This window comes from Pinus tabuliformis, chromosome 8, assembly GCF_031772625.1.
Source record: "Pinus tabuliformis cultivar Carrire ecotype Pingquan chromosome 8, CPIR1, whole genome shotgun sequence".
Classification (NCBI taxonomy): Eukaryota; Viridiplantae; Streptophyta; class Pinopsida; order Pinales; family Pinaceae; genus Pinus; species Pinus tabuliformis.
Window position 1 is genome coordinate 574,072,552 of NC_142294.1, and position 72,089 is coordinate 574,144,640.

General features: G+C 38.1%; 1 protein-coding gene across 2 annotated transcripts; it reads left to right on the forward strand.

Annotated features, from left to right (window-relative positions):
* Nucleotides 1–3,483: 3,483 nt before the first annotated feature.
* Nucleotides 3,484–26,934, forward strand: LOC149236784 (threonine-tRNA ligase 2). Of its 2 annotated transcripts, XM_089372503.1 has the most exons (5): nucleotides 3,550–3,680; nucleotides 11,096–11,251; nucleotides 26,304–26,346; nucleotides 26,435–26,535; nucleotides 26,613–26,934. In XM_089372503.1, the coding sequence occupies exons 2-5, from the start codon at nucleotides 11,186–11,188 to the stop codon at nucleotides 26,727–26,729; spliced, it is 327 nt and encodes a 108-aa protein (XP_089228629.1). In that variant the 5' UTR covers nucleotides 3,550–3,680; nucleotides 11,096–11,185; the 3' UTR covers nucleotides 26,730–26,934. The 2 variants fall into 2 exon arrangements, with proteins under 2 accessions (XP_089228630.1, XP_089228629.1); XM_089372504.1 differs by lacking the exon at nucleotides 11,096–11,251 and having other exon boundaries at nucleotides 3,484–3,680.
* Nucleotides 26,935–72,089: the final 45,155 nt, after the last annotated feature.

A 72,089-nucleotide genomic window follows, 5' to 3' on the forward strand; every position in this document is an offset into this window, starting at 1 on the left:
CCTTTTACAATTAACTTCTCCTTATTTCTATATCTTAGCGAGTTACACTCTTAGGCAATGTCCTCGAACTGTAGATTTATAGGCTTTGTGAAAACTCATTCTTGTGAAGTTTTTTTATGGAAGAGATAATTATGTCCTATTTAATAAGATGGAATGATAACACCGTAATTCGTGTTAGCATGTCCATGTAGGTCATTGTGTGAGAACACAATATTGAGATTGAGATGGCCCACTTGAGACACTTGTTTGTGTTTTAGGGAGGCATCCCTTTCAATAAGAGCACAAATGTCACCTAGTGCTTCTCTTGCCCAATTAACTCATTCCCATCAATCCTGGAGATTGCATCATTGACCACACCATCGAGCTAACAATGTAATTATGGAAAGATGAGAATGGAAGCATGATTAGCCTTTTTCTCATGTCAATCAAAATGACAAGTTCTTGATCTTGGTATTTGTTATCTTGGAGTATTAAGCCCCTTGGATCTAACAAGGACAATTAGTAGCTAATGGTATAGGGTGAGGCCTAGTCCCTAATGATCTTGTTAATACACCAAATAGAACTAGGCTCCTATCTACTATGACCTATTATACTTGCTTTCAAAGATACTATATATATATATATATATATATATATATATATATATATATATATATATATATATATATATATATGAGCAACCTTTTTATAGGTGTTAAAATGTGAAACACATATGTGTTTTGTTATTAAAAGGATAAAATATCATTTTAAGCTCCACTTAAACCAATTTCGTTTGTCAAACATGTAAATCTTTTTTATGATGGAGGAAGGTAACTATGAGTGTTGAATCACCTCCCTCACTCACAAAATGGCTTTATACTCACTGATGTTTGAAAGTCTCTTTGATGATGGAGGGAAGTAAATATGGGAGTTCAAACAACTCCCTTACACACACAATGGCTCTATACTCATCAAGGTTTGAAAATTTCTTTGAGGATGGAGGTAGACCCAATTTTGGGAGGTCAAACACCTTCCCTCACGGGTGTGGATAAGGGGCACTTCATTGCCCCACTTTTTGAGTCAAAATTGACCCTAAATCTAGTAGGAATTGTGTTATAAGTTAGAGTTCCACCCTTGTGTTGGGAATTTTTCCCTTGAGAGTTTTGACCAACTTTAAGATGACCTAAATCGTCATTTTTAAAAAAATGATTAAAACATTTGGAACTTTAACTCACTATAAAAATAAGACCCACAAGAAATAATACCATTTGAGTGCCCAACATACAACACCTCCTTTACATACATAATGGTTGTACACTCACTTGAGAACCACATCAAAGAAAAACTTTAATTGAGACAAGTCACTATCAAGTATTATTAAAAATAAGTGCTACATAACAACTTCGTCCTTGTGGATTAAGTTTGAAAATGGAGAATATTAGCAATTCAATCAATTGTTATGTTAAAAAAAGAATAAAAGAATCAAATGAAATTACAATTTCAATGTAATTAAGATTTTTTTTTTAAGCTTGACTAGTGAGACTTGTCCGAGGGGATTGAACTTCTGATCACTTGGATACAAGGCCTTGCAAACATGTTTTTTGCCAATTGTGCTACCACCCACGGACGATGTAATTAAGAATTGAATGTTGGGCACATCTCTTGTTTTGTCATTTGTTCCCCTTTGTATCAGAGTTGTGATTAGGCTCATCTGTAAGCTCGATGGCTGAACAATGTTTGGGATCTATTTCAAGAAAGGATGTGCAATGTTTTTTTGAGGGGTGATTAAAGTGTTTGCAACAATGAATAAGCTTTGCCCCATTTCGCATCTCCTTTTTATTTATTTATTTTATTATAAAATTTCCGGGACAATATGCTTTTACTTAGTTTAGCACAAAACCATAGACTACCTCTTCTAAATTTGTTTCAACTCATCACTAGATAAGAATGTCTCCATGCTTGCAAATGGCAAGCGTATAACTTCTGCTTGAAACTTTGAAATATCTGCTAAATTGATGGGCATGATAACACTTCACTACATTGGTTATCGACATGCTAAAGGGGAGTTCTTGATATAATAACATCAACTTCGATACCATGTTGAAGGAGTCTGAGTGCCCTATATCACCATTGAATGAGTTTGAATGTCCTGTATCATCAATATAAATTTAGAATCATGAAAATAAATGTATAGAACAGTCAACCAGCCTATTGCAAAATTGCTATATAGAAGCAAATAATTCAAATTGGAGAATTATATATATATATATATATATATATATATATATAGAGAGAGAGAGAGAGAGAGAGAGAGAGAGAGAGAGAGAAATATGGAGTGGACTATTTGTTCAAGGTCTTATCTAGTTTTAATATTTGGATATGAATTGAGGATTGAACTTGGAGCTATTGGATTTGAACACACACACACACACACGTTAATGTTGTATTTCCAAAAATGATCGTGCAAAATAGATACATCAACCCATCCATCAACATAAACATGTCATTGAGTAGGCGGTCTCAATCTGCCCATCGAGAAATCACATGTTTTTCACCACCTACCAATAGAGTTGTTTGTCCAAAATTCTAACAGTTTCAAAAATCTTAACATCATTAAAGTATCTCCTACAATACTGTAAAACAAAAAAATGATAACTAACATGTTGAAAATCAAGATTCATAGGAGGTAACGAGTGCCGTGTCTTTGGCACTAGATCCCAGAGGAGTTGGAAAAGCAGGATCACAATGAAGGTGGCACTCAATTTGGGCCAACCACACATCCATTCTTTCTAAACAAACCCTCTAGTTCCTTTGGACTCTTTTGACATCTTCTAGTCTGACGAAGATGTTATATCTTTCTTCTTGCTTATCCTTCTGTAACCTGCCTAGCAGGGTCTTCATTTTTAAGTACAAAAATAAGACATTAAAATATTGTTTCCTTCTACACCTGGTGTGGCCATGGTTAGGAATATAAATAAAGATATTCTCTAGGATTTTAGAGTCCAAAAAAACTTGCCTCTCTCTAGCTACAATGGATTCCAGCTAGCAGATTTCATTCCTAATAACATATATAAAAAATACTCATCCTTTGAAAAAAAAAATCATCACATAAACACTATAACATGAAAGAATACCCAACATATTGAAGTTGACCTTTTTACTCTTTAAAAACCAATAAAATGAAAATAAAATTTGTCATTTCATAATGTGATTATGTTACACCAATATTATTGTAACACCAAAATTGTGGGAAACCATATACCTACTTTAAATTAATCCTTAGTAGAGACAACAATAATGTATCGATATAGATGATATCTATTTTGATACATCGATCAAAGAAAATTTAAGCTAAATCATTATTGAGCCCCACCGGAAAAAAAAGAGAGAAAAAAGACCATAATTTATTTAGGGTCAAATTTAAATAAGTCAACAATAATCCTGCTTTTTGGCGAGCAATAATAAAATAAGATAAATTATTTATCTAGGCGTGCAAACGGACCATATTTTCTTCCTAAAGTGTGAGTTTATATTCATACAGCCAGTCGTTCATTCTTCCCCTGTAATTAGTATCGAACAAGTTATTAGAATTTTCAGAGTAAAGGCCAGAGGCAAGGCATCGGATATTTGGGGGCATGGCTAGCGATGGAGATATTCAAGCCATTCTCAGTCCGTTTCACCACCGAGCCAATGAAGCCGAGGTAGGTATTCGTCAGTTCTCCTTTTCTGGGGTTCGAAACTTGTGCTTTCTGTCCTGTAATCTTTCCATACTATACAAGAAAACAAAAAGCAATCGACTCTATTACAGTTTGCCATAATACGCGAAAAGTTTTAGAAGGAATTAAACATTTATTCATTTGTTTATTCAGTTCGCTAACAGCTCTGTAAGATCGTTGATCACAAAAGAAAAACCCCGATACCTCTTATGATGGAAAAAAATATTTCAAACTTTTAAATGGAGTGGAATTATAATCTTTATGTTGGAATGAAATCTCAACCTAGCATCATTTTATTATAGTAAGATAGTTGTAACATCACATTAGAGTAATTATAATTGGAAGCATGGGAACTCACATCAACATGATAGTAAAATGCAGATGGAACATAAACATAAACAGTAGAAGACAAACGAAGACAAGAGGACACAAGATGTGGCACCAGCCAGAGACAAACCCCAATGTGGGGAAACCCTTGATCAATTCTTCTTATAGTCTTCAATAGTTAAGCAGAGAGAGATAGTACAATTTACAAATCTGATTATTTATAATAGCAGCAAAAGATCCCTAACCAGAAAAGTCAACGCTGCTCAACAAGGCAGATTTGACCTTCAACAATTTGGTCAATTTCAGTTAACTTCGGCCTCCAAACAACAAGATGAATCAGACCTCAAAACAGTCAAATTCAACACAATCAAATTCTGGTCAAACAATCAACCTGCGGTCAGCCTTAACCACAACCAACGTTGGTTAAACAATCAACGGATTGCGTTGATTTTTGTGCCCAGAAATGTGCCCGGCCCAAACAGAAATTCCTCACACAAAACTGCAGTCAAAGATGGTCAATGCATGGTCAAGGTAGCCCAAAACAACCTTCTGCAAATTCGGTCAAACCTGGTCAACACTGAAACATAAAATTTCCCTTCCTTTCCTTCGCACGTGTGGAGAGAGAGACTGCCCAGAAATCTGTACCCAATCAATGATGAGAGAGAGAGATGTGTGAAGATGAGTGTGTCCAAATGAGGATGAGGCATCATGTATTTATAACAAACGTTGAGGATGAATAGACGTGACTGTTGGGCTTTTGAGCCTACATGAGTTTGCTAGCCGACCTTGACAATTTGTCCATAATCAAAATAAATTCATAACTTCATTTGTACATGTCAGAATCATATGATCTCTAAATCAATCCTACACCTCTCAGTGAGAGGAATCCAAGAAAAATATCAGCTGTTATAAATAAGATGACCCATGTGGAGTTTGGCCCTAGTTGCCATTTTTAACACTCCCTCTCAACTAGGGAGAACTCCACCTGCTAATCCATCTGCCAATCTGTACTATCTTTGCCATCAATGCACTACGCTGCATTGCACTTCTCTGCTCTGTTGAACTATGAAGAAGAAGAAGTGATCGAGAATGTATCATACCATTCTCTACCGATACGAAGTCAGTCCCAATCAAAAGAGAGTGTCTCATACCACTCTTACTGACCCGAAGTCAGTTCCCATTGATCTCATATCAATATTGGTCATCCTAGCATAGGGAGTACGGTAATACATGATACGTCCATCGGTAGTACTGTGGTCCCTATCCTCATTTCCCTACTCATTGGCTAGATGAGAGGTACTTCCCAAGAGTCCCAGATTGCATGGGTAGGAATCTAGGATGACTCGGCAGGAGAAGGATGAACCACTCATCTTGCCTACATGTCGCCAAGGGGTATTGTAGGGGAAGGCTGAACCTCTCACCCTGTACACAACAAACCACTAGGGGAAGGTTGAATTACTCACCCTATGGTTGCTCACTGCTCCAAGAAGTATCCCAAGCCCCCCGGAGCTCCTAAAGGTCAATGCCCATCTCATACAGGACCCTCATAAAAGGGTCTCTCAACGACTCCAAGTTGTTCTCGGAAGGCCAAGAATTTGACCTTCCCTAGGGGCTTTGTTAGAATATCGGCGACCTGCTCATCAGTTCCAATGTGATGGAGCCTTATTGCTCCTCGTTGTACCATATCGCGGATAAAGTGGTATTTGATATCTATATGCTTGGAGCGATCATGAAACATTGGATTCTTCGATAATCGGATCCCACTCTGGTTGTCATAGAGGATCACAATGATATCCAACACATGTCTAAACAACTCACTGAAGAGCTTCCTCAACTAGACACAGGAGGCCATACTAGCAGCTATGTATTCGGCCTCGACAGTGCTCAAGGCAACCGATTTCTGCTTCCTTCTCATCCAAGATATCAAAGCAGAACCCAAAGAAAAACAACATCCAGAAGTGCTCTTGCGATCCACCACATTGGTAGCCCAATCAACATTAGAATAACCATGCAACCTCACATTTCCGACAGTGTATCTTAGTCCATGAGTGATTGTGCCTCGAAGATATCTTAGAAGATTCTTGGCAGCAATCCAATGTATATGATGAGGCTCAACCATGTATTGGCTTAATGTGTTAACTGCAAAACATATGTCCGGATGAGAGTTTACCAAGAACATCAGTGCTCCTATGAGTTGACGATACTTAGAAGCATTTCCTAATTCAGGTCCCGCAACACTACCACATAACTTCTTAAAGTTAAGTTCCATCGGAGTAGTCACAGGTTTGCAGTCCACCATCCCAAATCTTTCCAATATCTTCACAACATATTTTCCTTGAGAGGAAAATTTCACTTGGCTTTTGCCAGACCTCCAACCCTAGGAAATAGTGCTTCGGTCTTAGGTCCTTCATCTCAAATTCAGAAGCCAACTCCCTTTTACGTTTGTGAATGAGAGGGTCTGCACCTGTCAGAAAGAGGTCGTCCACATAAAGTACCAGAATGAGAGGTTTATCATTTTCAACCTTAAAGTAAAGGTTTGGATCGACTTCACTTCTAGTGAATCCTAGCTTCATTAGATAACTATCGATCCTCTCATACCAAGCCCGGGGTGCTTGCTTTAACCCATAGAGAGCTTTCTTCAACCTGCATACATGAGATTCCCGATCATGAACCTCAAACCCCTCGGGTTGTTCCACATAGACTTCCTCTTTGATTGAACCATGCAAGAAGGCGGTCTTGACATCCATCTGATGTAGGTTCCATCCTTGCGAGGCAGCAAGGGCTATGATTGAGCGGATGGTGGTGTATCAGGAAATAGGTGCAAATATCTCATCGTAATCTACACCTTCCTTTTGAGAGAAGCCTTGAGCAACAAAGTGAGCCTTGAACTTTTCTGCACTTCCATCAGCTCCATGCTTGATTTTGTAGAGCCACTTAGAGGTGTCAACCAATTTGTCCTGGGGTTTAGGAACCACATCCCAGACATCATTCTTCATAATTGACTCGTATTCTTCATTCATAACATCCTTCCATACTTGTTGCTTCACAGCTTCTTCGAATGATGAAGGCTCATTTTGAATGATAGTGCTCATGGCAGTCAAATATCCTTGAAACCTGTTTGGCTTCTTGTTTTCACGGAAAGTCCCCCTTGGTGCAATGTGTCTCTTGGCATCTTCTAGGGTCTCCCTAAGCCATGAGGGTCTCCTCTTGGAGGAGGAAGGCTCATGAAGAGGAGGATCAATAGGATCCCTAGGTTCATCAACATCAGGCATCGTTTCGTCCACTTTTTCACCTTGATTTCCGATGTCAGCTTCTTTGACCTTCTTTTGGATAGGAAGGTTGTTGATCTTCCTGAGGGCCATATATTCGTTGAAGGCGACATCATGACTTATCTCAACTTCTTTTTGACCAACAACATAAATTCTATATCCCTTAGAATTTTCACTCTAGCCCACAAAGATTCCTTTATTCCCAGATGCACCCAATTTTCTTCCTTTCTCTTTCGGCACATGAAAATATATGGGGCTTCCAAAAATTCTAAAATGAGAGACATTTGGTTTCTTACTAGTGAACATTTCTTTGGGAGCCTTGGAGTTCGATGCTTGATGAGGACATTGGTTTTGAACATACACGACGGTATTTGCAGCTTCAACCCATAGAAACTTCGGAAGGCCTTGATCTTGAAGCATGGCACGAACAACTTCTACAATAGAGGATTCTTCCTTTCAGCCACACCATTCTGCTTGGGAGTGTATGGCATTGTAGTTTCCCTCTTAATGCCAACTTCTCTGCAATAATCTTGGAATTCATTGGATTCGTACTTAGTTCCATTATCAGTCCTCAATATCTTGATTTTCTTCTCGAATTGGTTTTCGATCAAGGCTTTGAAGTGTTGGAACCAGGTGAACACTTCATCCTTCTTCTTCAAGAAGTAGATCTAGGTCTTGCGAGAATAATCATCCACAAATGTGAGATAATATAAGAATCCTCCCAAGGAGTTTACGGGCATCATACCAGATATGTCGGAGTGGATCAATTGCAATATGTCTGTGGTCTTGCTATTACTTGAGGGGAATGGCCCCCTTGTAAGTTGTCCTTTGGCACATCCCGGACACACACCTTCATGCTCTACTTTGAACTCGGGCATATGTGTCACCATTTGTCTCACATTGGGTAGGCCCTTATAATGAAGATGGGCGAACCTCCGATGCCATAGTTCAGATTGTTGAGATGTGTCGCAAGACATGGCTCCCAATGGACTTCCTCCAACTTGATATAAAGTGTCAACCCTGAACCCAAGAGTCAAAGCATCTTTAAAATTTATTTTCCAAACACGTACCTTTCCATCGATAAAAGCCACCTTGAATCCTTTATCTTCCATTGCCGAAATGGACACCAGGTTCTTCTTGAGGCCGGGTACATATAGTATTTCTTGCAAATGAATAGTGTTACCTTGATTCAATTGAAGGGTAACATTCCCTACTCCCTTCACAACATAGGTGGCATCGTCTCCAAAGATGATATCCAAGTTTGTCTTCTTTTCTATTAGATTAGAGAGGGCTTCCTTGTATCTAGTGAAGTGCCTTGAGGCACCACTATCAATTAGCCAATTTCCCAAAGTGTCCGGAGGAGAGGCAGTGGAGAGGGCCGATATAAGATAGTACTCTTTTTGCTTATTATTAACAACATTGGATTCTTCATATCTGGAGCTCCTTGATTTCTTGGAGGGTCGACCATTTCCTTGACGTCCCGCATTCCTTTTTCCCTTGTCATTGGAACTGCCATTCCTTTGATCGTTGTTGTTGAAGTTGCCCCTGGAGTTGTTATGGTGGTCATCATCTCGAGGTGTATCCCTTCTATTAGGACACTCCTTGCATAGTGGCCAAACTTATTTCAAACAAAGCATCTTCCTTTCTTCCATTTTTGAATCCCGGTCTTCCTTGACTTTGCTGCTTTGAACCTGCATTGTTCTCCCTCTTGGCATGAGCGGCGAATGCAGTGGGGTTGCTTCTATTAGAAGGCATTTCTTGCTCCACCATTTTTTTTTAAGCTTGACTACTGAGACTTGTCCGAGGGGATTGAACTTCTGATCACTTGGATACACAAGGGCTTGCAAAATGTTTTTTTCCAATTGTGCTACCACCCACGGACAATGTAATTAAGAATGGAATGTTGGGCACATCTCTTGTTTTGTCATTTGTTCCCCTTTGTATCAGAGTTGTGATTGGGCTCATCTGCAAGCTCGATGACTGAACAATGTTTGGGATCTATTTCAAGAAAGGATGTGCAATGTTTTTTTGGGGGGCGACTAAAGTGTTTGCAACAATGAATAAGCTTTGCCCCATTCCACATCTCCTTTTTATTTATTATTTATTTTACTATTTTTTTTAATAAAATTTCCGGGATAATATGCTTTTACTTATTTTAGCACAAAACCATAGACTACCTCTTCTAAAGTTGTTTCAACTCATCACTAGATAAGAATGTCTCCATGCTTGCCAATGGCAAGCGTATAACTTCTGCTTGAAACTTTGAAATATCTGCTAAATTGATGGGCATGATAACGCTTCACTGCATTGGTTATCAACATGCTAGAGGGGAGTTCTTGATATAATAACATCAGCTTTGATAACATGTTGAACGAGTCGGAGTGCCCTGTATCACCATTGAATGAGTTTGAATGTCCTGTATTATCAATATAAATTTAGAATCATGAAAATAAATGTATAGAACAATCAACCAGCCTATTGCAAAATTGCTATGTAGAAGCAAATAATTCAAATTGGAGAATATATATAGAGAAATATGGAGTGGACTATTTGTTCAAGGTCTTATCTAGTTTTAATATTTGGATATGAATTGAGGATTGAACTTGGAGCTATTGGATTTGAACACACACACACACACACACACGCACACACACAAGTTAAAGTTGTATTTCCAAAAATGATCATGCAAAATAGATACATCAACCCATCCATCAACATAAACGTGTCACTGAGTAGGTGGTCTCAAGTTGCCCATCGAGAAACCAAATATCTTTGACCACCTACCAATAGAGTTGTTTGTCCAAAATTCTAGCAGTTTCAACAATCTTAACATGATTAAAGTTTCTCCTACAATAGTGTAAACAAAAAACTGATAACTAACATGTTGAAAATCAAGATTAAGAGGGGGTGACAAGTGTGGGGCGACACTGGATCCTAGAGGTGTTGGAAAAGTAGGATCACAATGAAGGTGACACTCAAATTGGGCCAACCACACATCCATTCTTTCTAAACAAACCCTCTAGTTCCTTTGGACTCTTTTGACATGTTCTAGGGTGACGAAGATGTTATATCTTTCTTCTTGGTTATCCTTCAGTACCCTGCCTAGCAGGGTCTTCATCTTTCAGTACAAAAATAAGGCATGAAATTATTGTTTCCTTCTACCCTTGGTGTGGCCATGGTTGGGAATCCAAGTGGAGATATCATCTAAGATTTCAGAATCCAAAAAAACTTGCCTCTCTCTAACTACACTGGATTCCATCTAGTGAATTTCATTCCTAGGAACAGATAAAAAAATACTCATTCTTAAAATGAAATGAAAAAAATCATCACATAAACACTCTATCATGAAACAATACGCAACATATTGAAGTTGATCTTTTTACTCTTTAAAAACCAACAAAATAAAAATAAATTTTGTCATTTCATAAATATATGCCAAGAAGTTAAGTAAATGTGATTATGTTACACCATTTATGAAAATATTATTGTAACACCAAAATTGTACCTACTTTTAATTAACCCTTAGTAGAGACAACAATAATGTATCGATATAAGTGATATCTATTATGATACATCTATCAAAGAAAATTTAAGCTAAACCATTATTGAGCCCCACTGGAAAAGAAAGGGGAAAAAGAGAGAAAAAAGACCATAATTTATTTAGGTTCAAAATTTAAATAAAGCTCAGTCAACAATAATCCTGCTTTTTGGCGAGGAATAATAAAATAGGATAAATTATTTATCTAGGTGTGCAAGCAGACCATATTTTCTTACTAAAGTGTGACTTTATATTCATCTAGCCAGCCATTGATTCTTCCCCTCTAATTAGTATCGAACGAGTCATAAGAATTTTCAGAGTAAAGGGCAGAGGCAAGGCATCGGATATTTGGGGGCATGGCAAATGATGGAGATATTCAAGCCATTCTCAGGGCTTTTCACCACCGAGCCAATGAAGCCGAGGTAGGTATTCGTCAGTTCTCCTTTTCTTACTTCTGAGTGAATGGAATGTTTCTCTGGGGTTTGAACTTATGCTTTCTGTCCTGTAATCTTTCCCAAAAATACCATAGTATACAAGAAAACAAAAAGCAATCGTCTTTGTTACAGTTTGCCATAATACGTGAAAAGTTTTAGAAGGAATTAAACATTTATTCATTTGTTTATTCAGTTCGCTAACAGCTCTGTAAGATTGTTGATCACAAAAGAAAAACCCCGACACCTCTTATGATGGAATTTTTTTTTGCAAACTTTGAAATGGAGTGGAATTATAACCTTTATGTTGGAACAAAATCTCAACCTAGCAACATTTTATTATAGTAAGCTAGCTGTAACATCACATTAGAGTAATTATAATTGTCAGTGAAAGACACACTAAGCATGTCATGGGAACTCACAGATGAGATGTTAGTACTTGGGAGTTTGCTATTACATTGACCCATGGACTTCATGGTACTCTTAAATATCCATGGTGAGTTTTGAAATAGCCAGCATAAAAAAGAATGTGCTTAAATGCTCAATACAACCACCCAGACCTAGCATTTAATACAACCCATACCTAAACTGCCCTGGAACCTTTTGGTTTTGGTAAAGAATGTGCTTAAATGCTCAATACAACTACCCAGACCTAGCATTTAATACAACCCATACCTAAACTGCCCTGGAACCTTGTGGTTTTGGTTGAACTCTTTCTTTTGTCAAGTTACATAATTTTGTAAATTGTGTTGTTTTATATTTAATCTCTGCAGCCCCTTTTCGTGTGAAAGTGGCTTGTTTCAATTACATCTGTAGTCTGTGGGATGACTGTGTTGCTTTAGATTGAGCCTTGCTAAACTGTGATGGGGATTTTCTTTCCTTTGGCACTGGGAATGACATGGATTTTTTTAGGCCTAGTGGAATTTTCAGGGATTCTATATTTTATTTCACATGGTTACTGCCAAAGCCCAGCAAATGTGTATACACATATATATAGTTCTGGAGTCATTGAAATTAGTTTGGGTGGTTGGAAGGGATGATTGTTATCCTCTCCACCTAGCTTTAATTCTGGCAAGTGACATGTTGAGCTCTTAAATGAGTATACCATTATAATGGCTTCAAGCCTCATTGTTGATTGACCTTGTGCCTTGAAGATTCTAGGGTTTACCCTTGGTACCATTCCTGAAATGAGGGGAAGTACTTGGGTGTTTTCCTTGGGCATGTAACGTGGGGTGTGTAAAATTGCTTCAAGAAACATGTTTTGAGTCTACACTGCATAACTTGGACATTGCTTCAAGAAACATGTCCCGAAGTCAGAGTATGTGCTGCATAACATGGACATCCTTCGGCTTAGGTGCCACGTCAGAGGATAATGTTTTTTGACACACATACACACACATATATAGTTATGGAGTCAATTGGGTTTAGTTTGAGTGGTTGGGAGGAATGATTGTTATCATCCCCACCTAGCTTTAATTCCCGCAAGTGACATGTTGAGCTCTTAAATGAGTATATGATTATAATGGCTTCAAGCCTTCTTGTTGATTGGCCTTGTGCGTTGTAGATTCTAGGGTTTACCCTAGGTAGCATCCTTGATATGAGGGGAAGTACATCGGAATTTTCCCTGGCAATGTAACCTGGTGTGTGTGTGTGTGTATTTATGGAAATTGCTTCAAGAAACATGTACTGAAGTTGTAGTCTGCACTGCATAACATGGATGTCCTTCAGCTTAGGTGCCAGGTCAGAGGATAATCTTTTCTGCCAAAATTGCCCATGGCTTACAGCCACCCTTATCCCTTTTCTGCCATTGCATTCAAGATGGCAATCACAGTGAGATTGGAACCCTGGTGGATGGCTTAATGCTCCATTGACCTACCCAGTGAACCAAAATCCCTTCGGCTAATGTTAGAGCACTCTATCATTCAAATATCTGTATAATAAGAACTAATTTGCATGACCTTTGCATAAAAACTGGTAGATGGACAAAAAGCTATGGTCCATGGGATGAACGCGTGAAATCAGAATGAAGTATAAGATTAGGAGCACTCACTCCTAAAGAGTCAAGACCTCTTCTTGTGAGAGTAGCAGAAGCTCCCTGAAAGAGAGTATTCACCAATGTCCAGTTCTTCACCAAAATCAGGACTTTCAGACCAGTCAGGAGATACGGTGTGTACAACTTTACATATCCTATTGTAATAAACAAAAACAACCAAATTAAGATTCTACCCTGCTATTACACAGTCTGAGCATAGAAGCTGATACAAACAAAACAGAGACACTACGAAGCATAAACATATGAACAAATTCCAGATGAGCCATAGGAGAGCTGGCCTTTGATTCTGGCTTCTCCTCCTCCACTATTGTGCATTTTTGGTCCCTGAAGCTTCCCACACAGATGCTCTTCAGCATGCTGAGAGATTTTTCTTTGAACTTGGTGAGCATACAGCTGTTCTTCTCCTCCCTCTCCTTGAATTGTTCCACAGAACCTATCGGAACTTAGTAAGTTTGTTTTCTGGACTTTGGCTTCTGTTTCTTGCTTGAAGAGCCTAGCTCCTGAACAGTGGACTGAAGTGCCTGCTGTGCCACAGAGTTGGCAAACCATTCATGGTTGTTGAAAGGATAGGGCTGGTGTTGCCTATCCTTGTTCCTTGGATGCCCCCGTGGTCTCTTCACTTGATCAGGCGTGCTGAATTTACAAACCCATGCTCTTTCAAACCACTCAGAGGGGAAGATGCACAACTTCTACCAGCAAGCAACATAGAGAACTATGTGAGATTGTTGAATTTTCATTCATGGTAAGCAGACCTACATTCCTACAAATTCTAGGTAACAGAAAATTACTAATCTATCAAAATAGCTGGAAGGAATGCTAGATCTACAAACACAAATAAATGAAAATTACTTCAGCACCAATCACATCTCTGTTTATTTACTCAGAAAACACAAGTTACAATAGTTCAAAACATAATTGTCAAACTCACTGAATTCTCTAAGACAACTGAATGAATAACACTCACCTACTCTACCTTATTTTATGGACGAAGAAGGAAAAAGTTTTACAAAATAGAATTCCTAAGAACCCTAAAGTTAGCACAGAAAAGTGTGTCTTCCATGCATGAGCAAATTTCTTGGCATAATATTACCCGTATTGATCCTGGAAATGCCCCCAACACATGAACCTTAGTTAAATCTGGAAGAGTCCCAAAGGCTGGTGTCTTTTCCTATTTCTGGAACAATTAAAATAAGTACAATCATCTAATTAAAGGAAAGGCTAAATCTGAAACAATATAACGATAACAAACCACCAAAACCAGAAATAACTAAGGTTGATGTATGCATGTTGTGGGCATGCACATGCCCACTATTACTGTTTACATAACTGCAGTGCTTCTTCTCTTCAACACTGGTGCGCCTCAATTGTAAAGTCCTCTTCTAATTAAATTGCCCAAGGGAGGACGAAGTAGCCTATCTAACCCCATAGGCTATAGTAATTTGTAAAGGGGGAACCCCATTATTAATTTATTTGATGTTATCAGGTTAGCATTAGATAATTTGGGGTAAATGGAGGAAAACTTGCAATAAAAGCCAAATTTGGAGCAAATGGAGGGAAACTTGTTATCCCTTCAAATTACAATTAGGAGGGAAGACCTCAAAGGGAACCTATAAAAAGGAGAGAGGAGATTCATTTTAAGTTTTAATTATCATGGATTGTGGTTCTTTCTGAATTGTGAGCTGAGGCTCTTGGAGGGTTTATGACCCCTTTTCTCTGGTTGGTTTCAATGCTGAAAGATTGCATCTTAGCCAATCCATCTTTCAAATTACTCTGTTTAGCATAATTTCTGAGGCATTATTCATTGATTTTATGGCAACAAGGGTTTCTGAGGGAATAATTTTGTGGCAGCAAGGTTCTGTGGCATTATCTGTGCAGCGAAGGACTATTCTGGGATGGCGTAGGCCTGTTCAAGGCTTTTCTGGGATAGTGAGGACGACAGAGTGAAGTCTGGGCAGTGAAGGACTATTCTAGGATAGCATAGGCTTGTTCAAGGCTTTTATGGGGCAGTGAGGGACAACAAAGTGAAGTCTGCGCAGTGAAGGACTATTCTGGGATGGCGTAGGTCTGTTTAAGGCTTTTATGGGGCAGTGAGGGATAACAAAATGAAGTCTGCGCAGTGAAGGCCTGTTTAAGGCTTTTGTGGGACAATGAAGGACAGTGAAGTCTGGACAACAGGGAGCTGTTAGGGTAGCTAAGGCAGAGAAAGGTAGTCTGGGAGCAACAAAGTTCCATTTTGGTAGCAGCGAAGGCTCAGGGCAACACAGGTAGCAGTGAGGGCTTGAGGCATCTCTGGGCATGTTGCGTAGGCTGTTTGGGCACTTCTGGGCAGCAACGAGGCCTATTAGGGCATCTCCAGACAACAGTGAGGCCTGCTAGGGCATTGCTGGGGCAACAAAGGCCATTGATAAGATGTTTTTTGAGGCGGCAAGGAAACTAATGATCTTGTAAGTTGGTTATTTATGTGTTGAATCAGCCGAATGAATAGTGTCATTGATAGGATTAACTGATGTTGTAATAGTGATGGTGCATTCAATAAAAGATTACCACTGTTTATAAATATTGATGAGTACTGCACAACAAGGTCTGTTGGTGTAACAACACTAGGAGTAAGATTGTGAACTCGTAGTCTGCTATGTACTAGCTGGTGTTGTTGATAAAATCAACTACTTGTCTACAGTTTTATGCATTCAACATCGTCTCTGTTTGAAATTAGAATAAATACTGTGATACTGGTACAATTTTGTCATGTGCTCTTTCCAATCCTAAGGCTATTTTTCCAAGGGGAATATTACAGTGGTATTAGAGCTGTGCATCCTGCTAGCTTGTGAGCGTATGAACTCTTGATGCTTCCGGAAGACAGGGAAAACGTTACAGTCAGGAAGAAGGGTACCCACAACTCAGTCATGACAGACAGGGAAGAGTAGCCACCAAAATCTAATCTTTTTGACATCTTGGGGGAGCTAGCAAGGGTGCAGCAACAACTAGCCCAAGGGCAGCAACAAATGGCCCAATTTTTTGCATAGGTTATGGTAAATCTAAACAATGCAGGTTGTTGCTGCCTAAATCCACACATGGGATTATCGTGGAGAAAGTCTCTATCTCCACTTGGTGTGGCCTTGGGGGCAAGTTGCAAGTTGGGGCTATTACTCAATTCCCAACTCCACTGTCTAGGCTAACTCCTAGCAAAGCCAAGGGGGATAGTCCCTAAAGGATAAAACTAAGGCTTGTTTAGTGATATGCTAAACAAGTTCTCGGGGTTAAGATGAGTTAAACCAATTTACAATTCACCATTAGCAAGATAAATCATCATATGTGCTTCAAAATAAATGTATTCACAAGTACATAATTATCACATGAGCTTTAAGCCTTCATCGTAAGAAATAACTTCGTGAGTGTTGGAGAATGTAACTAGTTTTGGTCTTCATAATTTGTACCATTATGTATTTTATGTATAAAGCAAAAGAAAAGAAGAAAATAAAAATAAAAAATATTACTATTTTTCTAGATAAAAATGTTCTTCATGCTTCTAGGTTTTTGAGTCAAAGTCCTATTTTGGAACTATTGTCAACCCCTCTAGATGCCAAATCGGCCCTGCCCCAAAAGATATGCCTGTTCACACACCCTTGGACAAGTATAAATAGAAGGAAGTTAGAGCTCATTTGGACACACACTTCACATGATTTCTTCTGAAATATCACAGGAAGGGACAATGAAGAAGAGGAGGGCTAAAGTCTGGTTTGAGGAAGATTCTCTCTTGATATCTGTCTTGTGGAAGTTCTGCCTAGTTGAAGACTTGTTTTTGATCTCTTGCTAATGAATCTGCTGAAAGGAAGGAAGGTCTGTCTTGGCATCTAGAGATGGGAATTTTTGTGGTTATGGGTCTTGGATATCTCATTTGATTTGATTCTATAAGAAGAGAATTTCTGGGTTTTTCCTTTGGAGGGGTTTTGGCCTGGCTTGGAGCCTATATCTTGTATTCTATTGACTTCTTCGATCTTCTTGTTTTATGGTAATTGCTTGATGAAGGAAGAAAACATAATAATAAAATTGCGAACAATCTCACAAGTAATTATCATTTAATGGAAATTTGATAATAAGATAAAAACCTCCCAATTTCCAACATGGGATCAGAGCTAAGGTCTGGAAATGAGGCTGAAAATCATGTTGATGACATTGAAGTATTAAACATCCTGTATTCGATGGCTTTTTGAAAAATTGGGTCTTTGATTCTAAGGTCCGCATTGTCCTCACAATGGTTTGTTCATATGGTTAAAGGCTTGCTTTTTTGCCTTGACTAGCACCGCTTTACGACTTATATAATTTCTGTGTCACTCTGACTCACGCAAGGGTCTTGTATATCAAATCTACAACATTCAGAGCAATTTGGTAGTTGGTCTTGTAAATGATCTTGTTGAAACAAGAATCCCTACGTTTGTACCTGCATCATAAGTAGCAACTTTGGAAAGTTTTGTAAGATTTTATTGACAAAAATATTATGAACCTCACATGGATGGTGACATCAGTTTACAGCAAAATGTCATATCAGGAGAAACATACCTAGATTTGATTCGAAGGAATTGAGAAGAAGATAGAGACCAAGGAACAATATAAATAGCTAATATGATGAGGTTATCTTGGGTGCCAACAAAAATGGCTGTCATATTTGTTCTGATGAGTGGTGACTGCATATTGTTCAGAATTTAAATTCTTTGAAGCAATTCACTTTCCAATTAAAACATTTCACAACTTCTCCGAGTCCAGATTTGAAGAGCATTAAAATGGTGGCAGTTAAATATCGACAAATGGCAGTCAAGAGATAAGAGATGGAGATTCCTTGTCACATGTTAAACAATTAGTTGAGCACCTCTAGGCTAGCAGTGAACAGATTGGGAGTTCCATCGTATAAAGGGTTTCTACCTGTCCACTATCACCGACAAAGCTTCAAGTTGTTGAATGAATTTGTTATTCTATTTTTATTGATCAAACCAAATGCCAAGAAAACAAACACCAAGCTAGGCTAAGTGTCAATAAGCAGCATTAAGAAATCACCTACTTACAGGGATTCAGAGGACAACTAGAACCATGTGGCAGGGCACTTGTCAAAATAGGGAAAGATCATTTCCAGATTTTTAGTTATCAGTTAAGCCATCGGAAGTAGGTTGAAGACAAGTGGTTGAGCATTTCAAGGATACTTGGCTACATTTCAAGCAATCAATCACTATTCTATTTTTGAAAGCATTTGCTCTATCAATTCCAGATTTTATGCAATAAATTCGTTCCAGATTTTATGAACATCTTAGATCAGATTTTGAAGCTTTCCAAGGACACAGATGGCAGAGATGAAATCCCAGATCTCAAGGAAGCAATTATCCTCAACTTCAGATTTAAAGGAGGCAGGTACAGTGGCATTTGCTTTAGTTGAGGGTTGAAATCAGGGTCTAGAAGCCAACACAACATGTGAATAGGTCAAGCTCATGAGGTGTTCTCTTTTGAAGGGACAGATTGCAGATGAGTCATCTAGATTGTAGAATTGATATTATTGATCTGTTGTATTTATTTAAAAAAAATATTTTTTAATATTTAGGAAAAAGGCCTCGTAATTTGCCTTTATATGGAAGTTTTTGTAATATTGAAGGGGTGGGGGTTCGGTTCGAAGTAAAGACCCGGTGGTTTTGATTGTATCAAAGCAGTTTTAGATGGAAATGTGAGAGTATTTGATTGTAGGAAATCGAAGCATCAATGTTGAACTGCTTTAGGATTAATCTTTGATGCCCTATTGTAGTGGACTGTCATCTCCCTTTAACTATGAGCTACCATGATAATTTAAGTTTCTAAGAAAGTGTTATCTACCCTGCCTTTAGAAGCCATAGCCAGGTAACAGAAGATCCATCAAATTTCTTGTTAATATTCAAACTATCATGACTTCATGCCCAATGGATGTTTCACTCTGCCTTACCACATTTGAAACCCTTCCTTACAAAAGAGCTAGCCATTGTACTATAACCAGTTATTGAGGAGACACTGGGTGACTGAGTTATAAGAGAGAGCCCACTTTGGGTTGGAAGGGCTAGCTTCCGATCCCCAACACTGGTTCAATGTTACCTCAGGATTTGCTTTTACACAGTCGGGTAAAATTCCGAGTGATAACATTTTGGCGTCATTGCCGGGGAGGCAAAGCTTCAAATAAATTACCCCGGAGAACGACAATGTTTCAAATTTGAGTTTTGGTTGTGAACAAAAATCAGACACATGAAAGAAGCTGTACATCATTCACCTGACGACTCCATTGTCAAACAATCCAGAGTACAGAACATTTGTGGTGACTCCACTGTCCGAATAATTCAAATCTTAAAGTACGGATCCAGTTGCCTCATTAATCAAAATGACAGGGTATGTGGCAGACCCTAGTTCTATTGAAGATTTTAAAGAATATTGGGACGTGTTTGATGATGATCAAGTGGACGAAGCTTTCTCAAGTGTTTTATCTATTTATTTAGATTGATGCAATTCTTCCAAAGAAAATATTTGTTTTTTAAAAGAAAATGTTGAGAAACTTGGAAAAGAACTTAAGATCTTAAAGATTCAAATGCAGTCCCAAGATTCCCAATATCAGAATCAGTCTTTTGAATTTTTTTTGCAGAAGAAGCAGAAAAAGGTAGTACTGCCCTCAATTATCAAGGATGAGGAATGTTTTGATTTTAATCATGAGTTGGACAACTAAGATTTGAAACAATGATTTGATATAGAGAGCACATATGAACAGTCCAACCAGGATAATCTAGTCACAGGATACATTGAGGATCAATAAACAAATCATGTCTTTTATGATCCTGTAGCTGTCTATATGGAAGGTTTTTTCAGCTTTAGTTTACAACCGTGTTTTCACTGTGAGTATTATGAGTTACCATTACCATTACATTGTATAGTTCTGGTTTTGTTGAAGTACAATCAAGGAGTCACATTATTTGGTCAACTACTTGATTGGCTGCATTAGCATTTTTGTAATTTCCCTTGGTTCTTCTTATTTCAACTTTCTTTTTCCTTCAAAACTTCTTTTATAGACCTTAATCTCTATTTATAAGCGAAGTTTTTTTCCTTTTGGCTTTTCATATAAAAATATCTAATTACCCTTTTTAAAAAAACACCTTTTAAAGTTAAATAATATTTTTTTCCTTTTATTATAATTTGTTTTTGCTTTTTTTATACTTTACAGTAACCTTTTTCTCCCTTTGAAATATATTTCTGACCTTTAAAAAAAAAAAAAAAAATGTGAAGAGACCTGACTATGAAAACTAGTCATAATGGGAATTCAGCAAATATTGAATGGACTTTATCAGTGTGGGAGAGTTCTTCGATGTCACTAATTTTTATGGATTAGTGTTAATTTTAGATATGTTCTATGCTAGAGCAATTTATTTCAATTTTTCACGGTCAGCTCAATATCTTTTCCAGATTAGCAATCACATCAGCATTAAAGTAAACTCTAGATAGAACATAAATATAAATTGCAGAAGACAAGCCAAGACAAGAGGACAGAAGATGTGGCGCTAGCCAGGGACAAACCCCAATGTGGGGAAACCCTTGATCACTTTTTCTTATATGTCTTCAATTGTTCAGCACAGAGAGAGAGAGAGAGAGAGAGAGAGAGAGAGAGTACATTTACAACAGAAGTCAACACTTAGACTTTCTAGATAAGAGAATAGATCATCTCTACATGAGATCAGTTGAAGACATGCTGCTTCAACTGATTCTTCAAGGTGACTCCTTCAGTTATCATTGTGCTGCATCTCGTCATCATGCTGCACCTCACTGTGCTACACCATGCTGCAGTCGTCATCATCACATTGTTGGACCTCATGCTGCCAATGCTGTCCCACTGTTAGTGATATTGCCATTTCATGGTTGCCATACTGCTGTCCCATTTGCTTGCTCCATCAAGCTTCATTGCTGTCCCAAGGCTGCACCATACAGCACCATATGCCTTCATCATGCTGCCACCTATCACATCATTATGCTACTGTACATACTGTGCACAGATCTGCCCCAAGCCTATCCACGTCGTCTCTTGTTTGAGGTGATAAGGCGTGTTGTCTATCACAGTATAGCTGTTATCTACAGCTCACTTCAAAACCCCTTGATTGCAGTCCAAACTATCTTGATTTCGGCTTGGTCTTAACAACCCTACACACAGCTCCTTGATCCTTGAGAGAGCCCTGTTCAAGACCTGTTTGCACCCTCAAACAGCCCTCAAACTAATCCGCACTTCCATAGCAACTTGTCCTCTGAACTAAGCTCTCCATGATGTCCTGAAGTGACATTACCTTGCTGTCTCTTCTTGCTGCGGCTAGGGCAACCAGTCATCATCTTTGGACTGTGTTTGGCTATGTATAGACTGCGGCTAAGTCTCCTTGTTGCTGCGTCTAAGGGCTGTCCTAAGCCCTTCCAAAAACAGTGTTAAGGTCTTACCTTGCCGCATATAGATGATCCTCTAAACAAGTCCCTTCTTTCTGCGGCTAAGTAGCCTTTGTAGACTGCTGTTAGGGCATTCTTTTAGACAACGAGTTAGGGCAGGCTAGGGCTGCATATAGGAGTAGGTTAGGGCAGGTTTCTCCTCTCTTGGACTGCGGCTTAAACCACCCTCTTTAGGACTGCGGCTAGGGCAGTATTGAACCTCCCATTAGGACTGAGTATAGGGCAGCATTAGCCCTTCCTTGACAACTGATTAGGGCATGCTTGGACAGCAACTTGAGCTCCTAGATTGGACTGCGGCTAGGGCATTTTATCTCCATTAAGACAGCGTATAGAACCCTTCTTGAATACGTAGAGGTGTCTCCTCCTAGGATTGCTTAGCCGCTGGTTTAGGGCCTCTACTTTAGGGCAGCGTAATCCCTTAGGATCTCTCCTCCCACTAAAACCCAAAGACAAGTAGAGAGGAAGAGATCCCAAGTGTGTGTCCAAATGACTTTCAAGGCACCTCTATTTATACTAAAATGTTGAGCACATGTGGGGTTTATTTGGTTGCTGGCCGACCTTGATGAATTGTCCCATAACACAAATCAATCCTTGAATACTTATCGGAATCGGATGATCTTTAGATCAATCCTACACCTTTCGATGAGAGGGATCCAAGAAAAATATCCACTGCGATTAATAAGATGACCCACATGGAGTTTGGCCCTAGTTGCCAATTTTAACACTCCCTCTCAACTAGGGAGAACTCCATTCATTGATCCATATGTCCGACTGTACTATCTCTGCCATCAGTGCCCTGCACTGCTCTGCTGAACCATGAAGAAAAAGAATTGATCGAGAATGTCTCATACCATTCTCTACTGACCCGAAGTAAGTTCCATTGATGCCCGATCAATATCACAAGAGAATGTCTCAAACCACTCATACTGATCCCAGATCAGTTTCATTGATCCTAGATCAATGGAGGTCATCTTAGCATAGGGAGTACGGTAGATACAACGATGCGTCCATCGATAGTACTACTATGGTCCCTAACCCCATTTCCCTACTCATTGATCATATGAGAGGTACTTCCCATGAGTCCTAAACTGCATGGGTAGGATGCCTTGACAGGAGAACTAATCATTCTGTCCCACAGTCGCCATGGGGTATCACAAGGGAAGGTTGAACCTTTCACCTTGTACATAATGCACCACCAGGGGAGGGTGAGTCACCCTGTGGTCGTATGTCGCTCCAGTAAGTACCCCAAGCCCCCTAGAGCTCTTAGAGCTCAATGCATGCAACATGCAGGACCCTTATAAGAAGGTCTCTCAACGACCCCAAGTCGTTCGGGAAAGTCACAGATTTGACCTTTCCTCGGGGCTTTGACAAAATGTTAGCGACTTGTACATCAGTCTCAATGTGATGGAGCCTCCTCACTCATCGACATACATATCCCAGATAAGGTAGTATTTGATGTCTATCTGCTGGAGCAATCATTGAATACGAGATTCCTCAACAATCGAATCCCCCCTGGTTGTCTCAAAGGATCATGGTGGTATTCATCATGTGTACAAACAACTCACTGAAGAGCTTCCACAACCAGGAAGCTTCATACGAGATCACACTCATGGCTATGTATTCGGTCTCGGTGGTGCTTATAGCAACAGACTTCTGCTTCCTGCTCATCCATGATATTGAAGCAGAACCCAAAAAAAACCAGCACTGAGAAATGCTCTAATGATCCTCCACACTACTTGCCTAGTCAACATTTGAAGTGCTCTAATGGCCGAAGGTCTGATGGTAAAATGGAGAAACTTCAAGCTCTGTGTAGCAAAACACTTCAATCACGAGAGCAACAAAGTTGATGAAAATTGATGGCCAAGGGCTGGATCAGACTGGCTCTGTGCAGTGGTTGAGTGGCCAGAAGATCGAACAGTTCTGATACCAATGTAACAAACATGATTCGTTTACCTTCTGATACCAAATGTTATGAACAAAATTCATATACGCAACAGAATAGTCAGAAGATCTGAAATATATAAATATCCATGACAGAACAATAATATATTTATATACAAATGTACAAAAGATATGAGATGATGATGAGAATGTTACAAATGGGAACCTGCTTATATACCTAGGCAGGGTGCCCTTTCATGAATGGTCATGTACTTAGGGACATGTCTCTTCATTAACTATTATTATGATTATTATTATTATCTATATTATTTTAATATAAATTATATTCATAGCAATTGACCTTTTAATTATAGCCAAGGCTAAATCTAGAACAGTCTAATAACAAGAAAAATGCTAACACTGGAAATGCCTAAGGCTGGGGTTGGCATGTGTGCACCCACTATCACTGTCTACATACCTGCAGTGCTGCACCTCCTGAACACTAATGTGCCCTCAGCCAGGATGCCTCTCTCTGCTTTTCACAGGAACTGGCATGCCACTTTTGCATAACCTGCTACTGATGAATTTGCTGCATAACCTGCTGCTGCAGAATTTGCTTCCTTTCTGATGAAGGAGAACATGCCTGCTGCAACAAGTAAAACTAACAAGATCAAATGATTACCATAAGGACATGCAATGCATTGAAGAAATGATGATGATGTCTGGGATATTGGACTCTCCTAGCCATAATGATACACATATTGAGACTCCTCTCATCTGGACTACTGAGTTGGAGGGGGAGCCATAATAATAGCAATAATAAAGTTCCACCTACCCACATTTGTTAGACTTGATGGGATTCTCAAATGTTCAAATCGAAAAGCAGCTAGAGCTCTGCTTAATCCAATTGCTTTTGCTCACCATGTCACATGATGGAATGCGAATTGTCATTTATATGGTCAATAAACTCCAAGTTAGAGGGCTTATGTCACTCACAATGCCAGAAAATAAAACTTTGGTTGGTTGCTTGATTTTCTAATCAAAACTTAGGGAAACAACCATGAAGAAACCATTTTGATCTCTGAAAAAGTACTTACCCCACCAAACCCAAATTTCCTCTAGTTGCATCATTGAAGTTGAATTTAATACAATCCAACTGGTAGTCGTCTTCATCCCTGCTTGCAGATGTTAATGCCTAATGGCTTTCCATTAACAGGAACATATTTGAGATATTAGAGATGACTAATTTTTGCCTTTTAAAAGCCGATACATCAAATCTTTAAAACATCGGATGGATGCTTATTAGACAAACAGACTATCAAATTGCAATCTCTCATTGCCACCCTTCATAATGATACACATACTGAGACTCCTCTTAGAGTTGGAGGGGGAGCCACAATAATAGCAATAATAAAGTTCCACCTACCCACATTTGTTAGACTTGATGGGATTCTCAAATGTTCAAATCGAAAGGCAGCTAGAGCTCTGCTTAATCCAATTGCTTTTGCTCACCATGTCACATGATGGAATGCGAATTGTCATTTATATGGTCAATAAACTCCAAGTTAGAGGGCTTATGTCACTCACAATGCCAGAAAATAAAACTTTGGTTGGTTGCTTGATTTTCTAATCAAAACTTAGGGAAACAACCATGAAGAAACCATTTTGATCTCTGAAAAAGTACTTACCCCACCAAACCCAAATTTCCTCTAGTTGCATCATTGAAGTTGAATTTAATACAATCCAACTGGTAGTCGTCTTCATCCCTGCTTGCAGATGTTAATGCCTAATGGCTTTCCATTAACAGGAACATATTTGAGATATTAGAGATGACTAATTTTTGCCTTTTAAAAGCCGATACATCAAATCTTTAAAACATCGGATGGATGCTTATTAGACAAACAGACTATCAAATTGCAATCTCTCATTGCCACCCTTCATAATGATACACATACTGAGACTCCTCTTAGAGTTGGAGGGGGAGCCACAATAATAGCAATAATAAAGTTCCACCTACCCACATTTGTTAGACTTGATGGGATTCTCAAATGTTCAAATCGAAAGGCAGCTAGAGCTCTGCTTAATCCAATTGCTTTTGCTCACCATGTCACATGATGGAATGCGAATTGTCATTTATATGGTCAATAAACTCCTCCAAGTCAGAGGGCTTATGTAACTCTCAATGCCAGAAAATAAAACTTTGGTTGGTTGCTTGATTTTCTAATCAAAACTTGGGGAAACAGCCATGAAGAAACCATTTTGATCTCTGAAAAAGTACTTACCCCACCAAACCCAAATCTCTTCTAGATGCGTCATTGAAGTTGAACTTAATACAATCCAACTGGTAGTCGTCTTCATCCCTGCTTGTAGATGTTAATGCCTAATGGATTTCCATTAACAGGAACATATTTGAGATATTAGAGATGACTAATTTTGCCATTTAAAAGCCGATAAATCAAATCTTTAAAACATCGGATGGATGTTTATTAGACAAACAGACTATCAAATTGCAATTGTCAGGGAATGCTTTTCTGAACAAGCTGATAAGATGGCTATGATGGACAGCTTATCTCAGGAAAGAGAATAATCCTGGATTGTAAGATTTTCTTTTCTAAGTGGCAATGTTTATTGATGCAGGAACGCCTGGCAAAATTAGAAGCTGCATTAGCAAGGAACAAAGGTACAATCTAAAAAAGATTCAAATCATTCTTGATATGTCCAGCTTTTTGGCATACAAAGTTTTCTGAAAACTTAAACTCCATATGCAGGAAGCTCTGGAGTAAGACAAGAGGAGTTGTTGACATGTTTAACAGAACTCCGGGCTAAAATGGAGAAAGCAAGATTGGAGCAAATTTCTGAGAGAGAAAAGGTATATACTTGAACGTTATTCTGTGCGTTTGCTTGTAGCAAATAAATGGCAACCTGTAATGCTTGTTAATTTGACAGATTCGAAAAGAACAAGAGAAACTGGCCACAGAAAATGCCAAGCTACAATATCGAATCAGTCATCTTGTTCGCTCTCTCAAAGAAGCTGATGAAAAGCTGAGATTGACATCCAGTTAGGTGAGTCAGTATGTTCTAGAAGGTACCCTACCACAGGATATTGAGTTTTGACTAAATTCCTTCTCATGGACATTGTATAACTGACATGCAAATGATTCTATTGTCACGTGAAAACTCTTTAATAGGCTAACTACAGCATGGTCGTCTCAAATGCCTGCTTATTAATAGTTAATTACAAACCTTTTGTTGGTTATGTTTAGCACAATTTCTTAGTAGGTTGTTTGACATTTTTGTGCGGTAATTTGGTGGGTTTTCATTATGCTGTATCTTACATATAGAGAAAATTAGCTAGGAATTATTGCAAAATGATTTGATATTTATTCTTGTTTGAGTACAGAAGTATCTCCCTGCTGATGGGTATGTCACAATTCTAATCATGTCTTTCACGACATAATTTGGAGTCACTGTTATGCAGTGTTTTATCACTGAATGTATGATCCTTATTTCATTCAAGTAATGTGTGTGGATTACTTCTCTAACCCCGAGTTGAGTTGATGTAGCCCACACTGAAGCGATTAACCATCGAGTGTACTCGGGAAAAAAAGATTCTGTAGTATCTTCAAATTTAGTTGCTCTTTCCGAATTTTTCATTGCTCTCGCTTCTTTAAGGTGGATGCTTAAATATATGATGTTTGTGTCCTGCTATAAAACGTGCCAGTGCCTGAAATACAATTACCTTGTTGAAGAGTAAATGGTTTTATTTTTTAGGCTTTGCAGAATTTTATTTTGTCAAGAATCTGTTACTTTGTCTTATTTTGGTTCTTTACACGATTTTGTGATTTGCATATACATGTGGATATGGGGTGCAACGATTTCATAACAAGTCGTCGTTTCATTTTGTAATTCGTTTGTGAGCACAAAGGCCCCAAAACAACTTTGACCTACAAATACAAGTAAAAAATTGGCAACATGATCAGCCGGAAGGTACTTTACTATATACTCCAACAAAGTGGGGAGCAAACAAGGGCCACCATTTTAAAGAATTTTTTGTGGTCAAAATTGGGAAGTTTTAATGGGGGATGGTTCAAGGGATGGAACAACTTTCACAGATGTTAAATTTCTTCAACTTTTATGATGGCGACATAGAGTTGAAGTGTATGTGTAGTGGGAGGATGTTGGATGGAATGTGAAGTTGATAAAGTAAAGTTCAACTTAATTGTGAAACATCTTCGACATTCTTGAGATAAATGAAATTTTTGTTTGATATATTAAGTTCATATTAGATGTAAAATTACCAGCTTAATTGTGAAACATCTTTTGACAATTGTAGAGATAAATGATTTTTTTTGTTTGATATATTAATTCATATTGAATTGACAAAAGTAATAATGAATAACTAGATATTATCTTACTTTTACTTTAAAACAAGTTACACATTATAATGAGTACATGCTATCTTTTTTATAATTAATAAAACAAGTTACACATTTTCCTTTTTTACATATTTTCTTTTTTACATATATATATATATATATTTTTAAAGTACTTTCAAACGAGCTATGCATTTTTCTTTAGGGTGTAAAAAAACCCTTCAATATTATGTTTGGAGAGGATGTTAGCCCTTAAAACCACCTCCCCTCTCTTAGCCCTTAAAACCACCTCCCCTCTTAAAACCACCTCCCCTCTCTTGAGAAGCTTGGATTTAGTTTGAAAGTGGTGGTGTTTGGAGAATGCACTAGGTCATAAGGGTTGTGTATGAAGCTTTCAAGGCAATAGCTCCAAACCTATAATGAACATGTGGGTGCCTTATAACCATTGAGGTACATTTAAGAGACGCCATTGATCTCTTATATTCATTAGTGCCTTGAAGTTCATTAGTCCAAGCAATGCTTTTTATCATGTGTAGAAATACATTTTAAAAGTTTAATGTAATTAGAGCTACATGCACATGATATAATTGAGTACTAAAGTTATGTTATTATATTATATCATTTATGGTTGTTTATTGTTGAAACTTAAATAATACTTTTATAACGTACAATGTTTCAAACTCTATCTATATGAATGAAATGGTAATAGATGAACTATTTTCTTATGAGGTAACAACTAAAATATTAGAAAAATAAATATTGGAGAAATAGTTGGACAAAAGAACTTATAAGAATTTGACTTAGTTCATTGTGATGACTACTATTAAGGGATCATTATACCAAACCAGAGATGGTTATAACATGTGTAACTTTTTCCTTTGTATAGCCAAGGAAGCTTGAATGCTTTTGGTTATATTTTTTCTTCTCCAAATCACCTAAATTTTTTTTTTTTTTTTTCCTTTGTGTGTTGCTTAGTTAGGGTTCCTTAGTAGTCATGTTGGTTCTTATGCAACTTATTGGTGTAGTGAAGGTGAGGGTGCACTAGGGAAGCCTCTTGGAGAGGCACACTATGCTTTGTAAACAATAGATGGGTGGAGGATGCATGCATGTTGTATGTATGTGCTAGGCTTAGATGCCTTTTTAGATTTAGAGCTGATGTTTTTAAATTAATGATTTCAAATTTAGAATATACTTTTCCTAGAAATTGCTTTTAGTGTTATTCAATATTTAGCTTAACCTTTAGGGTGAATAGTGATACCTTATTTAGCTTGGGCATTGAACCCTAGATTAATTGGGGTGTTGATCCCTAGACTAATATGGGCACTTTATCGTATGAGTTCTCTCATGCAAGTTTGGGTGTTATTCCCTATGCATATATAAGTTTTGCTTTTTCTAATATGGTTGTCCACTAAGATGGGGATTTTTTTGTATCTTCTTGCATTTTTAATCTAGGAAAGAAAGGGGGCCACGGGGGGCGGGCGGTTATGGTGTTTATTAATTCTAGTTTTATGTTTTAATAAGGGGTTTTATGAGTTTATTGTAGTGGATGTCCTTTGCAGAATTAATGAAAAAGCAATAGTAGGTTTAATCGCCCATTTAGCTTTTGTTCATACCTTTTTAGTGTGATGTTTTAGTTGAGAGTAGTTTAATGCCTTTTGTTTTAATATGAGTACAATGAATTGTTATCATGAGTTGAAAACTTTAACACAGTATTGGAGCACATCTATAAAACCTTATAGGAATTCGTGTATAGATAGTCTTCTTGGGATGAGGAGTTGTTAAAAGGTTAGAAGTGGGATGCCTAAGATCTATGCTTGAGAAAAACATTATGACCTTGTGATAGGTTTTTGGTTGTTGATTTGTTTTCTAAAAGTGCATTTTAGGAGTCATAGTACGACTAGCGTTAGTAAGTGTCAACAATAGATGCATTTGGAGGAGCATAAGCTTTTGCATCTTGTGGAGAAATGTTGAAAAGTGTAGCTTGGGAGGGACTCCCACAAGTCTAGGGTACTTGACTTGTGAGGATTTGACCCACTTTGTGGGCAAAGTACCCAAGCCAATAGGTTTTGGACCCAAAGTCGTGAGCTTGAGACCCAAAGATATTACTTGTTTATTCTAATTATTGTGGAGGACACCTTTGATGGACAAAAGGGGGCAACTAAGATAATAATTGGAGAGCCATATATTGGAGAGACCATGAGAGGTCATTCACCACATAGCAACTCATCTTGTGAAGAGAACAAGCCAGATCTGAAAGAGGATGAATTTCTGTGATTTAAAAGAAGAGCTTTGTCTTGTGAAGGAGGTCAAGTATCCTCCCAAGTCTGTTCGTTGGACGTGTGGTTCTGTGTTCGAAGGAAGGCTGCGAAGAATCTCTGTCTGTTGTTATCTAGGTTGAGTTATGGTCTATGTCTTGGAGAAGGTCGAAGCCCTATTTTTTCAGTGACAAGTAGGCCGAATGGCCTCTGAAGTGGCTGGAAAAGGGCCAAAAGACCTTTGGACCAAGCACATGTGGTAAATAGGGTTGCAATTGAGTTAAGGAGGTCACAAGCCGAGGGATTGACGACTTAGAAGCCTTAGGAAACTTGTGGCACAGGGCAAAGGTGCCTCAGGCCTAAGTAGAGGCTAACGAAGGTAGAAAAGGCTACTGTTCTGTTGAGTAGATAGTTGTTGAGCATAGTGTGTGAAGTTTGTTCTTCAAAGGAGGGTTGAACAACAATGATTGGAGGCTAATTATGCAGTGACTTTGAAGGAAAAATTCCATTGTGAGTAGCTATTGGTACATAGGAACAAAGGAGAATTTCTTTGTGGTTTTTGGTGGCAAAGGACATCTAGGTGCATTAAGGGCAAGATGTTAGAAAGGGCTGGAAGCAAAGCATAAGCAAAGCATGGCTACACAAGTAAGCCAAGCATTTGTTCTTTGTTGTTTTGAGTGGATTGAAGGTCAAAGGGAGTTGACCTCAAGCCCTAGGTGTATACTATTGTATACTAGTCTTGTATCAGGGTGTAAAGGGCCATCATCCCTGGTACAAGAGCCCTATGGATTTCTTGTTTATGGAATAATAAGAAGTGTTTTGGGCCATGTATTTATTTGTGTATTTTATTGATACACTGCTATTATATTTTTGTTGTGCAAAGTTGTTTTGGTTTAACATTCCTAGTGTGTTTGTATGCTAGTCTAGTCATAGACCAGACATAGAGTGTAAGGGAAATTTGACAAGAAGAAGGTTCCTCTTCTTATGGATGTTGCACTAAAATATAACAAGATGACTTCTAAGGCGAAGTAGTGATCCAGGTGGATATTGGTGGCCACCTGCCAGGTCCACCTGGACCCCCACCATTGTCTTTCTCAGCATTTTCAGTTTCCTTAATTGTAGCACAGTTTACTATTTTTAGCAGTTTTTCGGGTCCTGAACTTCCGGAGCCGTTTTGAGGCCCTAAACGACGTTTTTTTGGAATTCTGGGGCGACCGAGCCCTATGTTGCCTCCCAAAGTGGTAGTACTCGGATAGATCTTTCTAACGAGCTATCGTACGCGTCAAACGGAGATCGTATGCCAAAGTTACGACCCCGGGAAATTGATGTACCAATTTACCCAAACGGGGCCCACAATTTGGCGTTTCATCTTCTAGGGTTAGGTTTCGGTATGTGAAGGGTTTTCCATTGTTTCTCAACAATAAATAGGCCTTCGAGCCTCATTGTAATACAGTTCAGAACAGTTCAGAGGCATGTAGCCATCACATCTCTTCTCAGAGATAAGCTACCATCGCCCTAGCTAGTTTATTGCCATTTCTGTTTGTAAGCATATGTCAGTATTTTCCATTAATGAAATGAAGTATTATTTCCGCTGCATCTTTGTGTATATGGTTATCTCTGTAATTTGTTGCGTTCCTGTTTAAATCTAGATCAGTGGTATCAGAGCGGTCTGCTTTTTCTCTGTTTTTCTTTGCATGTCCCCAACAAGGTCGGGATATAAGGAGTTAGGGCTTGAACTGGTTGAACCTTTGCAAGACCAGCCTCGCAAATCCCGACAGCCTCCCATGGCGGACGAGAAGAAAGACGAGGGGGCAGGAGATCCCATCAAAATCTTGCTCGAAGAAGCGCTCGAGCGACAACGGAACGCGATGATGGACAGCTTTGCGCAGATCCTTCAGCGGCTACCCAGAAGCGGCGCATCGGCTTCCAGCAGCACCTCTGGAAACGCCACACCCTTTAAGGTACAAGTTAATTTTGAAATCCCCATATTCGAGGGTCAGATAGACGCCGATGCCGTAGATAAATGGTTAAATCTGCTAGAGGGTTATTTTTCTGTTCATGAATTTTCGAGTCGGGAAAAGATTGTTTTTGCTCTTCTCAAAGCAGCCCCCCACGTCAAGGACTGGTGGGAAACCTACTGCGAGCAGAAGGATGAAAGTACTGGCTCACTATTTTCAGCCGCACCCACCTGGGATTCGTTCCGGGATGCCATCAAGGAGCAGTACTACCCTGTCGGAAGCTATGAGGATGAATACATAAAGTGGACCACGCTGCGGCAGGGAAGGGACCAAGATGTGCCGGAGTTCACCAATCTTTTCCATACCCTTCGCACAAAGTTGGGTATCAAGGATTCGGAGCAACATTTGATACTCAAATACCGTGGCTGCCTGCACAAGTACATCCAGGAAGAAATACAGTTCCTAAACATCCCCTCGCTCGGCGCAGCATACCGGTATGCCGTCAAAGTCGAGCAGAAGTTTAAACAAAAGAAGCGAGACTTTGGATTTGCGAATCCAAAGCAGGGGAAAGGTGCCCCTAAACCACAGAACAAAGGACAAAGCCAAGGCGGGACAGCCCAAGACAACCAGCTGAAGCTGCAAGCAAAGAGCAACGCCGCGAAGCCGAGAAAGGACACTGGAAAATGGTGCGAGTTCCATAAGAGCTCCACTCACAACACAAGTGAGTGTCGGGCCAAACAGTCACTGGTGGCTGAGCTAAAGGTTTCAGAATCAGATGCATGTTCCGACTCTGAGTCAGAACCCGATAAGGGGTATGAAAAAGGGAAGCAGATCATTGATGCGGATCCCAGCGCCACTGTTGCTACCGCAAAGATCCAGAAAAATGAACCCGAAGATCCAGAGGAGGAGGAGCGTCTCTTCCACTCCCAGATGTGGGTCAAGGGCTCCCCAATACAGTTCATTGTTGATAGCGGGAGTCAAAAGAACCTCATTTTGGCAGAGGTCGTGAAGCGGTTGGGCTTACCGACCACAGCACATCCACAACCATACACCATTGGGTGGCTTTACCAAGGGCGAGATCTTCGCGTGAGCCAGCAGTGTCGCCTTCCATACAACATCAAGCCCTTCACGGATGAGGTATTGTGTGACATTGCTCCCCTTGAAGTTTGTGATGTATTACTAGGACAACCATACTTGTGGAAGCGACATGCTGTGTATGAATCAAGGCCCCGTGCTGTTATTATTACATTGGGAAATAAGTTGTTCAGGATACCAGAGGTACCACCACCTGCCGCCATCTCTTTGATTACTGCAAAACAATGCAGTAAGATCATTTCCAAAACCAGGAAATTTGTTTTCCTGATGATACGCCCTCAAGGGAAGAAGAAGACAGTGGCCGCGGCCTCCAAACGAGGTCCCTCTGCACGGCAGCTACAAATGGACAAGATTGTGGAGGAGTACAAAGACATCTTCACCTCCCCGGCAGGGGTTCCTCTGCACTGTCAAGTCAAGCACTCCATTGATCTGACCCCAGGTGCGCCGCTACCCAATGGACCAATTTATCGGCGCTCCGTTCTGGAGAACAATGAAATCAAGAGGCAGATTCAGGAGCTCCTACAGAAAGGTCACATCCGTCCGAGTTCTTCGCCCTGTGGGAGCCCGATAGTGTTGGTACAGAAGAAGGATGGGACGTGGAGACTCTGTATTGACTATCGGGCGCTGAACAAGATCACTGTCCGTAATAGGTACCCGATCCCGCGGATTGATGACCTCCTAGACCAACTAAAGGGGGCGAAATATTTCAGCAAGATCGATCTGAAGTCAGGATATCACCAGGTACCAATTGAACCCTCAGATGTGTGGAAGACTGCCTTCAAATCCAAGGAGGGCCTCTTCGAATGGTTGGTCATGCCTTTCGGATTGACGAATGCTCCTGCAACCTTTATGAGGCTAATGGATGACATCTTGCGGCCATTCACCAACTCCTTTGTAGTAGTATACTTGGATGACATTCTGATCTTCAGCCAGAGTTGGGAAGAGCACCTCCACCACATCCGACAGGTTCTCCAAACACTGCGGCAACACAAGCTATGTGCCAATTTGGAGAAATGCACTTTTGGCATGACCGAGGTCCAGTATCTGGGATACATCATTGATGAACAGGGGGTGCATGTCGATCCAGCCAAGGTCCAAGTCATTCGGGATTGGCCCTCTCCAACCACTCTAACAGAGCTCCGCAGCTTTCTAGGTCTTGCCAACTTCTACCGCAGGTTTGTGTTGGGATTTTCTCATATTTCTTGGCCCTTGAGTCAAGTCACCAAGGGCGGGGCGAAAGCAAAATTCTTTTGGTCTGAATCTCAACAGAAGGCATTCAGGGAGTTGAAGGATCGCCTCTGCACGGCACCAGTGCTCGCGTTACCAGATTTACAACAACCATTTGAGGTCGAGACAGATGCCTCTGACTATGCTATTGGGGCAGTCCTTACTCAACATGGACATCCAGTGGCATATCACAGTGAAACACTTTCAGACACAGTCCGGAAGTACCCCACTTATGATAAAGAGATGTATTCCATTGTACAGGCCTGCCGACAATGGAAGCATTACATTTTGGGGAAGGAAACGGTCATCCACACAGACCACCGACCTCTGCAATTCATACAGACCCAAGGGAAATTGCAGAATGATCGCCATCAGAAGTGGTCTACATACCTGCAACAGTTTCACTTGAATATCAAGTATAAAAAGGGCAGCACCAATAATGTTGCAGATTGCCTCAGTCGACCACCGATCATGGCGCTAACCACCGTGCTCAACTCTTGCGGGCACGAGACTTCTGATTGGCCACTTCTCTACAAAAGCGACCCAGAATTCGGCCACACATACCAGACACTCTTGGAGGGTCGGCAGGTTGCAGATTTTCACCTCCAGGATGCCCTATTATGCCACCTCGGTCACCTTTGTGTTCCTTCAAGCGAGCGTGCCAAGATGATTTGGGAAGCACACTACAGTCGGGCTGCTGGGCATTTCGGGGTCGAGAAAACAGTGGCAGTACTGCAAAACTATTTCTATTGGCCGAATCTTCGACAGGATGTTGGGAAGTACATCCGATCATGTACTGCCTGTGCCATTGCCAAACCGACCATTAAGAAGCAAGGCCTCTATACCCCGTTGCCTACCCCTAGTCGACCTTGGGAATCCATCTCCATGGATTACATGTCAGGCCTTCCTTCCACTAAGCATGGAAATGACTGTGTTTTTGTGGTCGTCGACAGGTTCTCAAAGATGGCCATTATGATGGCCTGCAAGAAGAATATCACAGCAGAAGCCACTGCTAAACTCTTCTTTGAACGAGTGTGGGTGCACTTTGGGATCCCACAGTCTATCATCTCAGATCGGGACAGTCGGTTTCTCAGCACATTTTGGTCCAGTCTCTGGTCAATGCTGGACACCAAACTCACGAAGTCCACAGCCTTCCATCCTCAAACTGATGGCCAGACAGAGGTTGTCAACAGGATGATTGTGCACATTCTGCGCATGTATAACTCAAAGCATCCACGCACATGGGACGAGAGCCTCCCCTATGTTCAGCACAGCTACAACCGAGCTCTTCACAGCTCCACTGGCCATAGCCCTTTTCAGGTGGGTTTAGGATTCCAGCCACTATGCCCCATTGATGTGGCCATGCCACTTGCAGCTACTCACATGAATTCAGCTCATGTCCAGTCCGAAACAGATAAGGCCACCAGCTTCATTGAGCGCATCCAACATATTCGCCAGCAGGTCCATGACATTCTTGAGAAATCAAATGCCAAGTACAAGCAGCGACATGATCAACACCGGGTGCCACACAAGTTTCAGGTGGGCGACAAAGTCTGGTTGCATTTGCAAAAGGAACGCCTTACTGGAGCCTATCGGAAATTGAGACCACTTCGATATGGTCCTTACACCATTACTAAGGCTATGGGAGACAATGCATTTGAGCTCAGCATTCCCCCATTCCTTGGCCTGCACCCAGTGTTCAATGTGGACCGCCTTCGGCCATACTTTCCACCATTGCTAGACACATCCGACATTGCAGAACAGCTCAAACCCACATAATTAAATCCCGATTGCATGGAACAAGCTGCAACTGATCGGATCATGGACACACAGATCAAGAACACTCGCCAACAGCATATCCAACTGTATCGAGTTGTCAAAGCAGGCCAACTCCTTCAGCAGGGCAAGTGGCTCACCAGGGAACAAGTTCAGCAGAGGTTTCCTCATCTCATGGAGGAGCTCAACGCAATGGGGACCATTGCTTCCTAAGGGGGGAGGAATGATCCAGGTGGATATTGGTGGCCACCTGCCAGGTCCACCTGGACCCCCACCATTGTCTTTCTCAGCATTTTCAGTTTCCTTAATTGTAGCACAGTTTACTATTTTTAGCAGTTTTTCGGGTCCTGAACTTCCAGAGCCGTTTTGAGGCCCTAAACGACGTTTTTTTGGAATTCTGGGGCGACCGAGCTCTATGTTGCCTCCCAAAGTGGTAGTACTCGGATAGATCTTTCTAACGAGCTATCGTACGCGTCAAACGGAGATCGTATGCCAAAGTTACGACCCCGGGAAATTGATGTACCAATTTATCCAAACGGGGCCCACAATTTGGCGTTTCATCTTCTAGGGTTAGGTTTCGGTATGTGAAGGGTTTTCCATTGTTTCTCAACAATAAATAGGCCTTCGAGCCTCATTGTAATACAGTTCAGAACAGTTCAGAGGCATGTAGCCATCACATCTCTTCTCAGAGATAAGCTACCATCGCCCTAGCTAGTTTATTGCCATTTCTGTTTGTAAGCATATGTCAGTATTTTCCATTAATGAAATGAAGTATTATTTCCGCTGCATCTTTGTGTATATGGTTATCTCTGTAATTTGTTGTGTTCCTGTTTAAATCTGGATCAAGTAGTCATCCTTGGCTTGGTGAAGATCACTTGATCTCTCACATTGTGGGAAATAAGATTGCTAATGAGATGTTTGAAGCTCTAGTCATTCTATATTAGAGTGGGAACTTCAATTGAAAGATGCTTATGAGGAGTAAGTTCAGAGCCACACAAATGAGTAAGAGAGATACTATAACTAGTTATTTAATGAATACTATCAAACTCTATGATCAACTTGCAGTAGTTGGAGAAGAGGTCAAGAGTGAAAAGATAATACCCATAGCCTTGATTGGGTTTTAATATTCTTATTAGTATGGGGTGTTTGTGCTTGACTTAAGCTTCTCACCTTTGAGAAGCTGTGATGATTTTGTCTAGGAGGATGAGGTTGGAGACAGACGTACATATAGAGAAGGAAGAATCTAGATCTAATCAATAGGATGAAGACAAACAACAAGAAACTATCTTAAGAAGTGTCAAAAAGGAGAGAGAGGATTCAAGTTTTTTGAATGAACGCAAGAAATACTTGAGCAATACGAAGTGTTTTAAGTGTAAAAAATTTGACCACTATGCTTATTAATGTCCCAAAAAGAAGGGTTGGGCTAATTGTAGTTGCAAAAACAACTTGTAAGGAGCACATAAGCCTTTATTAGAATAGGACGATCTTACATCTTCATTGCATGTAACCACCTTGATAGTTTCATTCCTTTCATATGAAATTCTATGGTGTTTGATGGTATGTAGACAATGGGGCATCCAATCATGTGAACTTCAACAAGGAGGATTTTGGTAGACTTTATGACTAAGAGGCAGACATATCGGTGGATCTCGGTGATGATGCCATGTATCTAGTAGTAGCGGTGGGGTCCATCTCATTTTGTATGCCCTTAGGGATGTTCTTGAGCTTGGTGGCGTTTCATATGTTCTTGGTTTGACTAAGAATTTATTTTCATTTTCGATTATGATTGATCTAAGATGTGTTGAGTTTGATGATCAACAAGTCATCATTCCAAGGAGATGTGTGGATCTTGGTTGAGTTTTAGCTCAAGGTGTTGGGGAGGGTGGTTTAAACTTTATATATTGGTTGTTAGTAGATCTAATGAGATTCCTAGTGCATGACAATGACAAATTGTGTGAACTTTGGCATAAGAGGTTAGGTCATTTTCACTTTGGAGAATGGTATAGGGATAGTTGGACTTCAATGTCGAGGAGATAAAAGTGTGCAAGGTTATGCACACAACAAACATGCTAAGACTACATTTCCTTATAGTGAACATTGGTCAAGAGAGATTCTTGACATAATACATTCAAATGTATGTTGACCCATGACTTTAACATAGCTTGCAGGTTACACTTATTATGTTTTATTTATTGATAACTCCTCGTAGGGGCCTTGTATTTACTTCATGAAGACTAAGGATGTGGTATTTGATAAGCTTGAAGTGTTAGCTCTTATAGAAAATCACGTGTAAGAGGAATAATGTCTTGATATAGGACAATGGAGGAGAATATACCTTCAAGGACTTTCACACTTTTTGTAGGCAAGCAAGAGTTAAGAGGGCATTGACAGTTCCTTACTACCCACAATAAAATGGGGTTGCATATAAGGACAATTCATAGTAGAGATTGCCAAGATAATGATCCATGATCTAGATCTTTACATTTGTCTTTGGCTAGAAGCATGTTGCATAATAGTCTACATTTTGAACAAGTGTCCCCATAGGATATTATAGGACAAGAGACAATAATAAGTTTTTTTCTTTTTTGGTTAGAAACCACAAGTATCACATTTCATGTTTTTGGTTGCCCTGTACATATTCATGTTCTCAAGGAGAAAAGAACTAAGTTGAAACCTTCTAGTTTTAAGGGTATTTTGTGGGATACAACAAGACTTTTAAGGCTTATAAGGTCTACATTATGTCAGAATGTAACATAGTTGTATGCAGACATATCAATTTTGATGAGGGTACACGATCCTTAAAGTTTGAGGAGCCTCTAATGGAGATAGATGAGGTAGAGAAGCTTGCTTCCCTAAATGTAGATCAATATGTTCTAGATAAATAAGAATAGATTGGTTAGATTCTAACAAATGCACAATGAGCATTTTGCTTTCCAATTTAGTTTGGGTGTCCAAATGGTTTACCTAGTTTGCACATGAGGCATAGAAGCAAGTAGGATAGACTAAGACTTATTTTTTAGGAGAGCATTGAGACTAATGGGACGTGGGAAGTTAGTGATTGATTTTAGGTCATTGTACAAGTGAAACATGCCATTGATGGCAATATTGAGAAGTGTAAGGATAAGTTCATAATAAGAGGATTCTGCTAGAAGGGACTAGACTATGATGGGACCTTTGCTCTAGTGGCTAGGTATACTTTCATCAAAGCCTTATGTCTTTTAACATTAGTATTTGATTGGCCTTTATAATATATGGATGTTAAGACCATTTTTTTATTGTTTGATCGAAAAAGTAGTATACATTAACCACTTAAGAGGTTTTAAGGTACATGGGTATGGTACCCATGCATGCAGGGTGAAGAAGGCCCTTGGCTAATGTAGGTACCACATGCTTGGTACTAATAGATTGATAAGTATGCATATAGTTTAGGCTTCATTAAGACTTTTGCAAATCCTAACTTGTGTTATCTATTTGATAATTTTGATTTGCATATCTTAATGTTATATGTAGATTATGTTATTTTATGAACCCAGTACTTGACAATTAATTCCTAGTAGATTTATCTACCAATCTACTAAATGAAAGCATGACTAGGATCCATAAACAAATATTCACCGAAAGCCATAAAAATCAACACATCATAAACATACACATAAATTTTCTGCCATATCAACAATTCTTCATTTAGTTAATCATAATCTACTTGGGCTCCCTTACTGGCAAAAATGGCCCAAACTAATGTAAATATGTGCAACAATTTGGATTTGATCTAGTTGACCAAGCCCTAGAATTGGCTAATCTAGATGTCCTTGTTGGCCCCTTTGCATCTTCTTCGCACTTGTCACACTTGAGTAGAAGACCTTCTCCACCCATCACTAAGATGCCTCTCTCAATGCCTTGTGCTTTTGTGTGTTGTGTCTTCTCTCTTGGCCTAGCCCATTTTTTGTAAGCTTAAATTATGATAAAATCCATAGCCCTAATATCTAAAGTGATTGACGATTGAGAATAGATCTCACCTCACTTGAGATCGATGGTTGAGATTCATCTAACTCATTAATGCAAATAACATTTGCATCATATTAGATTAACTCATTTTTCTCTTATAAAAGAACTTACCTTAATCACTAAAGTATTTTTCTAAGGTTCAAGGTCTATTAGGTGACTTCTTCACGCCTTGGCACTTAGGCTTGTGTAGAAATACCTACTTGAGTTACAAACATCAAAGCTCCCACTTAGCATGGGAGGCACTTATACCACTTGGAATTGGCTCCAATCTTAGAATAATGTCCCACACCATATTTACTGCCATGGATGCTCCCTTTGAATTGGAAGTCTTTCTTGCCACCTCGTTCAGATTCTTCCTTGAAGGCCTGCTCTCTTTGAACTTGCTCCTAGAAGCCTCTTGCTCCTAAACATCTTGTAAAGTCATCTCATACCATGAGACCTTCTTGACAGACTTTGAAGGATTTGTTGACTACTACTCCCAATTTAACATGAAGGTTGACTCCTCTACTTTGTTGAACCTTCGAAGCTTCCCACTTGTTCTTTGTCTATTCATGTTGCTTTCCATTTCTTGAATAGTCTGGCTCTTTAATTTATACAAGTTGCTCTCTATAAATTGAAGGACATAACCATTGTTAGAGCTAGATCCCATAGATTTGATCAATACATGTCCATCTTAGAATGCTAGAACAAACCCCTTATTCTTTATCGTGGAGGTCAGGAGCAAACTTTTCCCGAGTTTTGGCACCCATAACACGTCTGTTACTGTGAATTTTAGGGCTAAATGATTCTCTGTTGAAGATAATTACTTTTTTAAACTCCATCAACATTTTTCACATTATATTTACCCCATATCATCATAAGCAATTATATAGAGAGAACGTTAACATTAATAATGCAGTGGAACAATGAGGGACATTAGAAGAAAAACATGCACAATAGAGACACCAAGATTTTGGTCGGAGACTAAGGCAGAACCCCACAAGGGGAAATCCCATAATTGATTCTTCTTCTTCTATTAGTCAATCAAAGTTCAGTTTTTGATACAAAATACATATATAATGAAGCATGAGTCTTTCAACAACAATCACAATAGGCCTCTTAGGGCCAACCCTGAATCTCATAAGATGTCAACAGATAGGACTAACAAGAAGGCATTCACTTGCCCTCCACAAGACCTCTGATAGGTTTTCCTCCATTTCTCGAATAGGCTGGCTCTTTACTTTATACAAGTTGCTCTCTCTAACTCGAATGTTGTGACCATTGTTAAAGCTAGATCCTGTAGATATGATCAATACCTGTTCATCTTAGAATGCTAGAACAAACCCTTGGAACAATGAGGGACATTAGAAGAAACACATGCACAATAGAGACACCAAGATTTTAGTTGGAGACCAAGGTAGAACCCCACAAGGGGGAAAACCCATAATCGATTCTTCTTCTTCTATTAGTCAATCAATGTTCAATTTTGATACAAAGTACATATATAATGAAGCTCGCGTCTTTCAAGAACAATCACAATAGGCCTCTTATGGCCAACCCTGAATTGCATAAGATGTCAGTAGATAAGACTAGCAAGAAGGCATTCACTAGCCCTCCACAAGACCTCTGATAGGTTTTCCTCCATGTCGTTGTAACAAATATATCTCAAGTAGCATATATCTCCGTCATGTTCATATCACTATCATCACAATTATAAGTATCACTGCCATACTTCCATACATCTCTGTCACAAGGACATGCCATACATTACTGTCATAAAGGAACAAGTGTCGCACCATGTAGGAACAAGTATCTTTGCCATATATCATTGTCACACGAGACATACATCATTGCCATACATCCATACACCTTTGTCACAAGGATATGCCCAACAACATCGTCATAAAGGCACTGCCACATATCATAGTCACAAGGATAACAAACCAATGTCATACATCACTGATATAGACATAGAATATCACTGCCATACTTTATAGGCATATAATCACTGCCACATATTACAGATATTGACCTTTATGTAACTTAAAGAATTAGGGCACATGTGACAACCCTTTAAACTTCATCCTAACACTATTGAGGTCCAAGTTCTAGTGCCCAAACCATTCTCTCCCTAACAACCTTTATAGACTATACTTGAGGGCATAATAATCAACTTCTAACAACCCTCCATACAATACTCAAGTTGCTAAACTATCTAACCAACTAGGATTTTATTCCTTCATGAGGAACCTAAAACAAAGAAAGACAACATACCTTAGCTTGCAAGACTTCTTTTCTACCTTCACATGCTTCGACCCTGAGCATATATATTAAAGATATTTCGGCCCTGGTTAGGGTTTTCTATGATACCCACGTTGGTCTTAGATCAAGGACTAAATTCCTTCACAATACTTTGCTCAGGTCCTGTATCTTTGCATTAACATTTTAGGATAGTGTGGCCTTCTTAACAACTGACCTATCATATCACCTTCCAAATAGGGCTCGACTCTCTTGCAATAGACATAGAAAACTTTAGCCCTATACAACTCCTTGTGACTTATGCTAGACCTCCATTTTTTCCCTTCAACTTTTTGCACTAGACCCTTAGAAGATGCGAGCTGATCCTAACAACAACACTGACTAGTCAACCTTCCAATATAGGCTTTACGACCTTTTTCAAATGGCTGTCATAGGGGCTTGGCCCTAGCATAAACTCCTGCTGTCAAAATCAAAGATTTTCCACCATACGTAGCCCATAAACAAGTAAGGAAATTCGGCCAGCCTTGCCCCTGTCACAATCAGAAAACATAAGAAGAGAGATCAAACTTCATCCTTCTTTTCCACCTCAGATTTGCTTCTACAAGTCTCGACTACCTCAGAGAAAGATGCCACAGAAGTTCGAGTTGAATTTCAAATGGGAGAGGATAGGAGCATATTTATAGTTGTTTCCTCATATGAAGAGTCCTGTCCTTTGGGGCAGGCCAACTTGAAATATTATGAGGCCGACTTGCAAATTTTGAGGGAAACATAAATTCAAATATTGATGCCAACCTAGATGCTTGCCCAATAAAGTATATAACATCAAACAATAATGAGAAGAGTGTCGAACAATAATTTCCTTTTATCCATTTTTAAAGTCACTTTTGGGCAAGATGGATTTTCCTTGGGGAAGTTCATCTTGAAGCTACTCCATTTTTCAACATTTACTTTCAACACACCTTCTGACTCAAGTTGGAATAAAACTCTCCAAATTCCATTTACTTTATGTTTGGGATCAATACCAAACTCCACATGCATTTTTGAGTCCCACTCTATCAAGCTATCAAACAACTCCCATGCTTTTGTCATATGATGTGTGGCTCCACTATCCAATAATCATGCATCAACAAGTATGGTGCTCGAGGAAAGGTAGGAAACAAGTGTGAATTTCATCTCAAACTTCTTGTAATATTCTTTCGCGTAAGCTTTTTCCAATGCAACTATAAATGACTACATACCCTTTATGCCCTTCTTCCTCTTTGGACATTGTGATGCATAATGTCCTATCTTATGACATGCAAAACACTCGACTTTAGTCAATTCCTTCTTCAGCTATGAGGTTGACTCCTCATTCTCGCTCAAACCTTTTCCTTTGCTCTTCATTGTTTTACCCATAAGAGTTAGGTCCTCATCACCTTCTTGTTTGTTGGCCTTTTCCTTTGACTACTCCCTCATCTCCTGTTAGATGCAGTCATCCCATAGGCTATCAAATGTGGGATGGTGCTCCTGAGCACATATTTGAGACGCTGTTCAACACCATGTTCTCTAACTTTGCATCATCCACCTTTTCCCCCACTGTTATAAGTTGATCATGAATTTGAGTGATCCTCATTAGGTAACTCGTTAGTGAGTTAGATTTGGTCATTTGCATAGACCAAAGCATATCCCTTTACTTTGTTTTCTAGTTAAGGGTCTTGCTTTGGTATAGACCCACCAAAGCATCAATCATCTCTTTGGTTGGCTTCTTCTCAGACAAATGAGGGTTCAAATGGTTCTTCACTGCATCGAAGAGTACCCTTTGTGCCTTTATCTCCCATGTCAGAGCGACTTACTCCTAGGCATATGTTGGCTCTGGGACCACCTTCTCAATAATCTCCTAGAGATCGTTTTCCTTGACAACTAAGGTGACCCTTGCCTTCCAAGGCAGGGTATTTGAGGCTTCGTCCAACCTATCTTCAAACTGAAGATCTACTATCGTCATCTCACCAGATCTTGTCAAAGATATGTGCTAAGTCCTTTTAGCACCCACAAGAATGAAGTTGTTGGTTTATAGATCTGTTGCAGAATTCTAGCTCACTCCTTTGAAACACATACAAAAATTAATTTTGATTGGTATGGTCTCCTTTCTCCCTTTGAAGGACAACCTCTGCAAATCATTGGTAGTATAGTCCTTCGTACACTGTTATAATTGATTATTTTAGCTACACTAGTTGTATCCTCTCGATATTTTCTAGGTTTGGCGGCGTCTACATTTCCTGTGGTTAAACTGTGGATGTTTGCCCCACTGTTGATGGCTAGAATTGGTCTTGCATGTTATGCGACTATTCCTTATTTTTTTTCCATGCAACTCGTGCCCTGCATCTCTATTTGTGGGTCAAACTACTTAACTTGATAGTGTTTACTTTTTCCACAACATTGTGGCTACTGCCCAACCTAATGTTGACTTTTCGTGATCAAAGTTTACACTATGGCTGTTGGAACTGATCATTGGCCAGTTGACCTGGTGCCTAACTGGCTAGTGGGTTCATAGATGATTGGCCAAAACTAAAAAAAAATATTTTATTTATATTTTAATAAAACTTTACTTCACCTGCGAACCCCCTTTTCAGACCATGCCATACTATGTGCAGCTTATGTTTTCTCAACCCTTGAGCAACTTGCAAAAGATTTGTTTTCTTTGCTTCCACATACAGTGGCATTCAAACTCGGCCCCCTGCAACACTTGTACGAACTTGGCTTATGTGCGTGGTTTTGAGATCAATTTTCAGAGTTCACGCTTTGATACCATGTTAGATTTTGAATCCAGTATTTGGCAATTAATTCCTAGCACATTTATCTATTGATCTACTGAATTAAAGCATGATCGAGATCTTAATATAAACAAATATTCAATAGAAGTAATAAAAATGATTAGAATTCTTCATTTAGTTGATTAGAAACTACTTAGGCTTCCTTACCGGGAAAATGGCTCAAAGTGAGGAAAATACATACAATAATCTAGGCCTCATCGAGTTAATCAAGCCCTAAACTTGGTTGATCTGGATCTCCTTGATGCCCTCATTGCACCTTCGTTAAACCTTACACTTGAGTAAAAACCTTCTCCACTCGCCACTGAGATGCCTCTTTTCATGCCTTGTGCTCCTTTGTGTTGTGTCTTCTCCCTTTGTCTAGACTCACTTTTATAAGTTTGAGTTATGACCAAATTCGCAACCCTAATATATAAAGTGATTGCCGATTGATGTTAGATCTTGCCTCACTTGAGATTCATCTAATTCACTAATGTGATTAACCTTTGTACTATATTGGATTAACTCACTTTTCTCTTAGAAAACAAATTACTTTAATCACTAAAGTATTTTGCTAAGATTCAAGGTATATTAGGCAACTTCTTGCACACATAGACACTTAGTCTTGTGCAAAAGTACTTGCTTGAGCTACAAACATCAACATATTACCTAATCGTGATATTTATTTCAAAAAATTTCATAGCATGGAGCAAGAAGAAACTGACAAGTGAAATTGACAGAAAAGACATAGGCTTGATGCATTATTTATGGGGTGTAGAGGTTTGGTAGGGTTCTAGGAAAGTCTTTCTTGGTTGGGGGAAGCTTCCAACGAATATGTATTGTAAACCTCTAGTCACTCATATGGTTATGAATTTGAAGTTATCTATTGACTTAGATTTGGATTTGGTGGAATCCTTCTTTATACATGGAGTTAATTGGTTCCCTTATGTATCTAGTGAATGCCAGGTTTGGTATTTGTTTTGCCATGAACATTTTGAATTGATTTATGATTGAGCTTGGCAGATTTATTGGAGGGATACAAAATAAGTCCTTTGATACTTGGAGGGTACAATTTAGTATGGTTTGAGATATGGGAGACATGGTGATTTATTGTTGCATAGGTTTTTTGATTTTGATTGGGTAGGTGATGCAGGTCCTAATTTTAGTACTTTAGGGTGTTTCTTTAGTGTGAGTTTAAGAGTTATACAGTGGTTTCATAGGGATCATGACCAATCACACTTAGTTCAATATAGTACGTGGTAGCGAATGGTACTAGTTATGAGGTTATTTGGCTTCACCAATTGAAAACATAGTTCATTTATATAATATTGGAGCTTATAATTGTTCATTATGATATTCATTAGAGCATCAAGCTCTATAAGAATCCATTGCTTCATGATTACTTTGAGCACATAAATATCCGATACCATTTTATGAAATATAGAATTTAGAAGGGCATAATAAGCTTGGATTATGTTTCTTCATATTTACATGGGAACAATTGGATTTAATGGAGAACACTTTCGTTGCAAAGGCAGAGTGTTAGTTTCTTCATTACTTGTGTTGCTTAGTGAATGCATCCCACACAATAATGAAAAACAAACATGAGGTTATATTGGTAGTTTAATTAGTTTTAAACAATAAACCAACATGAAGTTTTAATAGTAACTTACTTAGTTTTGAATAATATATTAAATTTTAAAATATTCACAAAAATATAAGATAAGATGAATTTCCTTAAAGATTATTATTTACACTATTGTAAGGGAGATAGAATTTATCAAAGAATTTATTTTTGACTTATATCATATTTAATTGTAATAAACTATAATAGAGTTCATAGGTTGTCATAGTTTTAAGAATTATTTATTTATTTATTTTTGATATTGGAAAATATTCTATAAATAACATACAAAATGTTATAGGATATGATAAGTAGTGTTTAGAATATGTTTAATATATTTTTCCAAAATTCTCAAATTAATCTTTTGTCTCAGAGAAAAATAAGTAGTGATGCAATTTACTTGATGAAAATTTATGTTGGTTTCAACTTTTACAATTAATTGCTACAAACAGATTCTTAATATAACTAAAAAAGATCTAATGACATACACAAAAATTTAACACATATTTTACTTTGAAAACCCAAATTAGAAAAACTAGAAAGATTTTTCAGCAAGTTCTATCTTTACAACAATGTTATAATACAATATGTGTATCTCGTGGCATCCACAAAGCCCCAATCCATTGACCCTAGATTATAATACAATCATAATTCCTTAACCAAAATTACAAAACCATATGCTGAACCACCATGCGCCAAAAAATTGCTAAAAGCGAAATTCATGCGCTGGAAGCAACCAAAAAGGGATGTAAGAACTACCAATTTTTTTGTTTTAATTTTTTAAGCGCATGATCCCCTGCTATGCTTAGTTGAATGAATCATGTGGTGCTAGCTGAATAAATACTAACATATACCCAACACTTTAAAAGACCAAAAACTATACTTATTGTTATGTTTTTGGTCTATTTTGATCTTCTTGAGCAAGGCTTTCTAGAGAGGTGTCATCTTCCTTCAACACTATTTTTTGAGGGGCTTTTAAAATCATTCTGTCTTGTACTTTCTCTCATCTTGTAATTTCACCCATTTCTTCTATTTGATATGACATTTCTCTTATAATTATTGAATGGAAACATGTCAATGAATCATGTGCATTAGTCATTCTTTATACTTTTGATTGGTTTTGGATGTTTTTTCTAAAGGATTTTAAAATTTTGCTTCATTACCCAAGGTTGTATATATTTTTGTTTGGATGTTATATGAAGTGCTTCTATTTTTCCCAACTAACATTTTTTTTTTTTAAATGACATTGGCCCTCTGCTTCATCATCTTTTCTCACTACTCATGGAATATTGAGCTCAATAAGTTAATCTCCCATCAAATTTCTTGATTGCATATTATCTCCTCAAATGTATCAAGCATTTCCTTATTTCCTTTTCTTTTCAACTTATGCAAGGGTTTCAGTCCTTAGATGTTCCCTCTTCCTTTTGCTTCCCCATTCTCCATGGTCAATGTACAACTTTATAGGGATTTTTTGAAGCAAGGAAACATTGTGCTTGGAGAAGTGATGATATAGAGGATGAAGATGTTTTTTTTGCTTTAGCTAGATGAAATTTTGCAAATAAGGGAGGATAATCCCATATTTATTTTGGGTGATGTTGGTTTCTTCACATAAAGAGTATTGAATTCACGGTAGGTTGGTGAGAAGAGTCCCCAACATTTTAAAACATTACTCCCTTTGGTAGCCTATGTAACATTTGGTTCTAATACCTTTAAAAGTTGACCGTTAAAAGGATTGAAATCAAAAGGATCATTGTTGAATGGGATTTTGTATAATTTTTTGTGTGAATATTATTTAGCAATTGTGCCTCCCACTCCCTTCCCTCTTTTAAGTTCTTGATTTCTTAGATGAAATTTATCATCTTCCTTTAATAGAGCATTGGTTGCAACCAATCAACTAGTTTTTAACTAGTTGTTGATGTTTTGACAATGATATGCTTGATCTCCATTAGAGCTTAGTTTTCTAGTCTTTAATTAACAATAATGTTGTCTTTTTATATTCTTATCCTAGGTTCCCTTGCACTATATTTTTTCATATCCTAATTTTACACAAAGTTTTATTCTTTAAGAGCTTTGTTCTCTACTTGGTTGTTTGATCTTGTGCAAACATATTTCAAGTGAATAAATCTTCTTGATGAAACAAGTTTCTGGAAAAAAAAATTGTGTTAATAATCTTTGAAACATCCGATGTTTTGGGTGAACCCTTCACCCATCATCAGGGACAAAAAGCAAGAGAAAACATTCTAGAATACTTTTAGTTACTTTTGGGAGAACATGTTAGTGCAAATTTAACTTTTTATTTAGAATGCATTTAAAGTTTTCTTGCAATATTTGAAAGATCCCAATGGAGAAAGAGCTTATTTCTTTCACAAATCAATTTTAGAAAAATAGGGTAAAAGCACGAGTCATTTGAATGCTTCATTAGGGGAATTTTGAGTTCTAAAATGGGCCTCCTAAGGAAATCATAAAATAATAGTGGAAATAATAGAATAAGATTAGATTACATCATCAAATTTTAGAGGGAAAAAAGAAAAAAACTATCTTTTCAACTTATCTCCCTATGGGTTTAATTAAATTTCGAGCGAGAACACTCATTGGATGCAGAATTTGATTCCTCATCCAAGGAGTACCCATGTTGCATACTTTCGATGGACCCTTTTACACGAAAAATGAGAAATACATAAAAAAACGTGATTGCAATCACGTTTTTTCATGTATTTCTTATTTTTCGTGTAGCAGGGTCCATCAAAATTATGCAACATGGGTACTCTTTGGATGAGGAATTAAATTTTCCATCCAACGAGTACTCCCGCTTGAAATTTGAGTAAAACATTAGGGAGATAAGTTGAAAATACGAGTTGAAAAAATAGTTTTATTAGTATTATTATTATTAATTTTTTTTTTGTTATTCCAAAAATGGTGAATCATCCCCATGGTTGACATCATTATCTTGAATCTTGTTGGTTCTTATAAATTTTATTTTGGTTGTACATTATTCGTAGGAAGCCCATTTTAGACTTCAAAATTCCCCTAATGCAAATCTCTCCAATCAAACTCCCTTCCAATCTCGAGCAGGGGATAATGCCCATAAGTATTTGGAAACATCACACAAGAGGAAGAGGTAATTTGCATCCTTCCCTTCAGTTTTTGTCCCCTATAATTGAAAGAGCCTTCTACCCCTCTTTTTCTTAAAGCTCTTCATGTTTATTATAACCCAAATGATTTTTTTTTTTTGACTAACACTCAAATTCCAAAACTTACTCCAAAAGTTGTCCTTTGTTAGGAAATGTCACCAACTAAAACTTACCTATAGCCCCCCTTTCATTGTGTAAGCTCCTTTGCCATTCCAACATAATTTGTCTCAATTTTTTGTGATAGATTTTCCCTTTCTCTAATATCATTTGAAGAATATTCTTTTAACTTTCATCCATGGATATTGATCTTTGAGTAATATTCATTCATTTATCCTCTTGCAATTTCTTTGCCATTGGATTCTAGGTGAATCAATTCCTAATAGTATTTCACCTTTATTCAACTACTTTCAATGAGGATTTTCCGTACCTTTGCTAGTTCTTCCCTATTTGATTGCTCGAAAAGCTTGCTAGTCATTACTTTAGAATCTTATTGTCGTTCTAATTTTGATTTCCCAAAATAAACATCATAATATACCTCGTGGGTCATCAAGGTGAAAGGAATGATTACATCGTCATTGTCATAAAATAACCAAAAAAATATAATGATCAAATAATTAATGTATAATACAATGACATGTACTGAGGAAATATAAATATTATGTGATGTGCTTCTTTTGGTTAACATTCTATCCCGATTTCCATTAAGCTAAATAAGGGGTACTAAATCTCATTTCGTTGAAATGGATGAGTACATACAACCATGTTTGTTAGAGGACATAACTTAAATAATATCTTTATAATGTTAAGTGATAATATTAACCATATTTTATGAGAAATTATGACTTCCCAAAATTTTAAACTATATAGTAAAATTGAGTAGAGACGTTGAATACTTTCACTTTCTAATAAATAATAATGTAAGTGTAGAATTTCTATGGCTATTTTCACTTTATCACACCAAAGTTGTATCTATATTTATACATAACAAGTCAAAGTTCCTAGAGGTCTAGGTGGGAAAGTCAAGTTCTACATGTTGTGGACTTTCAAATAATTTAGTAAAAGTTATGAGTAAAATACAAACTTGGAATGATCTAGGAAAATCTCCCTTTAGATTCAAAGAAGACTATATTGGCATGATCCTTCTTAGATGGTGACCTAGCTCTTGGCCAATGCTTGTGTTATCTAAATGCGGCGTTACTTTCTTATGCATTATGTTTCAGGGCAAAAGCTATGAATCACCATTTTTGGTGCTATAGGAAATTAGAGGCAACATGGGATTGAACCATTATGGAAATAGAGGCAACAAGGGATTTAACCATTATATTCCATGGCCATCTTTTGTAAAGCCTTGGAAATATGCCCTATTAGGTGGTAAAAGAATATGGTTTTTTTGTTTGATGCTACTAGGAAACACCCCAAAACAAAGATCTCGTTTCATCAATGCAAAGTTTGTAATAATATTAAATCCAATTGTATAGAGTGATCAAAATTTATATGTGCTAATACATTATTTTTACTATGAATAATTTGTCTTTGCCTACTTAAGGCTTGAATTGATAAAATCACCACAAAGTTGGATCATTTGTGCAGTTGTTTTGGACTACTGGGGTAGGGCATCATGTACAATGAGTTATGCACCTCTCTCAATCTAGCTATCCAATGCCAACTCAATAAGCTTGCTAGAGTTTAGGCCAACATTAGCCTTGTCATTGGGAATGTCTTTAGGTTGGGAAAGATTCAAGAAATTCATAATTTCTACACGTGGTCGCCATGACGAGACTACACATTTTATTGTCAATGATAAGTTCTCTTGGATCCTTGTGCCTATTTTTCATATGGAAAATTCTCATTAATTGAATCATGGATGTGATACTTTATTGCTTGATGACTATTGTGTGGATCTAGGGTGACTCATGAAGCTCAATAAAGAAGACCCTCCACTTATAAAATGGACAATCCCACATCCTAAATATACATAATTGTTGATTACGCTTTCCCTTTGGTGAAATTGCTACAAACTTTCATTTGCATGATGTTGGCATTCTTTTGGTGCCCAAAGCCAATGGTGAATTGATTTTAATTGTAGGTAATTTCTCAATGGAAAATTTCCATTAACGTCCCTTATATGACTTTGTGGTGATGACCTATACCTTACCACCTTTTTTCTGTATGTTATACTTTCATTGTTTTTATTAAATCATAATAAGCATAAAAAGAGTTCAACAAGTATAAATTCTCATAGCGTCAATAAAATTTAAAAAAAATTCAATTTGTTTTACATCTTTACCATTAAACAACTCATGCGCTTAGAACTAAAATATATCCTAATAATTTGCCATAAATCTCTCTTATTGCGAAATTGAAGTTGAGGTAGGAGTGGTTGGCCCTTAACGCTTGAACTAGGGAAACCTATTTGTGTAGGTGCCAATTTATGTGCCAATCATACTTCCAAGTTGTCCCAATTGAATAGGGAATGGCATTTCTGTCCATTCATGTAAATATTGTGGACCTAGTTTGGAAAACATGTGGAAAGGGAAGTGGTGAATGATAAGAACAAACCCTATTACTATAATTAAAATAATGATAGTGTGTGGTTTACCTTTCACCCATTGACCTAGAGATGGCATCCATCCCTTCTTGTTCAAAATCCTACTGCACCAAAAGCATAAGAAACTATACTAAAGACCATATCTAGGGTGAGCCGATCAATGCATGACTTTGGGAAAGCTCCAAGGCATCCAAGTGATTCGGATGATGGAGATCCAGCTCAACTGAGCAACCTTATGATGGGGAACTTCGAGAGGGAGGGTGCATTAAGGCATTACAAGCAAGGTGAAACGTCTCTTCAATAAATGTCACAGTCATTACATGTAAATATATGTGGTGATAAGGGCTATGTAAAGTCATTACATGCTAGCTAATTTATAGGGTAAGTGGTAGGGGCGATAGTGATAGACATGAGGAGTACACAGTCCTCAACCATATTCAAACACAAATTTAAATGCTCATTTTAAAATTTTACTTAAATATTTTAATTTTATTTTTTATTTTATTTTTAGAACACATAAAATAATTTTAATTTAATAATATTTTAATTAAGAATTTAAAAATATCACATTGACAATTTTTGCATAGTAAAGTGTGTGTTTTTAAAACAGTTACATTCATATTTTACATATTATCTATATTTCCTTATTTAGAAAAAATGACAATAGCTTCAAAAATATACATGCTAAAACATTAATTGTATGAAATTCAACCTTTTTGTTGCTGTAATTTTAGTGAATATTTGGAAGATCATTTAGATTTCTAGTCTAATTTACAATTTGTTATATATTACATAACCATGTGAGTTCTCTAAAAAACATTTGAAAATCAAAGAACTAAAATTGTTTTTTGATGTGGATATAAGAAAAGGTTTTGCAATGAATTACAACTTGGAGAATTAAGGCATGCTTTTGCATAATGAATTACAACTTATTTGTAAAAAAATCCGAGTGAACTCAAAATTCATAATTCTCCAATTTTTAAATACCTTTTCGAGAACTAATATTATGTTAATAAACACACAATAGATAAATTTGTGAATAAGATAAACACATCTAGGGATTCAAAGGGTCTGTAAAATATGCATGAGAAATGTGGATAAGGGCTATGTAAAGTCATTACATGCTAGCTAATTTATAGGGTAAGTGGTACGGGTGATAGTGATAGACATGAGGAGTATGCAGTTCTCAACCATATTCAAACACAAATTTAAACTCTCATTTTAAAATTTTACTTAAATATTTTAATTGTATTTTTTATTTTATTTTTAGAACACATAAAATAATCATAATTTAATAATATTTTAATTAAGAATTCAAAAATATCACATTGACAATTTTTGCATAGTAAAGTGTGTTTTTAAAACAGTTACATTCATATTTTCCATATTATCTATATTTCCCTATTTAGAAAAAAAATGACAATAGCTTCAAAAATATACATGTTAAAACATTAATTGCGTGAAATTCAACCTTTTTTTGTTGTAATTTTAGTGAATGTTTGGAAGATCATTTAGATTTCTAGTCTAATTTACCATTTGTTGTATATTACATAACCATGTGAGTTCTCTAAAAAACATTCGAAAATTAGAGAACTAAAATTGTTTTTTGATGTGGATAGAGGAAAAGGTTTGCAATGAATTACAACATGGAGAATTAAGACATGCTTTTGCATAATGAATTACAACTTATTTGTAAAAATATCTGAGTCAAAACTCAAAATTCATAATTCTCTAATTTTTAAATACCTTTTCAAGAACTAATATTATGTTAATAGACACACAATAGATAAATTTGTGAATAAGACGAACACATCTAGGGATTCAAAGGGTCTCTAAAATATGCATGAGAGATGTGGAATTTCACAAGTAGTGTTTTAAAGTGTCCACTCCTGAGGTTATTTTATAAAATCAACATGCAATTTTTTGTCAATTTTTTTAGAATATTAGGAAATGAACCTTTTTGCAAAACACCAATGCAACTATTTATAGGAGGTGACATTCTTGAATTCTTCCAACAATTTGTTAAATTAAAAACACATTTTGTGCTTCTTCAAAAAATTAAGTCTAATAAAAACTTATATTTAAAAAATGTTTTAAGAGTTAAATTATTGCTTGTATATGGTTAAGGTATGTGCATTTGCTCTATGTATCATTATCATTATTATTGATTGTCATACTAGATTACTTGATATCTAGTGGCCTCGAGTGGTCCTAGTGCTTGACATAAGGCCTTTGGGTGCCTATTAATTGTTGTCATAGTGTCACCAATGAGTCCTTTGGCCCATTGGAAGCGTTAATTTTGTACAAGAAGGCTGGGACTACTTGCAATGAACAAGATGGCTATGATAAAGTCCCCACATGAGCTTGTATCAAAGGTATCTCATAAGGTAATGATTTACCCCTTGATGAAATACGAATCAATGTCTATAATGAATATACTCAAGTTTATGATGATTTGAAAAGATACACCCTACTTACACCTCAAAAGCCATAATTAGGGCATGGGTTAAGGAAGTGTAGCATACTTTGACACCTTCATTTGCCATTAAGGCATAACCAAACCAAGTTTCTTCTTCTCCTAAAATTATATTTCCCATTTAGAGTTGAAATTGGACACTAACCACATAAATACAAATTTTGTATGCAAAACTAAGGCATAATTACATGACATTGAAAAATTCAACAAAGAAAGCCAATTAAAACTCACACAAATGTTTATGATCATGAATTCCTTCACATAGCGAATTCCATGTTCGTAGTTCAAATCTTAAACATAATTTAAGCATTAAAAGATTTATGTACAAATAGATATGCGGCACAAATCATATTAACACATTGGATCTAACATCTAAGACATAATTAATTTATGATGGAAACCAACAATTAGAAATGCATTGAAGCATTCCTAATTCAAATTAAACATGCATAAACAACAATATTAAAATATATCAAACGAAAATCTATTTGCATACAATAAAAGATTTTTCATCCAAGATAGCCACTCCCTTGTAGAATTCTAACGTATGCTAATTGAGTTCATGTAATTAACAACATAAGTGCATTCATACATGTTCCACACATTAAGAAAAATACTGATTTTTTCTTATGATTTTGTCCACCAAACTAGTTGCTAAGGAGCAATTCAACATCCAATAGTCACAATCAACCTCAGAGCTAGGCTACAAAACTACCTAGGCTAAGAAAGACATGCAGTTCTAATCCCACTCAACCCATCCTATAGTCTTAGGAATTTCGATAGAACCATACACCCACCAAAATTTCGCTCAAACTCCACAAATCTCACTCATCCATAGATCAACATGTATCTTCTTTGTAGAAACAATTTGGCCCACTAATTACCCTCCAAGTATATGATCAAGTAGATAATTAGCTCAATTTAACACTTATTACTTGCACATGAACATAGTTCTAGGATTATAAATTGCTCAAATGTTTGTGGGCATTGTAACCATGTTTCTTTCTCTTAAAACTAATCAATTTCCCTTCTCATCAATAACAAATTCCTAAACTATACTTTCCACTTACACCCATTCAATAGATGGGCCTTTCCTTTAATTATGTAGTGGGATTTTACAAGGTGATTGACATAATTACACCTTGGGGTTATTATAACTCAAACCAATGGGCTTGAAATGTAATATATCATAGGGTCAACATTAAGGGTATTACACTAAATACTTGAAACCTAAGAATGGGAATTTTTTCTTTTATTTATAAATACGTTGCTCACTACGATGACATTGTGTCTTGTGACCCTTAGGTGTGTCAAAATACCTGACTGGTTTTATCACCTTAGGAATAAAATTTATCTATTGGGTAGTTTACTCAAGCATGTTGTTTTGTGTGGGTTGAGTTCCCTAGGCCACCCATATAGTTTTGGGAGTTAGACCATATATTTAAGCCCATCGCCAACATTGTTTTTGATAAGCCTTCTTGGTTCCAAAACCTTAGGTTCTTGAATAGAGTTTACTTAAATCTTAATTTGCTGGAGTTAGATCATAAGTCTAAGCCCATTGCCAACATAATTTTTCATAAGCCTTCTTGGTTCCTCAACCCTAGGTCCATGAAGGCAGTTTACTTAAAGCTTATTTGTCAAAATATTTTAAGGAGTTTATTTACATTTAGGTTGGGGACAAGGTTATCGAACAACTTGTGAAATATATCAACCTATGGAATGCTTTCTTCCACAACCACAATCTAAACCATAAAAATTGTGATTATGTCCTTATAAAACTAGATGCTCGTGTTTCTTCTATTAACTCAATTCCTTAGTCGCAATCCCTAAATGCTTCTCAATACAACAAGAAGGATGGATATGTTGATCACAAACCCCATGGCACAAGATTCCAAATAAAATACAACTCTAAGTCTAGTGACCAATAAGTCCATGACATAATATATTAAGAAGGAGATGGTGCACTCTACTCTATCCTTTTTCTTGCAGGGAGAGGGCTAAAGGGTGAACTCTTTTCTCCCTATCCTAAAACTTAACAAACCTTAGGTGCCAAGGATGCATTAAAGCGACCCAAGGTTTAAACCTTGGATAATTGGGTTTAGGCCATTGCACTAAAATACCTGGTCATAAGACCATTTGGAGCATTGGACTAGATGAATTATAACGAAGAAGGGGATATGGAAAATTTGGAAATTGATCCATGATGAGTTGCATCATGGAATGTCAGGGAGCTTACATACTCCCATAGAAAATCTATATTTCAAAATATTAGAACTCTAATTATTGATTTAGATATTTTATGTTTACAAGAGGTTTAAAAAATGGTTTTTCTCTTAAAATGATTATAATTAGTGCTTTTGTAATCAATTTTTCTTTTTAATCTATTCATACCTAAGGTTGAGGAGATTCCATCACACCTCTATTCCTCAATCATGCTTCTTTTTTCACAATTTAGGGAACTAACCCTACAAATACTTACTTTGGGATTTATTTAATTTAGATGGTCATATATTGAGCCTAACTAATTTATATGCATCTAACCATGTGTAAGTTTAAGTTACATTTTACAACTAAATACATGATGAATTATTAAAGGCTCATGTGTGATGGAAATTATCGATTTGACCCTTTAGTCATATAATCCACTCATAAACATCATAAGGGTTAATAATAATAATAATTCAAGTACATGCTTGAGTTCAAATATGATTTTTTCCCCAATACAATGCTATGTATGATTATATTCTCAAGTATTCTTATGGATAAATTAACTGTTAGAAATACTCAGAGGGGGTGAATAAATATTTCTTTCAATTATTATTAATTCAAGTTCTTTTATCACAAATTGAATCAGAATATAAGAGAAAATAATTTTATTCATAACAAATAATGAGGACTCCAATCCTCAAGATCCAACCTTTACAAAATTCTCCCAAGATCCCAATCTTAGATGAGGACTCTAATCCTCCATCAAATAATCCCAAATACCAAAGTAGGAAACCCATCCCACCAAGCTCCAACTTGGTAAATAACAAGGACACCAATCCCACCAAGCTCCAACTTGGTCAATGATAAATTCAACAAAAAAGTTTAAAGATATTTTTAAAAAAATCGTCTTTAATACTCCTGCAAGGACTTCACTATAAAAAACAATCTCAATGTTATCTCATCAACGAAGGTTTGCAAGAAATGCTTCAAAAATAATCTTAATTCTGTCCTTCAACAAAGGTCCGCAACAATTCAATATTGTGACTCCAACAAATGTTTACAATAATTCATTATTGTGACTCCAATAAAGGTTTGCAACAATCCAATACTATAACTCCAACAAAGGTTTGCAAACAATCCAATACTGTGACTCCAACAAAGATCATAGGTCTTTAGTGTAGTCAATCTTCACAGGTTTGAGAGAAGTGTCACTATTGGTGTGAAACAAGAAGCATTACCACAAGTCCGAGAGTGATGTCACCACAAGTCCGAAGTGTAATCTCCACAGGTTCAAGAGTGATGACACCACAGGTCCGAAGTGTATTCTCCATAGGTCCAAAAATAAGCTTCCACAAGTCTTTAAAAGATAGTGTCCACAAATCCGAAAACAAGCTTCCATAGGTTTGAAAAGATAGTCTCCACAAATCCAAAAATAGGCTTCCACAAATCCGAAATTAAGTTTCCGTAAGTTTGAAAAGAATGCTACTGCATGTCTGAAAAGGTACCTCCACAGGTCTGCAATAGAAGGATCACTACATGTCCAAAAAAAATTCCTCGATAAATGTGAGTTTATGCCTCCATGGGTCAAAAGAAAATGGTGCTACAGGTGCGAGTATTCTTCACAGATCAAAAGTGCTATTCTCCATAGATCCGAATGAGTGTTCTTCACAAGTTGTATGGTCTATTTATATCTATTTGACCATATGTGAACAAACAAGTCTCTAGAAGGAGTTGACTTGAGTAGGCTTATGTAGGCTTGACACATGATAAATTTTGACTTCAAAAATTAATTTATTTGCAATGATAAAGAGTTAGAGTGAGTGTAAATACTTGTTAGAAAGGTTTAGATGAACTCTACAAGTCGATGTAATCATCTTCTTAAGAAATTGTTTCTATTGTCATCTATTGTCAATGATATCACTTTTCTTCTCATAAGAATGTTTTCCATAGCAGTTAGGGTTTCATCATGTATTTGGCATAAATATTTAAGGTTCCGTACATCAAGGGCTTCCCCATTTAGAGAATATCTAGGGTTTCAATTCATATATTTTCAATATGAATTTAGGGCTTAGGGTTTCATTTATGTTCATAGGCTTAGGGTATTCTTTAACAGGGATAGATTTAGAACAATGCTAGGGTCATCATTGACATCAATGACAACTTTATCCAACAACCTCCCCCTTTGTCATTGATGGAAATACTCTCCCCCTTTCAACATTCTCTCCCCCTTTGGCCTTAATGGTAACTTCTTCATACAACGCTCCCCCTGTCATTGTGCATCTTCCCTTGTCATCACGCTGCTCCCCCTATCATGTTGCTCCCCCTTTGAATAAGTTACAAAGAGATTCTCTAATGGGATGCAAGAGAGATGACTCCCATATTTTGACGAGGATATTTAAATGCTTCTAGTGGTAGGGTTTTGTGAAAATATCTACAATTTTCTCCTTAGTGGTGACTCCAATATGACGTTTGTTTCTGTAACTTGTTCTCGGAGAAAGTGATACTTTATTGGGATATGCATCTTTTTTGAATGCATCATAGGATTATTTGAAAGGCTGATTGTGCTAGTGTTGTCACAATGGATGGTGATAGGCTGATTTGTTTCTATGTTGACATCTTTTAAGTATTTATTCATCCACGGGATTTGTGTACAATAATATGCAATGGCTATGTATTTGGCTTTAGTTGTGGAAAAATATATATATGATTGTTTCTTGCTAAGCCAAGATACAAGACAATCTCCTAGAAATAATGCATCCCCACCGATAATTTTTTGATCATAAACACGTCCTTCCTAATTTGCATCATTATATTCTTTCAAGGTAAGTGTTGTGCTCTTAGGATACCATAATTCGAAATCAAAAGTGCATTTTAGATATCTGAGGATTCTCTTTACAACTAGCAAATGAGATTCCTTAGGGGTTGATTGGAATATTTCCACCATTCCTACTACCTGCACAATGTCTAGTCGTGAAGCTGTCAAATATAAGAGTGCTCCAATCATTGATCTATAAAGAGTAGCATCTATCATAGGGGATTCATCATCTTTATTTAATTTGCAACCTGTAGTCATAAGTGTGCTCACAATGGCACATTCTTCCATCCTAAATCGTTTGGGCGTATCTCTAAGATATTTTGTTTGTGATAAGGACATACATGATTTGGTTTGAGATACTTGAATTCCGAGAATGTAGGATAACTCGCCAATAATTGACATTTCAAATTCCTTAGACATATTATGAGCAAATTCATGACTCATCTCATCATTGTTGTTGGTAAAAATGAGGTCATCAACGTACAAAAGTGTGATTAAAAGGCTATCTTGGTCTATATTCATGTAAATATTGCTTCCAACTACTCCTCTTTTGAATCCTTCTTGTTGAAGATAATGATTAATTCTAGCATACCAAGCTCTTGGAGCTTGTTTCAGTCCATACGAGGCCTTCTTCAATTTGCAAACAAAGCCTTTTCCTTTTGCTAAATTGAACCCTTATGGTTGTTCCATGTAAACTTATTCTTTTAGCGCACCATTTAGGAACGCCGTTTTACGCCCATTTGATAAAATTTGAACCATTTTGAGCAAGAATATGCCAAGAATATCCTTCTAGCTTCTAATCGAGCTACGAAAGCAAAGGTTCTTCAAAGTCAATTCCTTCAATTTGTGACATTAGGGGAATTTTGAGGTCTAAAATGGGCCTCCTAACGAAATTATAAAATAATAGTGGAAATAATAAAATAAGATTACATTACATCATTAAATTTTACAGGGGAAAAAGAAGAAAATATTTTTTCAACTTGTTTTTACAACTTATCTCCCTATGGATTTACTCAAATTTCGAGCAGAAACACTCGTTAGATGCACAATTTGATTCCTCATCCAAGGAGCACCATGTTACATACTTTAGATTGACCATGCTACATGAAATACATGAAAAACGTGATTGCAATCACGTTTTTTCATGTATTTTTCATTTTTCTTGTAGCAGGGTCCATCGAAAGTATGCAACATGGGTACTCCTTGGATGAGGAATTAAATTTTGTATCCAATGAGTATTCCCACTCAAAAATTGAGTAAATCCTTAGGGAGATGAATTGAAAATATGAGTTGAAAAAGTAGTTTTATTATTTTATTATTTTTTTACTCCAAAAATGGTGAGTCATCACACTTGGTTGACATCATCATCTTGAATCCTATTGGTTATTATAAACTTTATTTTGGTTGTACATTTTTCTTAGGAGGCCCATTTTAGACCTCAAAATTCCCCTAATGGTACCCTTTGCACACCAACCTTGCCTTGTCTCTGATGACCTATCCTTCTTCGTTCATATTGTTCTTGAACACCCATTTGGTTCCTATAACATTATTTTCCTTTGGATGAGGTACTAACTCCCATGTTCCATTATTTTTGAGTTGATGCATCTCTTCGTCCATTGCTTTTATCTAATGAGGATCCTTACTAGCTTGAGTGATTTTTTGGTTCTATCATGGATAGTGTTAGGTCCTTATAATACTAGTGTATTCCCTTATTATTATTGTCATTGTAGCCCCTTATTGTTATTTTTGTGCCCATGCTGTCCCCATATTATTATTATTGTGCCCCATATAAGCCCACTATTGTTATTATTTTGCCCTTACATTATTATTGTTATGTCTACTTTGACTATATTGTGACCCCTTAAACTCCTATAATAGAAAGGAGGTCTTGTCATTTGTAGAATCCAAGAATTGTTCATTTGTGTAATGTAAAGGATGTTTCTCCCTCGAATAGGTTGATTTTGAAGTCATTTCTCTATCTTTTCTTCTATTTTATAAGCTGGTTGCATAACAATTGGTATTAGAGCTTTGGATTCTAGGGTTTCACTGCTTCAAACAAGTCATCGTGGAATTTTTGCTATAACTTTTTTTCTAAGACGTTTTAGAAGCTGAAATTAAAACCCATTTGAGCCAAAATCTTGTTGCACCCCGGTTTCTAACTTCAGATATTGTCTCGCTATATTTTTGGAGATATGATCGAAGGAAGTTAGGATTTTTGCGGACTCCTGAATTATATCTCAAACAGGTGACCTGGGGAAAATCGTCATAACTTTATCTATAAGCATCAGATTGAAATTTCATAAAAAGGTACATAAAGAGGATGGACTATAGTTTTATGTGTATTGGTTTTAGGTCCGAAGGTTGAAACAATGAGACATGGAACTTCGTACAAGTTCTCTCTACTGAAATAGTCTATAATCAAGTCATCACGGGATATTTGGAATAACTCTTTTTTGGAGCTCCAATGGTGATCAGACTTGTGGGGTTGGAATGAGGACTCAGAGGGCTACCAAAAGATGAAATTTCAGACATTGGAGATCCGAAATTACAGATATAAAATAGATTCAATATCGAGCTCCCACAAAGCCAAAAAAGGTGTGTAGTCTTTTTAAAATTTTGCATAAGTTTGGTTTGAAAAATTAGTTTGAAGGAATTCAAAGGACATAGTGAAGCATAATTATCATTAATTGATGCCCCGAAGAAATAAAATGGAAACACCTAGTAAGCAACCTGAAATTTCTAGCATGAATCATGAAGAAGAGGAATAAATGAAACATGATATATCAAAATTACGAGACCAAGTGCAACAAATTTCACGCTCACAAAAAGTAACAAAAGCTAAGATGGATGGTTTAAAGAAAGACATGGAAGATAAGATGGATGGTTTAAAGAATGGTGTGGAAGCTAAGATGGATGGTGTGGAAGCTATTGTTGTTTTTTTTGCACCTACAACACAAGTTCTTCAGGAGACATAGAAGGATTCTGAGAGACAACATCTAGGTTGATTGTACACCAGTGCCTAGGACATCTTAGATAGAGGAGTGATTTGGAAGATTATCACTGAGGGGTTTCAGCAACACTCCAACTTTCACGTTATTAAAAAGATAATAAAAGGGGCTTGGTTCAATCAACCTTCATGAAGGTAAACTCAAGCCCAATACATGGGTCCAAATGCTCAGGGGGTAAATCAGGCCAACCTTAGAGAGAAATGTCTAGTTCTGATGGCCATCACACAACAATAGGAAACTTAATATTCGCATTGCAATAAAGCGAAGAGGAGGAAAGGGAGGAGAAGATTCGGTGTGTAGGGATGATTGCTATGCAAAATCCTAAGCCACGAAGTTCCAACAAAAATATGGAAGAGGGAGGAGATGAAAGAGTGGAAGGAGTGGAGCGCTAGTTAGGGTTTCAAGCCATTACTCATGGGCACAATTTTTCACCAAAAGCTTAAGTAAATCTGTGCACATTACAGGTGCTTAAGTAAATATGTAGCTAACATAGGTACCGTCGCTACTTAGTCACAAATATATAATCATGAACAAGGGTGAAACTTGCAGCTTCATTACACTATTTCAGAGAAAGAAAAACATATATGGAATGAGATTTACAGAGGGGAAAACATGCTGCTCATTGCCATGATTGGAATCACCAAAGAGTTTCATTAAACTTCAAAATGAGTCCCATTCACTAGTCCATTTACATTCAACAATCCACAACTCAAGTCCCTCATGAACCAACAATTAGAACCAAATGGAACCAAATAATTTGGACCACTGAGGGTGCAGAATTCCAGAACCTGTATTAAGTATTTATCCCCGTTATTTATATAGATAAAGGGGGGGGGGGGGGCTTTGAATTAACATTTACAAAATATCTTAGCCAAGGGCTAGCTGTCCAATTGACTAGCTGCGTCGTCTTGTGATAGCTCTGCTACCCAAAATTATTTCCAAGGATTTGATTCCTTTCTTGAAAATAAATAGAAATTACAGAATAATGAAAAGAAAATGAAAACATAAAGATGATGGAGGAAGTATCCCTCTGCTGTTCGTGTGAAGGCCCCTGGTCAGGCCATGTCTCTACCACAATGCGTCCCTCTAGCTGCTCAACTAGTCCCTATTTCTTTAGCCTTAACTGCTTGAATCCCTGTTCTCCAGAGCTGGGAGTGGTTCGACTGTGAGTTTTATGTCATGGTATAGTAACAGAGGCCATCTGGGAAGTACTTCGTCTTCCCTTTGCATGGTCCTCCATGCTGAATCATCAAGTCCTCCTGAGCTTCCATACATTCATTTACTCATAGGAGACGTTTAGTGAAGCAGTCAAATCCATTTCTGCGGCCCTTGTAGTCCTTGGTTTATTGTTGCACGGGCTTCTACAAGATTAGCCCATGTCGATTTGCCACTACTCCATGCCTCTATTCAGAGTCTCAGACGCCGACCCATCCGCCTTTAAATATCTCTACCACACTATCGAAACATTACTGCATCGAGAATTTTATTCTAGAGGACATTGAAAACAACGAGTCCTGATGCTGCTTAGGCCCCCTTATGGTTTACCCCCTTTTCCCCTTTCTTCTCACATGTCCAGGGGGCTGTGACCTGGTGCTTGGCCAAACATCGGAGGTCGAAAAATCGGGAATTTCCTGTCAACATCCTTGGTGCATCCTCCTGAAACTTGCGATCGCCGATCATCCTTTGTGCTTAGCCCATGGTTCCTCGACTCTTTATGTGACTGCGGGTCAGCCCCCTTATCAGAGCCCCTTTATCAGAGGTTCACAATCAACAATTCCTTTTTGATGCACAACACAATCACCGATCGTCGATCGCCGATCACCCTCCGTGATTATCCCTAGGTTCTTTTAGCTCTTTATGTGACTGTGGGCTAGCCCCTATATCAGAGCCCCTTTATCACACTTTCCCATGTGTGCACTACGTTAAAAAGCGCCGATAAGCCTCAACCTCCAATTTGCAATTTCCGATGTGACGTCATCACTACCACATGACAATTCCTGAGTGGTGACATGTGTCACCTAGATATGCCCTCTTTGGACCTTTGAAAATGCCAGATCTGCATGCCACGTGTCCTCCATACTGTTACGTCATGATGAAATCAACGCCACCGTGTCTTTACCGGATCCAATAATATTCTTCCACGTAGTCTCTTGGAGGAGAGAGAAAAAGGTCCACCTGCCCTTGGTTTTGCCTTGATTTCCCTTGTTAAATGTTTTCAGCCCTCCCGACGCTTTAACACTGAAGGCACAATCTCAACGCTTTAACAATATTAGATTTCGCTGGTCGCAAATTTGTTAAGGTTGATTCTTTCAAAGTGCCGATAGTCGATCGCCGATATGGCCTGGACCCGCCGATGTATGGGACCTCCGATATGCTAGGGTTTCTGATCTACGAGATCGTCGATATGTTGAGATGTTGTGAAGTGTGATTTCCCCTGGTTTTGCCTTTATTTCCCTTGTTAAATGTTTTCGGCCCTCCTGGCACAATCTCAACGCTTTAACAATATTGGAGTTCGCTGGTCGCAACTTTGTTAAGGTTGATGCTTTGAAAGCGTCGATAGTCGATTGCTGATATGGCTTGGACTCGCCGATATGTGGGACCTCCAATATGCTAGGAATTTCGATCTGCAGGATCGCTAATATGTCGAGATGTTGTGAAGTGTGATTTCCGATGTGCCATGTCACTGGAACCTCCTATATTCCATGCTGCATGACCCTCCGATTTTTGATTTGCGATATATCTGTGCTATTGTGATCGTCGATCGTCATTCACCCCACCGATATGCCTAATCACTTCCTTGGACCTATAACATTTGCGATCACCAATATGCGGGATCGCTAGAACCTTTGATCTCCGATATCAGTGATCGGTGATCACTAGTTTTCTCTTCCCTCCCTTGATGCTACTTTCAGAAAACTTTGATTGCGATTTGCAATATGCTCTCGGACCTCTGATATGCTCTTCTCCCTTATTTCAAATGCAACAAAACCCCTGAACTTTAGCAGGCCATATCTTCTGATTCTGGGTTCCATTTGAGGAGTTCCATATATCGTTGGAAATATTATTCTGAGAACTAACCAATGGAGAGGGTCCGATTTATCTTTGAGAGATTTTGTGGCTTGGAAGGTTGCTGTAAAATTTTCTTCTCTTTTGCACTTTGGGCAACTTGAAAACACTCTTTGTAGCGAGAGACAACATTGGCTCCAACTGGGGATAGTGCCTTGCTGGCAAGGTGCTGAGAACCTATAGACTAGTAGCCTTCACCATTAGGCATGGAGTTAAAAATATAATGAACTTGTACAACCATAAAATCTCCATGAAACTTTGTTTGCAGGGAGTCCTTTCCTCATCAAACTGAAATGCAGAAAAATAAATTCTACTAACTAGAAAGTAAATGCTCAGATAGTGAGCTTATTTATATACAACTCCTACCTATGTATAGGGCTCAATTCACATAAGTGAGTTCAACCCTCCAATGGATCCTGACTAGCATTTGGGTGCTGGACCTAATGCCTCCCTGTTGCTGAAATTTAAAAATTAAAATAAGCATGCACCATGAAAAATATGCAAATAAAAATCTTGATGCATACTCTATAAACAACCTCTGATGCTGACCAAAGAATGTGCTCATGTAATCAACTACGGATCATAGAACAGACAAGGAAAATTTGTAGCTTCCTTATTTTCATAAATAGTCTACTCACCAATATCTTCTTGGTCAGGGCAGCCACAAATACTATTCAGCTCCTCAGCCTTAGATTTTTCAAAGAAAAACTTGTTGCTGGAAGCCTTCTCCCCACTTGCTGGTAAACCACTCCCTTTGAACATCCGCGACCATCTAATCCTCCTCTGATAATATGAATCATAAATTGGAGGAGGTTCTTGAACTTGTTCTCTAGGTGAAGGATGTGCATGTTGGATTGGAGCCTCTTTGTTTACCTCCTGGTGGGCCTCCTCTTCTTATGCAACTTCCCATGATTGGGATTGTTGTGGCTCTACATCGCTCGAATCTCCGTTAGAGTAATATACATCATAAGAAGGAGAAAAATCAAATTCGGCTGAATAAGATCTCTGAGGGTTTGTTTTTAGCTCGATGTTATTTCCTTTTTCTCTTTCTTGATCATTGGGTGATGCTTCTTGATGCGAGCAGATGTTTTCTTGGAGCGGAGCTCCACAAACATATTCAGCAAGGTCATCAACCTTAGGAATATATTCATTATAAGAATGTGCGCAACAATATTCAAATAGAGCATTCAATGAATATAATCTTTTGCAATAATGATGGAATGCTATATGAAAACATTTTAATGAAGATATGCTACCACGACGTATTGTTCTGTACCAAATTCTAAAATCATCTTCTAAAGAGAACAATTTCATTCGTGCATCTTCAAAAATAATACCTTGCTGTTCCATGCATTCATATCCTTAAGGTGCTGGTTCGACCTTCTATCTGTGTTTCCATTGAATCTAGGAAAATAGGTATTCCATTCATGAAACGAAGGGACATGATTGGGATAACCAACAATAGAAGAAAAATCCAATGGGGTAAACTGGTTGGCCATGAATGCAGGAATGGCCATTTTGAAAATCCCCTAGGTGAGTGATCTCAGTTTCAAAGGTAGGGAAAGTGTTCGGCTGCTTTAGCATAAAAGGGAGTATGGGGTTGCTTGAAAGCCAGGACGATCAAATAGAGATATAGACAGTGGAGTCGCCATGATGTTTACCATAAAATTGAAACAATGGAGTCGCCAAGGTGAGATATATTCAACCCACACTTCCCTTGCTCACCTAACAGAGGGAATGTAAAGATTTTCGTACCTAGGGAAAAATATTCTAATTCGTTCCCTGGTAATGGTGCCATAAAGATGTTGTCACTTTTAATGGCACCTGCAGCACGAGTGCTTTGGGAGACATAGAAAGCTTCCTAGAGACAACCTCTGGGTTGATTGTAGACCATTGCCTAGGACATCTTAAAGAGAGGAGAGCAAGGAATGTTATCAATGGGGGCTTTGGGTGCACTCCAATTGTCACGTAGTTTGAAAAAGAGAATAAAGGGGGCTTGGTTTAATCATCTTTCATGAAGGTAGACTCAAGCCCATACATGGATCCGAATGTTCATGTGGTAAATCGGGCCAACCTCAGAGAGGAATGTCTTGTTCTAATGGCCAAAAGACAATAACAGGCAGCTTAATATTGACATTGCAATAAAGGGAAGAGGAGGAAAGAGAGGAGGGAAATCGGTGCGTAGGGTTGATTACAATGCAGAATCCTAAGTCAGGGAGGAGATGAAAAAGCGAAAGGAGTGGAGCGCTAGTCAAGGTTTTAGGCCATATACTCATGGGCACATTTGTCACCAAAAACTTAAGTAAATTTGTAAACATTACAGGTACTTAAGTAAATCTGTAGCTAACATAGGTACTGTCGCTACTTAGTCACAAATATACAATGATGAACAAGGGTGAAACCTACAGCTTCATTACACTATTTCAGAGAAAGAAAAACATATACGGAATGAGATTTATAGAGGGGAAAACATACTACACATTGCCATGATTGGAATCACCAAAGAGTTTCATTAAACTTCAAAATGATTCCCATTCACCAGTCCATTTACATTCAACAATCCACAACTCAAGTCCCTCATGAACCATCAATTAGAACCAAATGGAACCAAATAATTTGGACCACTGTGGGTGCAGAATTCTGGAACCTGTATTAAGTATTTCTCCCCATTATTTATATAGAGAAGGTGGGGGGCTTTGAATCAACATTTACAAAATATCTCAGCCAAGGGCCAACTGTCCGATTGACCAGCTGCCTCGGCTTGCGATAGCTCTGTTGCCCAAAATGATTTCCAAGGATTTTATTCCTTTCTTGAAAATAAACAAAAATTATAGAATAATGAAAAGAAAAGGAAAACAAAAATATGATGGAGGAAGTATCCCTCTACTGTTCTTGTGAAGGCCCCTGGTCAGGCCACATCTCTACTAGAATGCGTTCCTCTAGCTGCTCAGCTGGTCCCTGTCGCTTTCACCTTCACTGCCTGAATCACGCGTTCTCCAAAGATGGGAGTGGTTCCACTGTGAGTTTAATGTCACGGTATAGTAATAGAGGCCATCTGGGTAGTACTTCATCTTCCCTCTGCATGGTCCTCCATGCTGAATCGTCAAGTCCTCCTAAGCTTCCATACATTCATTTACTCATAAGAGACGTGCAATGAAGCAGTCGAATCCATTTTCGTGGCCCTTGTAGTCCTTGGTTTCTTGTTGCAGGGGCTTCTACAAGATTAGTCCATATCAATTTTCCACTACTCCATACCTCTATTCAAAGTCTTAGCTATTGACCATTCGCCTTTAAAGCTCTGTACCATGCTATCGGAACATTACTGCATCGAGACTTTTAATCTAGAGGACTTTGCAAACAACGAGTCCCGGTGCTTTATAGCCCCCCTTAAGGTTTACCCCCTTTCTGAATTTCTTCTCATGTGACCGAGGGGCTATGACTTGATGCTTGGAAAAATATTAGAGGTTGGAAAATCGACGATTTCCTATCAATGTCCTTGGTGCATCCTCTTGAAACTTGTGATCGTCGATCATCCTTTGTGCTTAGCCCTTGGTTGCTTGACTCTTTATGTGACCGTGGGCCAACCCCCTTATCGTATCCCCTTTATCGGAGGTTCGTAATTGACGATTCCTTTTTGATGCACAACACAACCGTTAATTGTCGATCGCCGATCACCCTTCGTGCTTAGCCCCTAGTTCTTTTAGCTCTTTATGTAACTGTGGGCCAACCCTACATCAAAGCCCCTTTATCGCACTTTCCCATGTGTTCACTGCATTACAAAGCGTCGATAAGCCTCAACCTCTGATTTGCGATTACTAATGTGACGTCATTATTGTCACGTGGCACTTCCTGAGTGGTGACACGTTTCACCCAGATATGCCCTCTTTGGACCTTTGAAAATGCCAGATCTGCATGCCACATGTCCTCCGTACTGCCATATCATGCTGACATTAGTGCCACTATGTCTTTACTGGATCCAATAATATTCTGCCACGTGGTCTCCTAGAGGAGAGAGAAAAAGGCCTGCTTACTGCTAGTTTTGCGTTGATTTCCTTTGTTAAATGTTTTCGGCCCTCTCGACGCTTTAATATTGAAGGAAAAATCCTAATGCTTTAACACTACCGGAGTTCATTGATCGCAATGTTGTTAAGGTTGACGCTTTGAAAGCACCAATAGTCAATCACTGATATGCTCTGGACCCGTCGATGTGTAGGACCTCTAATATGCCAGGACTTCCGATCTGCAGGATCACCGAAATGTCAGGATGTTGTGAAGTGCAATCACTGGTGTGCCATGTCGCTGGAACCTTCAATATGCCATGCTTCCTGACCCGTTGATTTGTGATTTGCGATCAATATGTGTTGTTGCGCTCACCGATCACCGATTCACCCCGTCGATATGCCTGATCGCTGCCTTGGACCTCTGACATTTGCGATCGCTGATATGCAGGATTGGTGGAACCGCCAATCTCCTATATCGGTGATCACTGGTTTTCTTTGCCCTCCCCTGCTGTTGCTTTTAGAGAACTCTGATTCCAATTTGTGATATGCTCCCAGACCTCCGATATGCTCTTCTCCCTTATTTCAAATGCAACAAAACGCTTGAACTTTAGCAGGCCATATCTTCTGATTTCGGGGTCCATTTGAGGAGTTCCATATACTGTTGGAAATATTATTTCGAGCACTAACCAATGGAGAGGGCCCAGTTTAGATAGTGAAGGAATTGAATTGCTTCCTATATCCAGCACCAATGTGTCAAGTGATGGTTGCAAATGTAAGAACCATAAATTGCTTTGGAAAGTGCCATAATATCAGCTATCCATGAGAGAATATATGTTGAATAGTCCAATGCTTTCCATTCCAATGGGTGGTGCTGATGTTGTACTAGGAGTCCAATGGCTAAAATCTTTGGGTACGATAGCTTTTAATTTTCAAGAAATTTTCTTGATTTTTTTTAGAAGGAAAGGAAGTTGACTTAAGGGGTATGACAGGGAAACCAAAAAAGATATCAACTCTAATGGAATGAAAAAGCTTCTAAAGAAAGAACAACATGGCGTAGTTGCACTATTATGTTCGCTAGAGGTTCCCACGTCGAAATCATCTATTTCTCTAGATCCCCAAAAAGTCTTTGACAATCATTCCAAGGTATTTGAGACTCCCAAAGGCCTCCAACCTTTTTGTGATCATGATCATGCTATCCATTTGATTCCAGGAAGTGTTCCTCCAAACATTAGGCCTTACATATATCCCTATGCCCAAAAGAGTGAAATTGAACGTATGGTTACATAAATGCTAGAGGCTAGTATAATTATGTAGGTTTTAAACCCGTACAGAAATTACCTGCATACGAATTCTAAAACACAGAAAAATAAACAATGCGAGAGAGCATAACACATAAAACACATATACACAGATATTTTTCCACTGGATCCCAAAACCGGGACTACCAGCTTGATTTTTCATTATGTTCCTTTCAATGTTATAATACATATTTATACATGCCGAAGCATCCAATACCATGGACCGAAAATCATCATGTCCAAAAAACATGTGTGAAAATCATGCACAAAACCATAGGTGGGTCCGCCCAACCTAACATAGGGTCCAAAACCAAAATTTTCCAGAGCGCTGCCTCGGACCCATAAAGTGGGGTTACAGGTGCCCCTCAATCCCCCTATTAACTACGTGGAAAGAATATAACACAACCCAACATTATCCCACTTGTTGTTTTCTTTCCACAGGGGGCCACAAGAGAGCTTAGTCATTTTTCCAGCCCTGAAATGCCCATTGTCTTTCTACACCAAAAGAACTTCTCAGAGCTCATAGATTTTGTCA

Bases quoted from the DNA above. Each gene is read 5' to 3' on its own strand.
- LOC149236784 (XM_089372504.1), top strand. From the start codon at position 3,615: ATGGCTAGCGATGGAGATATTCAAGCCATTCTCAGTCCGTTTCACCAC. The intron at 3,681-26,303 runs GTAGGTATTCGT...TTATTGATGCAG, and splicing joins ACCGAGCCAATGAAGCCGAG to GAACGCCTGGCAAAATTAGA. The intron at 26,536-26,612 runs GTATATACTTGA...TTAATTTGACAG, and splicing joins AAATTTCTGAGAGAGAAAAG to ATTCGAAAAGAACAAGAGAA.